The 72089-nt window shown below is 32.4% G+C and overlaps 5 protein-coding genes, 1 long non-coding RNA gene and 1 other non-coding gene across 7 annotated transcripts; 5 read left to right on the top strand and 2 right to left on the bottom strand.

The window, feature by feature from the left end:
* The first annotated feature begins 25932 nt into the window (after positions 1-25932).
* Positions 25933-26625, top strand: BZIP73B (BZIP transcription factor). Its single transcript, NM_001248280.2, has one exon. It carries the CDS (start codon positions 26037-26039, stop codon positions 26616-26618), a length of 582 nt encoding a protein of 193 aa, NP_001235209.1. The 5' UTR covers positions 25933-26036; the 3' UTR covers positions 26619-26625.
* Positions 26626-32056: 5431 nt separating this feature from the next.
* LOC100796103 (6-phosphogluconate dehydrogenase, decarboxylating 2) lies at positions 32057-34998 on the top strand. Its single transcript, XM_003531847.4, has 2 exons — positions 32057-32360; positions 33327-34998. Exon 2 carries the CDS (start codon positions 33337-33339, stop codon positions 34795-34797), a length of 1461 nt encoding a protein of 486 aa, XP_003531895.1. The 5' UTR covers positions 32057-32360; positions 33327-33336; the 3' UTR covers positions 34798-34998.
* Positions 34999-38511: 3513 nt separating this feature from the next.
* On the bottom strand, positions 38512-40000 carry LOC113002402 (protein SOB FIVE-LIKE 4). Its single transcript, XM_026129718.2, has one exon. The coding sequence runs from the start codon at positions 39057-39059 to the stop codon at positions 38673-38675; it is 387 nt and encodes a 128-aa protein (XP_025985503.1). The 5' UTR covers positions 39060-40000; the 3' UTR covers positions 38512-38672.
* Positions 40001-43473: 3473 nt separating this feature from the next.
* On the top strand, positions 43474-43554 carry TRNAL-CAG (transfer RNA leucine (anticodon CAG)). The gene has a single exon. It is a non-coding gene; the product is annotated as a tRNA-Leu (tRNA).
* Positions 43555-45921: 2367 nt separating this feature from the next.
* On the top strand, positions 45922-47451 carry LOC102664915 (uncharacterized). Its single transcript, XM_006586397.1, has 2 exons — positions 45922-47028; positions 47377-47451. Exons 1-2 carry the CDS (start codon positions 45922-45924, stop codon positions 47449-47451), a joined length of 1182 nt encoding a protein of 393 aa, XP_006586460.1.
* A 7724-nt stretch (positions 47452-55175) lies between these two features.
* LOC100797343 (uncharacterized) lies at positions 55176-55792 on the bottom strand. The gene has a single exon (NM_001254169.3). It carries the CDS (start codon positions 55750-55752, stop codon positions 55372-55374), a length of 381 nt encoding a protein of 126 aa, NP_001241098.1. The 5' UTR covers positions 55753-55792; the 3' UTR covers positions 55176-55371.
* A 9334-nt stretch (positions 55793-65126) lies between these two features.
* On the top strand, positions 65127-65912 carry LOC121175326 (uncharacterized). The gene is made up of 2 exons (XR_005892654.1): positions 65127-65265; positions 65638-65912. It is a non-coding gene; the product is annotated as an uncharacterized lncRNA (long non-coding RNA).
* Positions 65913-72089: the final 6177 nt, after the last annotated feature.

Genomic DNA, 72089 nt, shown 5'->3' on the forward strand with positions numbered 1-72089 from the left:
AATTTTAAACAATAAATTAACACTATTTTAGTATGTGAGAAGGGTCTGGAAGACTGTGTTCCCAAGGGAAAAAGGAATAGAGAGAGAAAAAACAGATTGGTGAGAAATAAAATAAAAATAGAAGTTGTTTAATTGAAGAGAATTATTTAAATTAGAGTGATTTGATAAGTAAAAAAATAATATTATGACTTATGTGTATTGCATGAGAAAACACCAAAGAGAAAAAAAAAAAACCATTATGTGTGGGTGTAGATGAAGCAGACGGCTTGCAGCAGAGGAGAGGGAACAACTTCTTGACAAATAATCTCATCTTAGCATGAAAATTTTCTTAGTGGGATCCATTTTTTTTTTTTTAAATTTCCCTTATAATTCTTGCATACCAAACTGTGGATGCACAGTAATTTCATCACACTTTTCTGCTTTTCTCTTTCTTTCGTGCTATTTTGACAGTACCAAGCCATGGGGAAGAAAGGGTTTAAAGTGAAAGAGTGTAGATTTCATTCGTTTGATTTCGGAGAAATAGCATGGAAAAACTTTCTTGAAGAACGATAAAATGGAATATAACCGATGCATAATCGATTATATGGTTTGTTTTACGTGTAAGATCTTTGAATAAACAACGCACGGTTAAAAAAAAACGTTGTAATGTAAGTAAGGGTAAGAGGCTACTTTTTTTAAAATTTATTTTTCCTCTTTTTCTTTATTTCAACTTTATAATTTTATTTTCATCCTATTTTTTTTTTTCATTTAGTAATTAATATAAGAATTACTTATGAGTATTACTATGAAAGAAGATTGTCGAGCGCATATGTACCATGACATGTAAATGAAAGGTTTAGGATAACGTTTTCAAGAATAAGAGGATGTTAATAGAGAGCATACACAAGTTCAAAGCTGAGAAGGCAAGAGAGATTTTATTGCCTGATTAGTTTAATTTGAGACCAAACGTGCCAAGAGCAAAGCTAACAGAGAAAGGAAAATTACTCGGAGGGAGGAGCGATTGACCTAAGTGAGTTTCATATTGTTTTGATAACTATTTACATGTATTTTTTTTACTCTAAATCAACAAAAAATATTTTTCTTTAAAAAGAACTAACCAGCTAAAGTGCCAATAAAATCCATGAATTGATCAATCATTTGAAGAAAAATCTATGGGTCAGTGTTTGATCCATTCAATTTAGAAGTTTGGATGATTAAAGAATTGGTCAAATGATTCAAAAACTAAAAAGATGGTGGTAGAAGATTATTTTAAATTGACTTATATTAAATTATAATATTTTTGTTCAACAAAAAAGTTCTTTTATTTGTAACTTAAGTTTTGTTTTTCTTTAGCATGGGTTGTTATTATTTAGTCTCTTATTATAATTTTTATATCTTAATATGAATTAATTTAAATTTTTAACCTAACTTAATTTCTTATGATTTTTTTGGATCATCATGTATTAGTATCTATAAACTATTCATTGACTTTTCATCGAACATACCCAAAAGGCCTAAACAAGTCGTATGATGCAATATGCTAACCAGTGTGTCTAAGAATATTTCTGTATTTTTACCTCAAAGTTAATTTTCTGTGGTTGGTGGTACTCAATATGCTAAGGTCTTGACTTGTTGCATGAACTTAAAAAATCTTTGTGAGTTTAAGATTAAAATGGCTGTCTCTTTTTACTGCAGAAAATCCTAGAACCATAGTACTTGTGTATACCGTTCTATAATATATATGCAATGCATACAGCAAAAGCAAGAGAGTTGTGAGATCTTCGGGTGGATTTACTTCACCTATGAATCCACTTTTCAGATTTGTTTTTTGTTTTTAACTATGAAAATTGGAGCACACTAGGGAGTAGAGGAAAACAAAACAAGGTTGTCATTTTCATAATTTCATTAATTCTCTGATTCCACAGTGTCCACAATTAAATAGCAATAAAAGAGAGCACTCATTCCCTCTAGAGAAAAACCTTGCTTTGTGTGGCCCTTGAGAGAGGCTTTGGTTCAACATTTCTACCAAGTACTACGCCCCTTTTCTTCCAAATGATTTTTATTTTTTTAAAGGGTAAGTGGGGACTAAGAATCATTATTACTTCAATCATTCTAGGTTTGAAAATGATAGGCAAGGAGGGTCTCTCAAGATAGTGCCCTCTTTTGTTTAGCTTTCTTTGTTGCTTTGGCTTATGCTTCACTCGTTGTTTCTGATTAACCCTTTTGTCTTACCTTACAGGCACATTAGCTCCCACTACCACTTCACCATTTCATAGCACACACCCAACATAACATTGACAACACCTGTTAACTCTGGTCTCTACATAGGTCAGTCTCACTGTGTGAAATTCCACAAAGCAGGCTTAAGCCAACACAATCTAGTAGCATCAATATAAAATGTCCAGCCTATTGGAGAGGAATCTTTATTGTATACAATAAAAAACAAGACTTGTGTATAGCCCACCAATAACCAATTTGCATAATAATAATAATTGACTCCACCAAATAATCAATTTTGTTTCTAAAATAATATTAATAAAAAAAATATTACTGATTATGTAAGTTTATCCATTATATAGACATTAGGCAAAAGGCTTTATCCTCTCAGCCAATATCATGGTGACACCTTTGTGTTTTAGTGTGATGAGTGATGTCAGGACAATAATTTATGGTCAAGGAGGCACTGGATTCAGAACAATTTGGCTAGCTGATTGCAGAAACATCAAAGATAATGTTGAGGGGAGGACATATAAAAAACAAAAGCAGAAGCACAAAAGAGAGAGCTAGCCTAAAACAGACAACAAAAGGAGGGGGAAAAAGGGCCAGCCTCAAGAGGGTGCATATCGCAGCATATCACATACTAATATTTCTGTGCTATGATAGCATTAAGTAAGCTGTGTCATCTCATGTTTGGAGAGAACAGAAGGAAAGATTATGCAAGATGCTTCAGACATATTTCTCCTTCTCATTATTTGATTTTTTTTTGGTTGTGAACTTATGGTGCTTATTCTCAGTACTGAAATTTATTTAAGGGACAAATTTTTCTCAATAGATATTATTCTATACCCGATCCCACCTAGTGGGATAAGGCGTTGTTGTTGTTGTTGTTATTGTAGATATTATTCTATACACGCAGACCTAGGATGAAACAACAGATCACATACTTAAGGAACATGACTATCTGACAATCATACCGCATCATGTTAGGTCTCATTGTTTGAATGAAGTTTGCTTTAGTTTTCTTAATAATCAGTTCTTTGCTTCCATCTAATGGCTAAAGTTGTTGTTATTATTATTATTATTATTATTATTATTATTATTATTATTATTATTATTATTATTATTATTATTATTATTATTATTATTATTATTATTATTATTATTATTATTATTATTATTATTATTATTATTATTATTATTATTATTATTATTATTATTATTATTATTATTATTATTATTATTACTTTACAAGTTTGGTATTAACATCAATTAATTAAATAACATAGCCGGTTTCGTGTGAGGCAGTTTCTGAGTCCTTTTAATATCACTATGGAGGCCTAAGGTATTCGATTGTTTTTTAATTCTACAAGACTCAAAAATATCTTCCATGCCTTCTGTTTCTACTGGCTGATTAAAATTATTAAATTTGATCACTTTGAAGCTGAATTGATTTGAGCGCAATGCACTACCATATGATTGTGTTAGGAACCAAACTAATTAAGTGGCAGACGTTAAATTGCACTTAGCCATGTATTAATTATATCAAATTAAGTTTTGTCTAAAAAAAGTCTAAAATAGCTACTTATTAACACATGTCAAGAGTATATGAAAATTGTGGTTGGATAATCTAAGACAGCTGACACGACCACACAGTAGCAGCAACAACAGCAATAACATAATAACAACTTCTTACTGATATGATGAGGTACATTTTATGTTATCTCCAATAGAAAAATTGGGGGATACTATAGCCAATTGCAATAAAATGAAATGAACCACTAACTTTCTTATCACTGTATATTTTGTCAGTGGCCAAAAAAATAAAAGAAGTACGTAATCCAGTATATTATTGTACGTGCAAGTAAGTTGCTGCACCAAGCAAATATCTTAATTGAATGCTTTTTTGCTAGTGAAAGGAGATAAAGACTCAAAGTCAGATGCATAATATCCGCAATGGAGGATGTTTATGAGATTCTTGCTAAAATATGTCATGATACGAGTCGAGAGCAAGGGGAATTTTCAAGTACTATTATTGTACTATTGTCGAATTTCAATGATTCTGTGTCTTGATCTTCTTCCTTTGAACGTGTAAAATGGTGTTGTACGTTTGCTTTGTAGCTGGTCATATTGTGATGCTTGGGGTATTTTTGGTTGATGGAAACAAAAGAGATGGATTGATCTGATAATTGAAAAATTAAATGCCTAGCTATATATTTGTTAAAAAATCTTACCCTTCTTGTCATGCACAATGAAAAAGGAAAAGAAAATGTGGGTTGTCAGAGTGGGGTGCACACGCATGATTTCATGTGACACACCACCTGCAGGCCATGCTTGCTCCTTCCCTAGTAATCTACCCCTAAACTAGAAGGAGGAAAAAAACAAAGAAAGACCCCACACAACCAAAATAATATAGTAAATTATAAATAAATGACAAAATTTTAATATAAATTATACATATCGATGATCCCAGAAAATATAAAGGAGGAGGAGTAACATAGAAATAATTGTAAAAGTTTAAATGTAAACTTCTGATGTCACTTTGTCAAATTTATAAGTTTATCAAAATTTTAAAAAATTAGTAAATTTTTATAAGTTTGGATTATGAATAGTTATTTATGTAATATTAAATTTTGGGGAAGGTGCAATTTTCTTGGCAACTTGAGTCATGCTATTCAATTGTAAAACTTAAAATTATGTATAAAGAGAGTTAACTAATAAGAAATCAAAGACTATAAATATTTTAATATCCGTCTTTTTATTTTTATAAATAAAAAAACTTTCTAAACTTTTTTTTTTTTTTTAACAAACCATGAGATAACTATTGAAGAAAAAACTTACTTTATGAATATTTAATACAATTATATATTGATTATAAATTTTTAATGTACACATTTTTGTCAATTTGTTTAATTTTTAAGAAATTCAAACAGAAATTATCATATGCAGCAAATAAAATTCTTAAAAATTTAAGATTAAAGTACACCTGCTTCTAATTTGGAGGCTGGAGGGACAAGTTATACTTTATCCATTAAAAATGTGTGTACGAAAATAATAGTTACGTGATTTGAACGCACGACAATTTCTAATTAAGTTTTTTTGGTGTATAATTTCTAATAAAGATTGGTCGAAGACTTCAAGTATCGCATTTGTATCAAGGAGCAATGTTTAATTTAATAATAATAATAATAATAATAATAATAATAATAATAATAATAATAATAATAATTATTATTATTATTATTATTATTATTATTTTATCAAGAAACGTCATTTTAAATAGAGAAAATAACCAAATACTATTTAATTGCCAAAATTTCTCTTGTTACTAATGCTATTATTCATGTTTGATTGGTTAATCATAGTCACCTAAGGTCATACCTGTAAGAGTTGCTTCGAGTTAGTAAGGTTACTTAACAAAATTTATCATTAGAGCACGTGATCGCAAATTGCTAATACAAGCACGGTAATGATGATTATAAATCTGTTAAGAATAAACAAAACTTAGTTTTTATATATGTTCTCAAAATAAAGAAATTAATACCAATAAATCACTCATTCGAGTAGTTTTGGATTCGATTTACTTAAGTAAGTTCAAGTTTTATAATGAAAGAACATGGCTGAGAGGAAAAAAATTCCATTAAAGATAGTCATTAATTACACTCATTATAAATTCCGGACAAAGATTAGTCATTAATAAAATTTGTGAATACTCATATCAATAACATTATTAAAAAAAAAAAAGAGAAATTAACAAATGCTAGGATGACTTATAAAATTAAGAGTTAATTATTCTTGTGATTTGTATTTATTACACTCATAATCTATCTTGTGTGACATTACCTTTAATCTCATTGGTTAATCTTGTGAAACTTCTGTTTGTAAATTTAATAAAAGAAAAAAAAATCATTTATGAAAGAAAAAAAAGGCATAACAAAATGATGTTTAAATAATGACATGAAGAATTTTGTCCACAATCATTTTAATACTTAATTATATGTAATTTTTTGGATTTACTTAATTGAACTATAAATCTTGATTCAACTTGTTAAAATATAATGTAAATCATTTTACACATATGCACTTATTAACAATCATTTTAACTTGAAATAATTGTGAAATTAAAAGGAACGATAAAGACATTTTAGACAAAGAAAATTCATTTAAAATCATGTATTCCTCATATAATGTCTTGAACTAACATTTCTTATATCTACAACATCAAATGGTGACTTTCACACAAAAATAAAAAACATCAAATGGTGATGAATGAAATGAAAAACCAACAATTATTATATTTTTTGTAGGGTTAAAGAAATAAGAATGCCCAATGTAATAAAAGCAAACCACAAACGTAGTTATTTTAATTTACTCTAAAATTAAATTAAGCATAAAATACTTAAATTCATGTGATATTGTAAGTTCTGATTAAATTTATGTTGTATTATAGTCTTACTAAATTATGATAGGATATTAGAGAATTTGTAACAAACTTTAGTTCTTTAGATCGAATATGAATTAATCCTCAATCAAAACTTAGTCACATTTAAAATTTTCCATCCCTCTCCGAGTAGAATTCAAGTCCTTTCCCATAAGTCCAACATTGGATTCTAACGACTTACACCCATTTGATAGTTGATATATTGTATCTAATAGTTATTTATTTATTGTTTTAAAAAAAATCAATAGTTTGATATTTATTGTTCATTACTCATATTTAATTCATTAATTAATAATATATTTATAATGATAAAGTGTCCGGATATAATTACTCAATATTAATTGATATGACTAGGTGACACTCTTCTGTACTCCAAATATTTGTGCAAATAAATCAACAAAAAGAAGTTAATTTTTTGTTGGGTTGTTGATTTGACATGTTGTGCAATAGGGTGGTGCAATGCAATTAATAGACAGTCATGCGTGCTTGTTAGCTACATGACATCTATCGTGTACCCGCGTTTTTCTTGCCTCTCTTCTCAAATCTCAATATTTCCTTTTTCTTTTTTTCATTGAAATTATCGACCCAAAATTAATATGTATATAACATAATTGCAAATTATCTGCTTTCCTTTGTCATTTATTTTCTAGAAATTAAATATATTTATGATCATTATTAACGATCTCTAAAATTCGGCTCTAAAAATCTTAATATTAACAATATATTGACCCAAACAATATATTAATTCAATACAAATCCAATTACATCCATAAAGGATCGTAATAACATACACAAATATTACACCGTAAGAAAAATAATAATAAAAAAACTTCGTACCCCAGTGTCCAGAGGCTCTTCGCTATGCGAAGGTATGGGGGAGGGATGTTGTACGCAGCCTTACCCTTGCATATGCAAAGAGGCTGTTTCCGGATTCGAACCCATGACCAACAAGTCACCAAGGCACAACTTTACCGCTGCACCAGGACTCGCCCTCTAAAACTTCGTACCCCATTGCCCAGAGGCTCTTCGCTATGCGAAGGTATGGGGGAGGGATATTGTACGCAGCCTTACCCTTGCATATGCAAAGAGGCTGTTTCCGGATTCGAACCTATGACCAACAAGTCACCAAGGCACAACTTTACCGCTGCACCAGGGCTCGCCCTCTAAAAACTTCGTACCCCATTGCCCAGAGGCTCTTCGCTATGCGAAGGTATGGGGGAGGGATGTTGTACGCAGCCTTACCCTTGCATAGGCAAAGAGGCTGTTTCCGGATTCGAACCCATGACCAACAAGTCACCAAGGCACAATTTTACCGCTGCACCAGGGCTCGCCCTCTCCGTAAGAAAAATAATAATAACACAAAAAATTAATGTGGTTCAGCCACATATTGCATATTGTTTGCATCTATGTAACGATTTCAAAAGTATTTTTTTATCACAAAAATAATTAGAAGATTGTAACTTATCTCAAATAGTGTATCAATCTATAAATTCGAATACTTCATTCAATGATTATAATAAATGATAACATTCTCACCCAAAGACATTTTTCTCTCAACAAAGTGATTTTGTTTCACAATTTCTCTTCTTACACTGAAACAAAAATAATTTTCAATGCATTCATTCAACTAAGGTTCCATATAGTAAAATACAATATTTCACTTTACATTTAACCTACTTAAACCTCAGTGATAAAAATCTAATTTTCATATATATATATATATATATATATATACACACCTTATCTTTTGACTTAAAATTCTATAAAATAATACCTAACATTATTTTTAAAGAATCACGAATTAAAAGTAAGCAATAAGTTCAGTCCACACATAAAAATGTATAACTTTTAAAGCTTAAAATACTAGTTTAAATTTTAAAGTCACTTCGTAAAAAGTAAATTTAAAAAATATTGAATGCTAGCTCTAATAAATTAATTTAAAAAATATTAAGAATATATCTCTATTTTTTTATAAAAAAATCAGGTTTAAATCTTATATATTGAAAAAAATCCTAAATGAATTAACCCTATCATAATTTAATATTATAGTTTGAATAAGATTATTTTTCATAAAAGATACATATAACTTTAAATATACAAACATAATATAATATGATTGTTGATAAAAATTAGTCTCTTGAATGAATTTTAATATCTTATGAAATTATAATGTCTGAGCGAAATTATCCTAGATTCACAAAAGAATATAATTTTAAATTAAAAAATAATTGATATTAATAACAAATAAATCTATAATTAAGGGATCATGGGACATGAAATCTATCGTGAGTGAAAGTAAAATAATAAGAGTTTGGGTTTGTGTTGGGTACGAAATGGACAGTAGTGGTTAAATCAAGTACCCTCCCGATCCACAGATCCTGGACACAATTTTGTAGTTTAGGTCAATTTCTCCTTTTCAACATGCCTATTTCCTCAATACTTTGAGACTGATGAGACACAGTGAGCGTGTGGACAAATAGCAAGATTGTTATTCTAGTTACATGGTATGTGATAGAGGATAGAGTGTGTATGACTAGTTTCATTCATCCAGTTTAGTTTAAAGTCAATTTTGATGGATTTAGATTTTAGAAATTAGATTCAAAATACAAAGGGAATGAGTTTGTGTTATATTTTAGGTTGACTTAAATGGAGCTAGTATCCAATATTTTTTTAAAATATAATTTTTTTTTCAAAAATATATGAATGATAACACTTTTTATTTAATAAAGAATACTTTTCATATCATAATATTATATTTATTTTTAAATATATATTATAAAATATATCTTAATTTAAGTTATATTTATTTTTTTTACTTTTATGATTTAACTATGCATAATATTAAGATTAATATATTATGTAAATAAATTTGATTGACTGAGTTTTTATCTCATATTATCAAGTCTTGATTTTTATTAGAATTTTGAGGATAGGAAAAAAATGAACCTATATATGCACAATCATATAAGCAAGAGTGAGATAACATTTTATTCCTAAAATGGTTTTTAAGTCAAATGCCATCTCTTCTTCTACTATTTAAATTGTTTGGACGTAGAGAAAAAAATAACAATGAAAGTTATTTTTCTCTAATTTAATGAAGAGAGGATTTTTTTATCTAGTTAGGGAAAAAATGAAAGAAAATAAATGTAATGAAATTAAATGATTTTTATATGCTTTTAATAAAATAGTAACCAAATAGATAGGAAAATTTATTATTTTTAACTCTTTTTTTTTGTTTTCTATTTGCTTAAGGCAAATTTTTTCTTCTTCTTGATGTCTACATGAGTTGTTTTTTCCCGGCCCCTTTCCCTTTACTCTCTTCAGCGAGAAAATGTAAACTTCTCTCTTACTTTTATCCTGCCCCTTTTCTTATCACTTATTTCCTTCTTAAACAAAAGGTCTTAATGAGTGGACCACATACTTGTTAATTAATTATCAAGTTGAATAATTAATTATTTGTGTTATATCTTGAATTTTGTCATGCTGGATTCGGGTCGCGTATTCCATCTAAGGTTTAAGTGAGTAAATGATCTCTCATGTTTTCACTTTTATATAGTGAATTGAATTATCTTACCTGGGGAGTTTTATTTCCTTTATATTGTGATTATATCTAAGATAAAGAAAACAAAGAAGGTAGTCTACTTATTTAAGAAAGTGTTGCCTCTAGTAAGTTAAGGAAGAAATTATTTGATCTAATATTATTGTTGATTCTGTTTTAGACAAAGAAATTATTATTTTAGTGACTTCTGTAAATCTCGACTATTGTAGATAATGGTCCAAAACCAATTATCCAAGCTATTTAACCACTTATAAACAACTTTGCAATTAACCATTCTTGTACACGAACTTACAATCATGATTTGTTACATCACTAGGGAAACCAAAACCCCTCACTAGTTACTATAGATACGAATTCTCTTTATGAAATTCGTCGGTTAATAGTCAATATGCAACATTAACAGAATTATACTGCGTTTTGCTTTTCTTAAGTTAGATATGTTTTTATTGGCCAAGTTACAGTAGATCAACTGTAGATTAAGAATCAAATTCCAAATAGCTAGAATGCATGCGGCGAGCTAGTCATTTTCATAAATTTCGGTTTGATCTGGTTTATTTTATTTATAGCATAATCTCTGACATATTATATAAACCAAACCATTGTTTCAACAACTTTCAATATAATACAGATAAAAAAAAGTATATAGGAATCCTTCTCTTATGAAACACAGGTGTGTTATAATAACTAAGCCACTTTGAAATCAAGATTACGTTGCAACTTTTATGGGTTAGCACTAATAGATAAGTTGAATTAGCTTTTATCCATTTTTGGTTTCTTAAAGCCAGTTTGAATTTCGTATTCAAATAGGCTTAGGCTTTGGTGGTTGTCATTGTGGGGCTAAACAAGTTTAAGGTAATCACGTGCCTGTGAGGTTTCATGTTTTAACATTAGTCTCATTTTTAATCCTTATAGCTATCTATCTACCATATCTGAATATAAGGGATGATTTGTAAGGATTGACCTCAAACTTACTCATTTCTTGCGGCCAAGTGGGAGTTGAATATTTCATATAGTCCAATTTTAGTTAAACCACAAACTCATTAGAAAATAAGAATTTGAATTGTGGCTGAAATTAGATAAGGAAAAAGCTGTAAAAAGCATTAGCTAATTCAAGCATGCATAAAAATAATAATATAAAGTAGCAGTGATTATTACAAGACAAGGACTAATACTTCCAAACGTGGATTAAGATAGGAAATGTAATTTAAACGCAGTTGACATGTATATGAACAAGACTTACAAAATAGTTGCCAGTTGCACTTAGCCATCATCAACTTGACCTAAAAAAAACACAAACAGGAATCTAGGGGAGAAAGTTGGAGTGTTGGGAATTTTGTAGTCCAAGTGGTTTAGCATTTTGACCAAAGTTGCCAAGCCAATGTTTAGTACAACCTCAAAGTAGTGTACAAGTACAAACAGTGAAACAGGTCAATGAAAGACATACCGATAAGTCTCCTAGTATATACAAACATACTTTAATTTTATGCTCATTCCCACAGGTTAGAAAAAACAAATAGGGATACTTCAATGGAGAAAGAGAGAAGAAGAGAGAGAGTAAGGAACAATCAAAAGACAAGAAAAGAAAGAAGAGTCTAAATCTGTCTAATGATATTGTTGACCAATTAGTCAGTCCACTTAAATCAGATTCACACGGGAAGTGCAGGGAGAAAGCAGTTTTATACTTACTAAACTAGATTTTTGGTTCCTGTTCTTAATTGATTTAAGATTTTGATGATTTAGTGGAAGATGCAATAGGAAGACCATTCTTATTAATTTCCACCATACACGTGCATTATTAATTTTTCCACTTAGTTGGGTGGTTAAGTCCAAACTCATCTCTCTTTTTCCCTGAATGAGTAAAATTGTTTTCATTTTATGGAAAATGATGTAACCAAACTCAGGAAACTACATAGGGGTTTCTTTTACTATGTCAAGTACCATGAAATGAATTTTATGCCATGGATAGCAACAGCTTGGAAGATATATATAAAGAAGGAGATGCAATGACTATGATCTTTTTCTTTTTTATTTCATTAATGTTAATAAATAAATAATCTATTAAAAGCAATTGGAAAACTTTAAGGTGTCATTTATCATTTTCTCATTAAACAAACATTAGCCTATTGCTAAGAAGTGGCAGTGTGGAACTACTGCTTCTATCTGATTGGATATTTAACAACTTGTCAACACCACTAAGAAAAAAAAGATTTCTACCATGTTCCCTCTCCCTTGGGGCTATAAATTAATGAAGGAATTATAATTTAGGATGTGAAAGAAAAACAATTGATGAAATTTTGAACAAGCATGGTAATCCTTGTGGTAACACTTTTTTAACAGTTACTTTCAAATCTTTAACAACCATGCATTCACAGTCATAGTCATAAGACTATTTTGTATCTGTGGCACACCCAAACCAAATATATCTTTCGACTACGTATTCATATATGTCGAATAGTACGTTTTGACCTTTAACATGTGCGAGCAATGAATACCATTCGATCGTGATTATTACCATTAAATCCACTTAAGGGTAATCACTTAATTAGAAGTGCCAAAGCATGATTAGGAGGAGTATTACATAATTGGTAATCAAGATGTGACAAGCCCATAGATCCCAGGCCCAGCCAGGTTAGTATAAAAAGAGGTGAACCCCCAGGTAAGAGGATTGATTCATTCTCACATACTCACTATATATTATTAACAACTTTGAGTTGAACCCTCACTTGAGCATTGGAGTGTCTTTTGCAGGTACCATCCATTCGCTCTATCAAATACTCACGCACTCGAGAACTTCGATAATGAACTACAAGCATAATACCCTTTGGCACAATAAACCCTTTGGTACAATAGAAGGAAAGGTATCTGGTCCATTTGTGACAAAAACATTTTGTCACCCACCATGAGGTCGTGTAAGATATATCCCGACCCCAGGAGTTCATGGCAATAACAAGAATTGGAGCAAGCACAACAACAATGGAACAATCCACTAACCACCATAACGAGGACGTTCACATAGAGGATCAAACTCACCTATCTTCAATAGTTAGGAGACTACAAGCTCAGGTCTCCAAGATGCAGAAACACCATGCTGAGAAAATCCTTGCCCTTCATCACGAGAACGCTCACCTCTAGGAGGCACATAGGTCCCGACAACCTAAGGCTAACCCGTCGGAAGGACGGGAGGCTGAATCAACTACAGTCGGTTTACCGAGAGCCATTAATCTAAGTGTGTGTTTGGACATTATTCCCTCGTCCTTTAACACTTTGGGAAGAAAGTTGTCACAGTTCAAGAACCGCTTCATCCCTAGCATCATGGAGGCAACCCTTCCTTCCAACTGGAAGAATTTGAATATTGAGAAGTATGATGGCACCACAGACTCGGACGAGCACCTAGATGTGTACATTACCCAAGTGAGCCTATATACCACGGATGATGTGATCCTCTACTAGATATTTCCAATGCCACTAAAGGGGTAGGCCCTTCATTGGTTGACATGACTACCCAACTTCGTGGACTCGTTCGACACCTTGGTCGCCCACTTTGGAACGTAGTTTACCACTAGTTGGCTTCACCACCTAACCTTTATGGCCCTCGTCAACATACGACAAAAGAAGAAAGAGGTGTTGAGAACCTTCATGGAACATTTTAGAAAGGTTGCTTTGAATATTCGAAACTTGGACCTAGCGGTGACTATGCAGTACTTGATAACTACGTTACAGTCGAGACCTTTTTTCAATAGCCTATGAAAGAAGCTGACATCTAATCCTGGCAAACTATGAATGAGAGCGACCAAGTACATGCAGATGAATGAGTTGATCGAATACCAAAACCAGGTGCGGGCCAATGTCGTGTCAACTAAGAAAGATAATGATAGACCCAGCTCCAACAAGGCCCGTGATGAAGGGAGGAGGGATCAGCCACTGCGGGAGTCGTGCTTTACCCAATACATTCTTGTTACCACTAGCAGATCCCGTATCATGGATCAGGCCTTGGCTGTCAACATTTTGACCATGCCCAAAAGAACTAACACCCCACCAAAAGCCGACTACTCTAAACGTTGCCGGTGTCATTGCAATTGTGACCACTTAACAGAGGAATGCAATGCCCTGAAGGATAAGATATATGAGCTCATCAAGCTCGGCCACCTGAAGGAGTTTGTTCATAACCCGCAATTGTACAGGCCTGAGGGGAGGAATAGGCCTAAGTCCAGCTAGGGGAGAGATCAAGAACATGCAGATTGGTCAGAAAGGTGAAGGAGCTGGAGCCGCTCTTGGGAGAGAGAAGAAAGACCCTTCGACCAAGTGAGGTGGGTTATAAACACCATAGTCGAAGGTTTTGCTGGGGGTAAGGCCACTTCCTCCACACGAAAGAGACACCTTTGGCAGGTCCGGTCTGTTAACATGATCTCCTGACATTGAGTACCAAACATTTCGCCCATAACCTTCACAATCGATGACTTCAAGGAAGTTGACTTGATGCAGGACGACCCAATGGTTATTAGTGTGGAGATAGCCAATTGCATCGTAATGAAAACCCTTGTACATCGGGGGAGCTCGACCGACATCTTATTTTGGAAAAATTTCAAATAGATGGATATACCTGAGTTCGAGATCCTCCCTCACAATGACACCTTGTTTGATTTTGCTAGGGAACAGGTAGGGACAAAGGGTTGCATCTGACTTTACACCAAATTCGGGCATGAGGGGCCACTACAGAAAAATTTGAAGATACGATACATGATAGTGGATGCTCACACGTCGTACAACATATTCCTCGATCGCCCCTCACTCAATGCCCTTAGAAAAATTGTGTCAACCCCTCACCTCACAATGAAGTTCCCGTCGGATATTAGAATCATTATAACCGTGTATGCCGACCAGAGGACGACCAAGGAATGTTACATGGTCAGCCTTAGGTTACGCCCTTAAATGAGGGTGAGAACCCCAAAAGTTATCCACTATGTGGAGGCTAGAACCTATGCTAAAGAGGGAGAGAGATTGAAGCTTGACCCCAAAAATAATAATGAAAACCAGGTGATCCTAGTTGAAGAAATGACCACTTTCTAGCTCAGGCCTAGAGAAGGACATGTCACTCAGTTAGGAAATCAGCTACTTGAGGACAACAACAGTTGTATACAATGAGTCATCTATGGACATGTTGACTTATTTGCGTGGTTCACAACAGACATCTTGGTATCGACCCAAGTTTTCATTGCCATAAGTTGGTCATATGTGAAGATGCCAAACCACTCGCCTAGAGGAAGAGAGAGATGGGCCGAAGAGCAAGTAGAGGCACTATGGGCTTATAGGTGCACCCCTCAGTCTACAACTCAGGAAATTCATTTTTGGCTAACATACGGGATAGACACAATGTTACATGTTGAAGTAGGATAGGCCTTTCTCCGAAGACATTATTTTTTCGAGGCCCAAAACAACGAAGCACTATAGGTGGACCTGAACCTGATTGAGCAAGTACGAGAAGATGCAATCATCATGACCGAACCCTGCAAGTAGTGCATGACCCAACACTTCAACTCTAAGCTAGCCCCTCGATATTTTGAAGAAAGGAACCTGGTATGGAGGGTATGTGGGGAAGCCTGGAATCCCCATCAGACGAAAAGTTGGTAGCCAACTAGGAAGGGCCCTTCAGGATCCGACAAAATTTGAAGAATGAAGCGTAGAAGTTAGAAGAACTATTCGGGAAGGTCATCCGAGGACTTGAAACTTCACACATTTGAAAGTTTATTATAGTTAGGTGCATTTCTGTAATGAGTGGCGTACTCTTTTTCCTACCTCATATTTTTATCCCTATAAAAATAAGAAAGGTTTTTCCCCAAGAGGTTTTAACAAGGCATACTCCGGTAGTCGATTACTAATAAAGATCTTTCCTAATCTATCTTTGACTGTCTACTTTTGATTACAAGTTAGCAGGTTCGGACTCATGAATAGTTCCCTCCTAAGTACCCTTCTCGACTAAGGTTAAACTCTAAGATTCACAAATAGTTCCCTCTCGAGTACCCTCATCGGCTAAGTTTGAGCATAATCGAATTTACTCAGTTCCCTCTCGATTACCCTCATCGGCTAAGGTTGAACTTACGGTTTCCACTTGAGTACCTTGCTCGGACAAGGTTGAGCTTAATCAAATTATTCACTATCGAACTTCGAAGACTTATTAATCAATTAAAGTTACAATTTGGCTGAAATTATTAAGGTTATACGACCTATGTTAATATTCCTTACGCTTCGACTAAAAATAAAACTTGTGCAATTTGTCTTTATCATTTTTTTGCCTAGTAGATCATTTGGTTGAACAAAGAAATAAAGAAGCTATTACTAATGTGACACACTCTACCTCGATATACATATTTATATAATAAAATACACGAAAATGAGGAATTACATAAAATGATTTTGTTCAATAAACATAAAGGAGCTCGTGTAGGTAAAAGGTTCACATTCGCGTTAATCACCAAATTAAAAACTTATCAATTAAGGGTATGAAAACATTTCCAACTCAAAACAAGGTCGTTCAAGTTTACAAAAGAACTCAAGTTAAGTAGCATAATAAAATAAAGTAAAATGGCATGTTTGGAACATTGGAACATCATGCAATTAAAACAGAAACTTATGCCCCAATGTCACATCCTATCATATTGTGTCCCGACGTCTTCAAACACGAGGTTCCCTAAAGCAATCCACCTAGCCATTTGCTCCCACCAACACAAGGTTTGAGATCATCACAAAATCCAAACACAAACAACACACAGAGAGTGAGTTATCATATTCCTAAACATGTAGAGATAAACCAAGACACACATATATATAATAAGTATAACAAGCTCAACTTAGCAAAATTCATATCATTTTATCACTCATTGCATAACATCACTTGTCCCATGGATTTAATCACAAAATCACATTCCACACTTTCACATTAATCATGTGTTCATAACAACAAATCTCAATTACAACAAAACATCTCACACACTCACACAATTCATTACCCACCATCACGTAGCAAGTCACAATGATCATTACACAAGTGTTATGCAACAAATATACTAAGACTCAATCTTATATGCAATGTGATACCATGTCAGTAAAAAATATCGTCAGGTGCCTAGGAGTACATAAAAAGATAAATCACACACTAGTAAGTCAAGTCACTCTCACTAGGTAAAATCATATGGAGATCAGTCAAGGTCATGCTGTTTTACGATAATGCTCCAACCATGTGGGATCGACATAGACTTAAATGAACACTTAAATTGGGTGTATTTACCCCCAATGCCTCGACTACGAAGAATCCATTAGGGCCTCTCCCTTTTGATTCAGGTCCAACCCAGAAAACATTTTAATAGGCATACTCTATTTATGAACTATACAAAACAAATGACTCCTCAATTATTCTTAAAACAATTTTAACTCGTCGCATCTCAAAGTGATTAAACTTGTCAGGTTCCTACAGTGGATCCCATCACAATACTCATAGCGCATTAACTCGTCGCCTTTAAAGGGTCTTACAGTCGTATAATTGTACGGTTCATAGCTCACAACTCAATGCTCACAACATCTCAATACACGTGTGATCTCACAATTTAACACATACTCAACTTATCACATACACCCAATCCCAATCATAGTGTTATAGTTCCAAAGTAACATGTTATCACACCTCATGAATCATATACACATCACACAATATTAATATATACATGACACAAATACAGACTTTACCTATAAACTATGCAATACACACAAAAATTCAATTGTTTTCAAATTCATTTTAACTTGTCGCGCCTCAAAGTGATTCAAGTCATCGGGTTCCCATAGTGGATCCCATCACAATACTCATTGTGCATTAATTTGTCGTTCTTAAAGGATTTTACAGTCGTGTGATTGTATGGTTCATAAATCACAACTCAATACACACAACATCTCAATACATGTATGATCTCACAATTTAACACATACTCAACTTATCACATTGAGGAACGTATTAATCCCACACTTGTTGATAACACATGTTTCATCACACCTTTTCACTAACACATTATCATTTCTCACACACACACACACACACACACACACACACACACACACACACACACACACACACATATATATATATATATATATATATATATATATGTATCATACAATAGCAATCTTTCAACATTTAAGGCGTATAGTCATTCACTTGTTCATTCGGTTAATATCATAGAACATGTGATCACATCATGGGAAACAAAACCCCTCAATCAATTTCAAGAAAACATGTAAGAATTCTCAAATTTCTAGGTTTCTAACATTCAAAGTCAAACACTCAATTAAACCATCCAATTTGTATCAGGGCATCAATTGACCCGTCAAACATGAGCAATTCATAGTTATCATTGTACATGCTGTAGAAGCAAGCTTCATGATGATGAATCAAGTTAATTCAAGTAGATTTTGATAACGACAAAGATGATGACAAAAAGCCCAAAGAATGATTTCAAGATTGAGTCAACAAATTCAAGATTCAAGAGAAGTTTGATTTCAAGATTCAAGAGAAGATGAATTCAAGACTCAAGAGAAGAAATCAAGAAGACTTCACAAGGGAAGTATTGAAAATATTTTTCAAATAGCAAACATAGCACAATTTTGTTTTTCAAAAGATTTTTTCTCAAATTTTCTAAGTTACCAGAGTTTTTTACTCTCTGGTAATCGATTACCAGTTTCCTGTAATCGATTACCAGTGACAAAGTTTGATTTCAAAAAGTTTTTAAATGAATTTGCAACGTTCCAATTGATTTCAAAATGGTGTAATCGATTACAAGATATTGGTAATCGATTACCGGTGTATCTGAATGTTGAAATTCAAAATCAATTGTGAAGAGTCATATCCTTTCATAAAAAGCTTTGTGTAATCGATTACATGGTTTTGGTAATCGATTACCAGTGACAAGTTTTGAATAAAAATCAAGAGATATAACTCTTCCAATGGTTTTCAGGTTTTTCTAAAGGTTATAACTCTTCTAATGTTTTTCTTGACCAGATATGAAGAGTTTATAAAAGCAAGACCTTGACTTGCATTTCATAAGAACAATTACTTATGACTTTTCTAATATACTTTTGAATATCTTCTTCTTCCTTTGCCAAAAGCTTTCAAAGTTTTCTGGTTTCTAAACCTTGTTCTTTCACAGAAAACAAAAGTGTGCTATTCATCCTTTTCATTCTATTCTCCCTTTGGCAAAAAAGAATTCGCCAAGGACTAACCGCCCGAATTCTTTTTGTGTCTCTTTTCTCCCTTTTTCAAAAGAACGAAGGACTAACCGCCTGAATTCTTTTGTGTCTCTCTTCTCCCTTTGCCAAAAAGAATTCGACAAGGACTAATCGCCAGAATTCTTTTTGTGTCTCTCTTCTCTCTTTTCCAAAAGAACAAAGGACTAACCGCCTGAATTCTTTTGTGTCTCCCTTCTCCCTTTTCAAAGAATTCAAAACGACACAGTCTGAGAATTCTTTTGATTCTTCCCTTTCCCTAAAACAAAAGATTTCAAAGGACTAACCACCTGAGAATTCTTTTGTTTCCCCTTCACAAAGTTTCAAAGGACTAATCGTCTGAGAACTTTGTCTTAACACATTGGAGGGTACATCCTTTGTGGTACAAGTAGAGGGTACATCTACTTGGGTTGTTGTAACTGAGAACAAGAGAGGATACGTACATCTCTTGTGGATCAGTTCAAGTGGAGGGTACATCCACTTGGTTGTTCAAAGAGAACAAGGGAGGGTACATCCCTTGTGGATCTTTGCTTGTAAAGGTTTTTACAAGGTTGAAAGAAATCTGAAGGACCGCAGGTCGCTTGGGGACTGGATGTAGGCACGGATTGTTGCCGAACCAGTATAAAACTCTTGTGTTTGTCTTCTTCTTCCCTACACTCTTTAATTTCCGCTGTGCAATTTAATTATCGCTTTTACTTTTGGTTAAGTTTCTATTTCTATTCTTTACTTTGTTAACATTATAGTAAAAACATAATTGAATCTAGTAACATTAAGAAGGATAGATTTTTAATTAGTAAAGGTTCATTAATAATTAATTCAACCCCCTCTTCTTAATTATTTTGAGGCCACGTGATCCAACACATGCAAAATTAAAACACATAAAACACCCTAAAATTAATCCCAATTTGATCCTCTAAGGGTCTATGCACATGTTAACTCTAACCCCAATTGTGATAAACTCATCACTTACCTCTAAGCGAGATCACGTGTGTAGTCCGACATCGATAGCGGTGTCTCTATCATTTTCCTAAGATTCCTCAAGCTTTTCCTTTAGTTGTTTTACTCGAGTTTCTAAGCGTTAGAGAGAACGAGAAGGGATTGAAGCCTCAACTTCACTATCTTCGTGTGAGGTACATTTCTCTCACTACATATATTATTTCGGAAATCACAACGGTATAAATGTGTAGAGTTGCATTTCCAAGATGTTGTCTAAATTTCAGGAGGATCCAACAGTTAAAGAGTTCGAGATTGTAGTTTTACTAGAATAAATTTGGGTGTATACGAAAAAAGAGAGGGTTTTGGGAAAGGAAGAAGGGAGGACAAATTTGGTAGGAAGAGAGAGCGTATAAATATATCGTAAATGTAAAAACTGACATAATATGTTTTTATTTATAGCTAGGGTACTCCAAACTTATTATTTACTCTATTTTTTATTTTATTTTATAAAAATGAATTCTATTTTATTATTTCATTAAATAAATAACCAATTAAAACATCATTTTACTCTATTTATTTTCTAACAGTATGATATCCTTATTTTAATTAACAAAAACTCTTTTCTCTCATTTATTTAATTTCTAAAAACTCTATTAATTTTAAATAAAACTCGTTTTATTTATTTTGTGAAAAACAGCTTGTTACAACCATCAATATGAAAAATATGGCAAGACCACCAACACTTCGGGAAAGAAATATTCATTCATTAAAGGCCGAGAACCGGTAAGGGGTGATTACAAAAAGATGCTGAAGACTGGCGTTACAAAATGCAAAAAAGAAACTACACAAAAAAAAAAGAATCATGTGTAAAACCTAAAGAACTTAGTCCCTGGGCTCTACATTCTCTCTACCCTCGGTTTCCTTGGCATGTAGCTCCTCAGCGAGGGTCGTCGGCCTTTGAGGTGAATGGGTGACATCATCCTCCGGGATGTCATCAATCAACATTAGCTCCCTTTCATGCACATCCTTGTTGATGTCGAAGACACTAGGGTTCAAGACGTTGCACATGTGCAGCACCTATCGGAGGCAACGGTTGAAGCCGGCCTCATATGCATTATAAACATCATCAAAGACCTTATGTTGAATCCTTTCCTTTTCAACATTATTCTCCTCCATTTCTTTGTTGGCATTAGCCAAGGCCGACCTCAGCCTAACAATTTCAGTATCTTGAGACCTAGTTAGGGCCTCGACATTCAAGGCATGTGTCTCTAACCCTTTGGCATCATTTGACAAACCAAGCACCCGATCCTCCAAGTTCTAGTTGTCATCGGCCAGCTTCATGTTAGCTTGAAGTGTCGAGTTCAAAGAATCCTCAACCTTCAGTAGCTGGTCCTTCAAGGCTTCAACATTGAATGACCCCTGAAGGTGTTGAGCGACCGCCGACACCCTAGAAAGGAAGGGCCAAAATTGGCCCAGTTGGCTGCATCGTCGCCTTTGCTCAATACTTGGTGACCCTGCTCCAAAATCATTTCTGCCTAAATAAGACGATCCTGTCGGAAGTTATTGTTGAAGAAGCTTTGGTTGGTTAAGGTCATGAGGTTGCCCAAGGTGAAGGCGATGACAGTTTGGAGCCCAAGCATCAGCTACTTAAGCCTCTTCTCCAAGGAGATGCCTTCCCGGTGTCCAGAGTGTTCCCTTGAGCCACTCCAATGGTCCTAGTGGCTCCGCTTCTTATGCTTATGTTTCCCCCTTGGGTCCTTGCCAACAGGGGGAACTATATCAGTTGGAACCTCGCGGGGCCTCGATGTCTGGTTAGTGGTAGCATGAGGCGATTGACCACCAGTAGTAGCGATTCGGTTTCGCCTAGCCTAGCGGAAAACATTCATGTTGACACCGAATTTAGTCATGATTCCTGCAAAATAACACAAATGATAAATTTTCGAGTTAGAGAAAAAATTAAAAACAATCGAAAAGGAAACAAAACTAACCCTCAACGTCCCAGACAAGATTCAGAGACTACAGAAGGGCCATAAGGCGACAAACAGGAAGTTGTCGAGGGAGCGACTCGAGGAATTCGAGGTCTCGACTTTCGTCAACACTTAGATGCTTGTTTGGGTACTTGTCATATCGTTGAGGACACTGCTGCCAGTAGAAGGGGAACAAATGGTTCCCTACCAAATCGTAGAAATGGTCCTTCTCGGAAAGTAACCTTATTGTTACTTTGAAGTAATCAATTTTAAATTTTTTATAAGAAGAAGTAAAAGGGTGGAAAAGAGGACGCTTCGGCAACCAAATCAGTGATATCCATTGAGCCTTATCCTACGGACGACTACGAAAGTAATGCAAGAAGAGTCCGAGCGTTGCCGGCACAGAGATATACAAGCAAAGTGCTTGGAACGCCTTCATGATTGTCCACCTATTCATATGTAGTTGTGTCGGAGCAACATTAAGTATCTGGAGGACACCCTTAATAAAATCATCAAATGGGACCCTCACATGCAGATCAAGAAATAGGCAATCATACATGTGAAAGAAGTCCTTGTTCATCCCCTCGGTTCATGAACACGAACTCTGCGAGCGGTGTGGCGTCTAACTGAATTGTGTGGACAGTGACCAGATACGTCTCCAAGTCCGTTATGGTGTTGATTGGTAGCCAACTAATGAGGTTGGTGAAGTACGATTTGTGGTTGTAGCGGGAGAAGTAGGTGCCTACCTCTTTGTCAACCCGCATATACTCTGGAAACATGATGAAAGGAAGCAGACACCTCTCCTTCAACATTGGGAGCCTCTTAGGCCGAGAAGCAGCCTTCTCAGATGTCCCTGCCTCGGTAGTGGTGGCCACCACTGGAGCCCTAACACTCTTAGCCACCTTTTCAGCCACATTGGGCAACAGCTAGCTCAAAAAAGCCAAAAGGTCGCTAGTCTCCTCGGTTGCCAAAAGGTCAGCCACACTAGAAGAATCTGATCCAATGAGTAAGAGTCAGATGACACTTCTCAAACTCGTTTCCAATCGAGTCCCTCGACGGTGAACCTTCGACTGAAACCATTATTACGTACCTCAAAGAAAAGAATTGATTAATAGACTTTTCAGATGAGAGTAAGAAAAACTATTCAGCTCAAAGCAAAGAAGCAAATATCAAGGGCGAAAAGTGAAAGGGGGTCCTCCCCTTATTTATAGGAGTTTGGCCTAGGATGAGGCCCAACCAACAACATCTCTCCATCATTTGATCAAAACAAATCTATGGTGGAGGACAAGCGACGTCGTGGCAATAAAGATACATAACCGTCAGGGGAGTAATTGATAATTGTTATGACACACCATAGAGACCCTCTTTTTGGCCAAGGCTGAAAAAGGGCTTGGGAGGCTAGTATATTGGATAAAAGTTCCAGGTTAGGTCGATGAGACACCTTACACACTCTAACTAAACACACCATTTGGTCACATATCCGCATATGATGAACAGTACGTCTCGGCCTTCAACATGTGCGAGCAACGAATATCATTTGACCGTGATTATCACCACTAAACCTACTTAAGGTTAATAACTTGATTAGAAGTATCAAAACATGATTAAGAGGAGTATTACATAACTGGTAATCAAGATGTAATAAACCCACAGACCCTAGGGTCAGCCAGGTTATTATAAAAAGGGGTGAACCCCCTAGGTAAGAGGAATGACTCATTTTCACATACTCACTATATATCATTAATAACTCCAAGTCAAACCCTCACTTGAGCGTTGAAGTATCTTTTGCAAGTAGTCCCTATTTGCTTTGCTGAATACTCACGCACCTGATAACTTTGGTAAGGAACTACAAGCAGAATACCCTTCAGTACAATAAATCCTTCGACACAGTAGAAGACCCTTCACCAAAAAAATAAATGTCCGATCCATTTGTATCAGGAACAATGATAATATGCTAGAAGACGTGCTAGTTTCAAAGCTTACCCTCACACACTACTTAAATGCAAGTTATTAGATAATATCCTGGTCCCTACTATAACTTTTTTCTAAACGGTTAAGATTATGCACACATATCTTACCTAGTATATTCAAGTATCTTTTCCCAAACACAAGACCTTTAAATCATTTTAACATCTATGCACAATGAATACCACAATCTGGTACCTTGAGCATTTCTGTCACATAATTGGTGTGAGAAGGTAATAGCTATGGTCTTCCTTTTTGCTTGAGATTACTATTGAAGCTGTCGTTACCTAGACGCAATAAACAACTAATACCTAACCATACTAAAATAACAGAAGTGGTTGATGATCAAATATTTGGCTTCTAGTTAAATATATTATAGTATTTGGAGGTTCCAGAACGAGTGGCTCTTGAGTCATCAAATTCATCAACCCTTCTTTCTTCTTGCTCTTTGAAATGAAACTGCCTTTCCTAATCTCCTTTTTTACATCAAATTTCTTATGTCATTTAAGTGAACATTATCCAACATAGAATCAGCTTGGAAATAACACAATGCACACTTAATAGTTAATATAATAAATTGACTTCTGGAAGTTGCATTTTTCTCCTATATGCCTGCTTTTGCCTAAACAGTCTGCCAATTGAATTATTATACTCCCCGTGATATGAACTGCCTGTGTCCACCTGATGTAAGCATATTTTGTCCAAAATGATTATCCATTAACACAAGTTGCCTCCCCCACGTTGCATCACCCATGTCTATGTGCCGCATGTCTTTCTCACATAGCTTGTTCAATGAACCTAATGCCCCACATAGCACATGAACAGAGCATGCATGTCACATACTCACATAAATAAACTCCACACAACACCACCACACGCTTGTTTGGATTAACTTTTTTTAATTTGAGAAAATTTTGCAAATTGCTCAAAAGAGATTTTTTTATAGCTTAAATGCCTTTTATGCAAAAGAAATATTAAAACCCATTTGAATAAACAACTTAATTAAACACTTATTCAACAAGAATTTATTATATAAAAATGTATCAATAAGTTTAACCAGTAAAGCTTACGAAAATAAAGTGTAAACACTTTAACAACTTTTTCCGCTAATTGTCTAATTTTATTGGAATAAGTTACAAACAACTTATACAAAAGTTATGTGCCAATTTTATAAACATAAATAAGTTTTTTGAAAGCTCTTCTGCATGCTTGCTTAATCCAACATTGTACACATAGATAAATGACAAACTGCAAACCACCGGGTGCATGGCAGATGGTTGCTTTAGCTTCATCTGTGGGCTTGAATTCAACTAATAGGTATGTAATTATGTTAAATATTTGTAGCATGAGTTTTTTTACATATAATAATAATAATCTTATTTAACTCGAGCAAAATTAACTCCTGTTGAGGATAACTATGGTCTCGTACCAAAAATAAAGGACAAACCGAGATGCTGTAATACTTCATTAACATATTGTACATGATATTTCATCAATCTATGCTTAAAAAGAAAAACCTCAATACTGTTACCCTGACCACATTCAGTGGGACCATTTCACCAATTTCTCTCCCTATATATACTCGGCTCACTCTTCTTTCCTTCATCTCCAATAGCAACTGAGTTAGTTCTATTATTCTCCATCAGAATTTTTTCTCCAATTAAGGCCCTGCAATCTTTTGTTCATATATTACATTGCTACATAAACCATGCAGGCCAGGGAGATCACAGGACTCAATTATTTACTCCCTCCAGACCCTTGTTTCAACTACAGCATGGTTCAGAACACCATCCCCACATTTCAACTCCACAAACTCTCAAACCAATTCTATGGTTTGCAGAAACCTCCTCCTCAAGTGCTTGCAGACTTCAGCCCCCCTCAGTCCTCATGCATCAGCAGCAACTCAACCTCTGATGAAGCAGATGAGCAGCAGCAAAGCCTCATCAATGAGAGGAAGCACAGGAGGATGATATCGAACCGCGAATCGGCACGCCGGTCACGCATGAGGAAGCAGAAGCACCTTGATGAGCTGTGGTCACAGGTGGTTTGGCTCAGGAATGAAAATCACCAGCTCATGGACAAGCTGAACCATGTGTCTGAGTCACATGATAAAGTTGCTCAAGAGAATGTTCAGCTGAGAGAAGAAGCCTCAGAACTTCGCCAAATGATATGTGACATGCAGCTACACAGTCCATACCACCCTCCTCCCTTGAGTCCCATTGATGATGATGTTTCTCCCTATGTCAAATCTGATTCCTCAATCACAGACTCTTTGGACCTGCTTGGTTGAATTTGAAGACAAGGCCAAAGTTTTTATCATTATATCTCTTCAATTTTTCTTCTTTTTAAGTTCTTCTTCTGTGTGTGTGTGAATTGTTGTGGGAAGTACAAAATAGTAGTAGTCTTTGCCTCCCTTTTGAGATGTATGAGGTGAAACCATAACATAAACGGCAATGACATGTTTTTTGAGTTTCTAATTTTAGTGTCTGCTCATCAATTTTGCCACTATCTTCTAAGTTCTAATGATATGTTCCAAGCAATAAGCATTATTTCAAGTGGCTACAGAACTATAAAAAACCCTGCTGGGTTAATTGTTAGAACCAACTAGTGGTGCACTCAACATAATCAAAAACACCATCATAAAATACTTGCTGAGAAAACAATTTAGAAAGCTTTCATTCATGATCACATCATCCAGTTCCAACAATCACCAAGGAAATCTGAACAGATTAAATAATAATAACAATAATATAATAATAAAGAAAATATGAAGCCAAAAGAAAAATGTTTAGCTAAAATATAATAATGCAAGAAGAAAAATGATAATGACATATTTCTTTAATATATTTTTTTCAAATACATGTATTATTAAATGAATTTGATGTGGTGTCACTAATTAAAATGTTGTGAGTGTTGTGGAAGTAATTATGTCAGGTGGAAGTGAAGTGAGTGTGGGGAATTGGACATGGTGCAGAGAAAAAAGGTGTTTGTAGTGGCTATTGTCTGACGATGGAAAGGTCGTTGCCAAAAAAAAGGAAACATATGGACAGGGTACCCACTAGAATCCTCTGTACTATATGGATAATGGGTTTTTCCATTCTATCTAGAGCTTCACTAAAATGTTACTGCAAAATACTAGAGTTTTGCTAATTTACTTTTCAAGTAATTCTTTTCTATTTTTCAATCACATGCATTTTTTTATTTAAAATAATTTTATTCAAATCAGATAAATTTATTACATATAAAAAAAATTCTTTTAAATATTTAATCTAATTACATACTTAGTACTTAAATTTTAGTCACTAATTAAATTAAAATAATTAATCTCAATTGATTCGTATACTTAATGATTCTTGTATTAAGTTTGGTTTAACCTACCTAAAAGAATTGTTGAAAATTAATGTTTACTGAATAAATGATTCGCGTTTTCTTTTGAAATGTACTATCATGGTACCTGCACCACAGAAAAAAAAAATGCATTGACGTTTGTTTATAAACGTGACATTAGTTAGTCATGTAAGACTATATCTTTGTCATCAAATTGTTTTTTGTTTTGTTTTTTTATAAAAAAAAAACGAGATGATTTTTTTCCAAAAAAATAAACAAGAGATGATTTCAATGAATATTATTAAATGAAAATGCTTAATGTGCCTGATCATTAGAAATAAACTCATCTTAACACATTTTTTTTTGTGACAATAGCAATCCCAAGCCAATTCATTAACAACTTGCTGATAAATAAAATACCATATGTAATGGTGAAACTTGGGAATAGCATTAGCCACCCTTGCATGTTGCAAGGCAACAAGCAACTCTATTTCTTTGTCTCCTCACAAACCCATACTCTAAAGTTTGGAAACATGGAAATTATTCTTCTGCATTCTGTAAGAATAGTACCAATATCAGAAAATTCTGGTGGAACCTCTCTAATTTCGTCCACCGCTAATTTGCAGTCCATTTCAAAAATCAGGTGTGTCAGTCCCAAATCCACAGCTTCACCTTCAATCACGGATCCTTCCACTCTGTTTTTTCAGCAACAAAACATTGTCTTTCTGCCGTACAAAAGTTGATCTAGTTAGTAAGGATAAATTCATATATCTTATAAAGAATTGGATTTGAATCCCGCTAGTTACTTTTGTAAGCGTTTTTTTGAGTCCTAAGACGTGTTTGAGACATGCTGGGTCCTCAGATCCAACTCACCTAAACTTTTACTCTATCAAACAAAATCCTCTTTTACATTACTGGACCCAAAATGCAGCATCGGTATTGCATTTGTAAAATCCATCATAAGAAGACCAGGAATCTAACTTTGAGAAAGTGTGGACAAATTCTTAAAATCTTAAGATTGTGAATTTAGATCTAACTCAATCTCAAAAGCTAATTTAAGGGGTGAGAATTGTCCCTAACTCTCAGCTCCACTAACAATTTGTCTAGCACTGTCATCCCAAAGCTTTGCTTTTCGACTCCTCCAACTCCAAATGCTCCAACTGGTAGCACCAAATAATTCACAGATTCAAACAGTTTCTTAACACAAACTTAATATCATAAACTTAACATCGAAACTTTTTTTTTAAACTCTTTCAAGAAATATCGATCACTATATACTGTAGAATTAATATCTATTGGAATGTGTTTCAGACTTACCACCAGTTCTTAAAAATTACAATATTATAAATTTATTATGTTCATTGTATATTTATGTTTGATTAAAAGTAAAAATCTTAAATTAAAATATTATTATTTGTTATGTTCATTGTATAGTGGACAAATACTTCATATAAAAAATTAAGGGGAAGACTCGGCCAGAATAATTGAAAATAAATTAAAAATATAAGATTTAAGTTATAATAAAAATAAAATAAGAGTTCTAAATGAATGTCTAAAGTAAAATAATACATGCAATGTGAAAAGGGTTGCAAAGACAATAAAAAGGAAAACGGAAAATGCACAGCCCCACCTAAAATTGTTTAATTTTTTGCTAAAATGGCTTGAGAATAGAAGAGTTAAATCATATAACTAACCAAACTTGTTTTGGTGAGTTAAATGCATTGACTTATCAAATTCAATCCATTTTGACATCTTTATTATTATTTTTTGATGGAGAGGTCTTTATTTAATATACATGACAATTAAAATATTTATTATAGTATAATATTTGTATTAGTTAAATTTATATTTTAAGAAACAAACTATCACTCAAACAAATGAATTTAAATGTTATGTACCGATAGATAAAATAATTTTATATTATCATCCCATCATAACTAATCATTTATATGATTTTTAAGATAACTGATTTTCTATAAGATAATTATTATAAAAGTTAATAAACTTATCATAGTAATGATTTGTGATTAGATAATGAGTTTAATGTCTATAAATTGATAGTGTAAAATAATCTTATATTGCTATCTAATTATAAATTATTGTTTGAATTACTTTAAGATAATTATTTTATATCGATAAAGTGCTTGATTTTTTCCTCAACAAATATTGGTTTCAATTTTCAATTTTGCTCTCATAATGAATCAATCATGCTGATTTCAATGAAGGCAAGTGTGAAAAGGAGGCAGGACCAAATGAAACAGGGTTTTTCTTTGTGCGCTCAGAAGAATTATTGGTGCACCCAACAATAATACTGAAATGGCGAAAATGTCCTTCATTAAAAATTTAAATAACCTCTCTCCTTCATTCCCTCTTCATCGCGTTGTTGCTACTGTTCATCTCCTTCCTTTGTGTATCCAGAGCTTCGTCGTCAATCCCTTTGTCGTCGCCATGTCGTCAATGACAGCCTCACTGTCGTCTCTACCGTAAATGTCATGCTCCCTACCCCTCTGGTGGTGTGCTTGTTTTGTGTATTGGGAGATTAGTATAATGCATATGGATTGTCAATTTGTAAGGGTTATACAGATTAATTAATCCGTATAATGATCCCGTTCCAGAAGCTTCATTAGTTGTTGTATTTCAGTATCACTGCCTTTTATGGAAGAACGGTATGCACTTCTTGCATTGCATATTTGCTTGATTGTTGTATAACTATTGACATTGTGTTCCTTCAGCATTAACAAAATATTTCTTGGTTTCACCATTGACTTTGTCATATAAATAATAATTATCTTTTCATCCTTAATCAATCGACCAGTGTATGAATGTCCAACTAATGATTTTGTCATTTCATGATTGTGACTCCCACACATTAACTTCACCATTCATCATTGGCCTCCAATCACTGGTTTCCCACGCAATTTAAAGAGACACCCACATTTCCTACTTCCAGTATCTCTTCTTACCAAATTTTTCTTTCTGACCCTATACTGGCCACTCATTTCACAATCAATTAAGACAAATGACGTCCTTCCTCTCATACTAGTGTTTGTGTTTGACCTCATAATGACTGCCACAAAACTAATTTCATAAGCAACAGCTCGAGCCCAATTCGAAACATCATCATGGGTAACAAACACCTACAATACAATCCAGACATCTTTGGTCTTCAAGAAACATTCAATATCTTACTTTAACAACAAAAAAATCATATTAATACCTGAAAAGTATTGAAGGCATCAGAACAATCAACATGTTATGATTTCACACCAGCTTCGTTTTTCTTTTGTTCATTCATATCAACTTCTTCAGACATTATATTGTCATGCATTCACTGATCTTCGTCCATCTTAACAACACATTCAAAAATTTCAATCACAAACAAACGACCCCTAACCACACCATACATATTATCACACAAATTTCTAATTTTTTTTATTGCATTTAATAATATAAAACATTAAAATTGATAACCCTATATATTAAAAAAACCAATAACATCAACTTTTTCTACTTAACCATATAATACATAAAAAATGATAACCAAACCATATATACTAAAATAAATAATATTATTGAACTTAATTCTAATTCATCAAATTATAAAGCACCAAAACAACCAATTTTAAACCACAACGACTCAAATAAATTATAAGTCTAAATTATTTTACAATTAATACCACTTCCAAAATATAAAAACAAATACTTACAAATTAATTATCAAACAACACTTATTTAAAAATATTTAAAATAATAATACTAATTACATTTGAAATAAACAATAAAACAACTTTTTAAAAAAACTAAAAAATATTTATCTTACAGATTGTCAGTCCTTAAGTAACTTATTTATTGTTAATCCTTATGCTGCTTACGGATTCTTAATCCGTAAGTGTTATACGCAAAAAAAAAAAAAATTCAAAGAAAAACTTACCTCTACCGTTAACAATCACACCAACCACCACCACAATTACCACTTGTCGATCTACCTCTGTAACACTTTTACTTCGACCAAAGTAGATACAATGCACCTCTCCTCTCATGAAAATGAAAAAAATGCAATGAAACCAAGAGAATGAATGAATGAATGAGTTAATAACGTGAGAGAAAAAGCTAAAAGGAAGAAGAGCACACAGGGGTATTTTCGGAATACCAGATTATTGCTGGGTGCACAAGCAATATGCTTGGTGCACAAAGCAACAGCCAACGAAACATTAAGAGTTTGATATTGGGCCTGAGTCTGACCCTAACCCAACCAAGTATGAACTGAACTGAAGTGTGACAGTATAATATTAGAACAGTAACAAGAACGGTGTCGTTCCACCCACCGCGTTCCACCTACCCCCACTGGAGTTGCATCGGTAGTTAAGTTAGACAACAAGTTTGACCCGCACCTTTCGTTAACTTTCACAAAATAATAATAATTATATTATATTACTAAAGATAAAATAAATGGTCATGTACTCATGTTTCGTTGGTCTAAAAAATTCGCTGGTTGGTCTCGTTAGCCATCGTCGACTTTCAATTTTCTACTGCGAACAATAATAATAATAATAATAATAATTTTTCGTTATTGATAATCTTTCTCACCTTTTATTGTTATCATTATTATATAATATATATATAGCTTCTACCCTCGCTCGCATCTTTTCATCCGTGCTCTGTGATTCCAGACCTTAATTTTTCTCTCATTCGCTTCAAATTTCAGGTTTGCCCTTCAAGTCCCCCCCTTCTTTTTTTATCTTTTAAATTTTGGGATTCACTTTGACTCAGTGTTGGTGGTTTATGTGAAGTTAAGGTGTATGCCCTCAAAATCTAATTGCAACTATTATCTTAATTATGCTGGATTTATTATTCTGTTTGTTGTGGTTTATGGGAAATCAATGAGGCACTGTGATTGCTCTTTTTCTGGGTTTTATCTTATGAGTGTTGCTGATCTGTGTTTATGTTCCTAGTTTCTTGCTGATTGGTACCCTTAATTGTTGTGGGGTGAGTTTGTTGGACCATGATATTCTTGGTGACACTGATTTACTTGCAGTGGATACTCTGTTGTGATTGTTAATTCATATGATTTGTAGGCTTACTCTCTGTGCCTTAAGATTTTGTAAGATCTTGTAGAACTTGGCTATCTTCTGTATTTTTAGGTGAACAAATAATTGCTTTGGATTGCAATTTGAATATGTAAAAATTGTTTGTGTCATGGCATTTTGTGTGATTTCGAGTTTTAGGCTGTAGCTATATGTGCAAATCTAGACAAAAAAACTTACCTTTTGTTTGGTAGTTGGGTTTAATAGTTCACACTAATCTTTTAGATGAGTGAAGAGAATAGAAGAGCCTTAAGGTACTCTGATGTTTCTATAACATGACCGTATAGGGTCTTTTTGTAATCTCACTTTTTTTTTAAAAAGTTTAGTAATTTTAATACCTTTTTTATTGTTGAATATCTTAGAAGGCACCCTTTCTATTTCTTCCTTACATTCTTTATTATTGGAATATGTTGAAGTTTGCTGTACTCGATAGTAGTTTTGTTGATGGCATACAGAGTCACCAATCAAGTTCTAATTGTCTTAAGTTATCGTAGTTTACAGCTTTTTGTTTTCCTTCAATCAGAAGATTATTCCAGTTTTTGTGTACCTCGTTCTTATTATTGTGTTCGTTATCAATCATTGAACAGGAAATCAATTATGGCTCAACCCTCAACAAGAATAGGCCTTGCTGGACTGGCTGTTATGGGCCAAAATCTAGCACTCAATATTGCTGAGAAAGGCTTTCCCATTTCTGTTTATAACCGAACCACTTCCAAGGTTGATGAGACTGTAGAACGAGCAAAACAAGAAGGAAATCTTCCAGTTTATGGCTACCATGACCCCGAAGCTTTTGTTCATTCCATTCAAAAGCCTAGGGTGATAATAATGCTTGTTAAGGCTGGGGCACCTGTTGACCAGACCATTAAGACCCTATCTGCATACATGGAAAAAGGTGACTGCATAATTGATGGTGGTAACGAATGGTACGAGAACACCGAAAGAAGAGAGAAATCGGTGGCTGAATTGGGTCTGCTCTACCTTGGGATGGGAGTTTCTGGTGGTGAGGAAGGTGCTCGTAATGGTCCCTCTTTGATGCCTGGTGGTTCGTTTGAGGCTTTCAAATACATAGAAGATATTCTTCTCAAGGTGGCAGCTCAAGTCCCTGACAGTGGTCCTTGCGTGACTTATATTGGTAAAGGTGGCTCTGGTAATTTTGTGAAAATGATCCACAATGGCATCGAATATGGTGACATGCAGCTGATTGCAGAGGCCTATGATGTGCTGAAGTCAGTTGGAAAGTTGTCAAATGAGGAACTACAAAGTGTCTTCTCAGAATGGAACAAGGGAGAACTTCTGAGTTTCCTGATTGAAATCACTGCAGATATATTTGGAATTAAGGATGATAAGGGAGATGGATATCTTGTTGACAAGGTCCTAGACAAGACTGGCATGAAGGGCACTGGTAAGTGGACTGTTCAGCAAGCTGCTGAATTATCAATTGCTGCTCCCACTATTGAAGCATCATTGGATGCAAGGTTCCTGAGTGGGTTGAAGGAGGAAAGAGTTGAAGCTGCAAAGGTCTTTAAATCAGGTGGTATTGGTGATATCGTGACTGATCAACCTGTAGACAAGAAAAAATTGGTTGATGATGTTAGGAAGGCTCTTTATGCAGCCAAAATCTGTAGTTATGCACAGGGAATGAATTTGATCCGTGCAAAGAGTATTGAAAAGGGTTGGGATTTGAAGTTGGGTGAACTGGCCCGGATTTGGAAAGGTGGTTGCATCATTAGAGCAATATTCTTAGACAGAATCAAGCAAGCGTATGATAGAAACCCTAATCTGGCAAACCTTCTTGTGGATCCAGAGTTTGCAAAGGAAATAATCGATCGCCAATCTGCCTGGAGGAGAGTTGTTTGCCTTGCTATCAATTCTGGTATCAGCACTCCAGGTATGTCTGCTAGTCTTGCTTATTTTGACACTTACAGAAGGGAAAGGTTGCCAGCTAATTTGGTGCAAGCTCAACGAGACTACTTTGGTGCTCATACATATGAAAGGGTTGACATAGAGGGGTCTTACCATACTGAGTGGTTCAAGCTTGCCAAACAGTCTAGAATTTAGATTACTGTATTTGAACCAATCAGGATTTTCCTAATAAATGTAATGTTTTCTGCTCAGACTGTATGCTGAGTTGAGTTTACATAGCCACAACGTGGTGAAGTTTTATTTATATTATTTCCAACTGAATTGCTTGATAGTTTGTTTTCCAACTATGTTGTATCTTTGCTGATCATGCTTTGTGCTTGATACAAAATTGTCCCAGCTCATGGTGCCTTTTTAATTTTCACATTTTGATAAGATTTCCTTCAGCGTCATGGATACATGTTATGTTACACCAGGAGTTGAAATTTTTACATTTATTGTTAACTTGTTGAGTTTAATGTTGATCTACTGTCAACAGTGAATAAGTTTGATATTGTTGGAGAATATTAAGAATATCTTTCTTGAGTTATTTAGGTTTTGGTCTTGTTATTGGTGGGCTTGGGCTTGTACTACTAGTACTAGTGCTCGACCTAAGTATTAGTATAAATATCAGTATTAGGTTATCTCCATAAATATCTTTGTTTATTAATTTGGGCTGTCTTTGTCGCATTTCTTTTCTTTCTTGATCCTAAACTTATAATTCTTAACATACATTATCGTTTAATCATACATTGTCACTTGTCAAATAATTTTGAGATTCTCAGAAGTCAAGCACTTTTAATGTTATGGCAACATATGGTTGAATGATATTGATAAACAATGGATCTAAATTAAATTTTTACTCTGCATGTGTTGTCGTCAAACTTTACATGGCTATTCTGAGCTCCATATTAACGGGCATAGTTTTCTTAAAGCCAACATAAAATTTGTATATTTTTTATTTATTTATGAATTAACAATTCAATTTTTGGTTTCTGATAGAGGCCAATGGCAATGATTAATCAATGTAACTGCCCCCACTTAGTAGGACTATAGGTTGTTGTTGTTACTTTATTTTCTATTTTAAATCTCTAATAATAGTTGCACATTTTTGGAATTGCATACTTGTGGACTGTGGAGGATGACAAATTTCGATTTTGTTGTAGCTTGCCCCACAGATAAAGACAAATTCAAAATCTGCCTTGCACAGGTGTGGAAGATGTGTTTATAGATGGACCCTTTTTCTCTCCCATTTCCTCCACTTACTCCTAATGTTTGAATTAGTTAGACAGAAGTAACATGCAAATTCATATTCTTCTTGAAAAATGGATACTTTTCTTTTCCTTCATGTTTTCTTATTTGTTGGGGTTGATCTTTGGTTTTACAGTGTAAATCTTTTATGCGAGAACCCTATAACTACCAGGATTGGTGTTATTGAGGATAAAAAAACCAAACTGAACTGACCGGTTCAACCAAAAAAATAATGAACTAGTCAGGTGTTCAGTTTGTTTAGCCCAAAAAATCAATGAACTAAATCTGTGGAGAACTGGTCCCAGAGTCAGTGGTGAAGAACAGGTTTAAACCAATTGTTTCATTTTTCATTGTATTTTTTTTTATCTATCAAAGTATACTTAGTCAAATAAAAGCCCAATGTTTATTGTTAAGTTACAAAGGTTCATATATGAAGTTCACTTATAAATTGTTATTATTAGCTTCTCATTATATTGATTTTGCAACTTACATGTTGCATAATATGAGCATTTGGTTTTAATTTAAAATTTTACCTAGCTTGATTTATTTTATTTCATTACTTAATGATTATATAAAATTGAAAAATATTTAGTTATCACTAATTTGACCATGGTCGAATCAATGAATAGTGCCTTCCCTGTATTAATGACTAGTATTTTATAACACTATTTAGGAGTGAGCGGCTTTTCTTTTAATTAATTTGCATTTAGCCTTTTCTTTTTACATTTCCAGTTTCCTCTACTTCCTCCTTGTATTTGAGCTAGTGGTTAGAAGTAACTTCTGTGAACCCATATTTTTCTTTCTTTGACATTATCTTTTCTTCTATGTTGATGTTGAGCTTCTTGGCTTTTCTGACATTTTCTTTCAAGTCTTCAGTGTCCATAATGAACTCAATGATTGAGAAACCTATTATGATTTTTTTTCAATAATGAGCTCAATGATTGAAAAACCTTTAATGTTTTTTGGCTGAATCAGGGATTGGCACAACTCATGTGCAACTTTTGCACTAAAGAATTTCTTGTCGCAATTCTTGTTATTGAGAATAAAAGGTATTGCACAACTCTTGCTTATAACCTCTCTAAAAGGATGTTACGAATTTTAATTATGTGTATTTGATTGGATCTCTGGTGGTACCCATCATTATCTTTGCCTGCGTTACTTGCTGTTAATTGATATGCAACAAGAATATCTATTCAAATCACAAAGCTCTATTGCAAGTGGTGACAAACCAATTGAGTATTTAAAAATAGCTTATCGACTCTGGAAAGCAACAAAGTTCAGGGTGATTGATATGCATGTAATATCTCTCATGGAAACTATATAATTCAGTATATGATTTAAACTGGAAGAATCAATGAGCATTATAGCAATCCTAAATCCTGATCCCATCAAAATTGCCATTAAAGATTTAAAGCGGCAGTTATTAACGTTATAAATGCTACATGCAAAATTATTTTTTTATCCGTAGGAATAAAATAGGTATAAGGATTTACAACAACTCATGTTCAGTTAGTACTTGCAGGTGAACTGACCATTACCATGATCATGTGAACAATGACAACTTTCACCAAAGTGCTTTCCTTGGTTTTCCTTCTTTGCTGAAACGTGGACGAAAGAGAAAAAAAAAAACTCTTTTCTATCTTCTATATAAAAAAAAAGTCTCTCTCTCTTTCTCTCTCTAATGGTTTTATATGAGAGTGACCTTTTATGATTCCTTTCAAATCATGTGTGCCCTCATGTATTTATGTCACTCATACAGCCTAAAACTTGCGATTGCCTTGCTGTTGCATTCGTGTCCAATCTTTGCAAAGTTGGTTCACATAACCAGCCAATGCCCTGTCACTGCACAATGCTTTAATTGCTTCTAGTTGTCATTTATGTAACTATGTGAAAGCCTTACCCTCTTTCCAGCGCAGCATACCCCATTTCGTTCTGCATAGCATTTGGCAGCATAGACACATGCATGCACGAATCATTATTGGAATGTTTTTTTTCCATATAAAATACTTTCTCCCTTTGTGCTAATGTTATCCTCAATCTCTAACTGCCCCTTGGCCACTTTTCTTGTGTCATGTTTCTTGTTTCTTCTGTCAACCAGCTCAATACAACTTTTTGCATAGTAATCAACAAGAGAAATTTCAACTTCCAATTCAACATTCTTGTAGCAGTAACTTCATCTAGTTTTATTTTTATGTCCTCTAGTTATGGAAATTTCACATTTGATGTCTTTTAACTACAACAGCAATGTCCTTTCACCCTTAATTAAGTTGTTTTTGTATCAATAATGATGTCTTGATGGATGACCAGACATTTCTCTTCACTTATAGCATGATTTCGTATTTTAAAACAAGCTAGGTAAAAATAAAATATATCTAAAGATGAAGTTACATGTTGAAAGATTTGACCCTCTTGTCTACAATTTCTCCTCCCTCCTAGAACTTAGAAGTTAAATTAAACTATCATTTTTTTTTTCTGGGAAGCTGGTGTTATTTGGCTTGAATACCACTGATAATGATTCAATTCAAGTATAGTTATGGCGTGTTTCTCATGGCTCATACATTAATCCTCACACTTGGATTGTTTTCATATTAAAAGAATAACAACATTCAACATAAAATTTAGTTTTAAAATGCATAAAACTTGTGATTCCATTACTTGAAAGAATGATTATGGATATTTCCTTTGGATAGAAGAGGTATGAGTACAACAAATCAACAAATTCAAATTATGAAGGATGCATGGTTACAAAAATCCCAGCATCATATACAATGGACACAATTTCATCATTTTTTACTTCTGCTGTCAACACGTTTCTTCTCCTGTTTGTTTGCATTCTTCTTAGAAGAAAATTTGCTTCCATGATCTTGTTTATCTTTCTTAGAGGCTGCGGTGCCATGACTACTTTGCCTGTGAGTATAGGCATGGTGGTAATGAACTGGACCGGAGGAAGCATCCGAAGCCATCGAATCATCGCTTTCTTCTTCATCCACTTGGGCCCCTTGCTTCTTTCTCCTGTTCTCACCATAGATGTTGTTGTCATGATATCCATCATTTTCATTGCTGCATCCAGCATCGTCTTCCTGCATGGGAGAGGCAATATACATAGTCCAACCAGATTCACTACTGCTACATCCTTCTGCACTACCCCAGATTTGTTTAAAAGAATCCATTTTCTGAGCAAAGAAACAAAGAATGAGAGGAGACTATAGCTGATGAATGAAATTATACATTGAACTTACATTAATAGAGAAACATAGATAGATTAGCTTGATATCTGTTTCAGCTGCCGAATGTTTTGGTAAAGGGCCTTAAAAAAAGGTTGTGAAGTGAAATGGTAGATGCACTGTGTGCTAAACAAAGGGCTTAAATTCAAGGAGGAACCAGGAAGGTTCCTAATACAAATTAGAATAATATGAAAGGCATCAATTAAACAAAGGGAATGTTGGGACTGCAATCTTTGGTCATAAGAAGTATCTATAAATAATATTTTTTAACCTCTGCCGTTGCCATCTTAAATAGAATTCGTCTGACTTTCATTGCATAATACAGATGTCCCAATAGCACAATGTGCACAACTGGAGGGAATGTAAAATCCTTGTCCTTGAATATGCCTTTTTCACTTTGTATGTATCCATCATTGCATAAAATTCTTTGTCTTGTCTATAGAAAACAGGTCAATCTAATATTTTCTCAAGCATCTATATTCTGCGTGGATTAGTGTATATTTTATATAGAATGTTAGGGACACTCTCCATATTTGTATTAAATGAGAAACTGAATCTTGATGATTCTAATGAATTTTAACCCATCATAAAGAAAGTCTTTAAGGGAGAGTGTCACTAATATTATTCAATCTTATATTATGTATAAAAATTGGTATCCTTTGATTGAGGCCTGTCTTTTTTTATAATCAACATTGATAAGTTTTCAAACTCTAGTTTAACTTTAATATATTATGATGGCAAGTCGTTGCTGGTAAAGGGTTGTTGGCTAAACTTTGTTTAGGTGTGATGTGATCGTGCTAACCACAAAGTTAGACCACGTAGAAGACCTACTACTAAGTTCGGCTTTGGCCTAATGGACTTAATAACCATGGGAGAGTTTTGGGTGATGCTAGGTGCAATAGCTCTATTGTTTGTGCGCCCAGTATTTTTTGTTAATTCCAAAATTATCATACGCCGAAAGTATGCGAGTTCGTGATTGATTCATATGATTTGTACGGATGAACTTGATCCGTATGACTCATATGGATTAACTTGATTCGTATGACTCATACGGATCAATTTGAGTGAAGGACATTTTTGTCCATTCACTTAAAATGTTGGGTGCACCAACAATAGTGTTGGGTGCACCTAGCATCACCTCAGCCCAACGTATTTAGAGGGCTAAAACGAATTTTAAAATGAGATTTTTTTTAATTTAATAATTTTTTAGAATAAAAATTAATATTTTTATTTTTATTGAAATTTTTTTGTCAAGCTTTTAAAGAAGCAAAATTATTTATTAATTTATTATAATTGATTTCCTTTCATATTTCTTTTTCAATCAATATTAAAGCTAATTCATTCAATATTTTTTGAGACATTGTTATCTTAAATAAGATTTAATTAATTTTAGTTTTTAAAAACTTCTTTCCACTGAAGTAACATTTATTGAAATTGTTAACATTATTCTATAAGTAATAAAAACATTCGGAAAAGAATCAATTCTTTTTATATAATTAATTATATTAATCGTTATATCATTTTCTACTTATATAATTTCTCTTACAATTTTTAGTTCTATAAATAAATATAATCCATCAATATTCGAGTGATTATTATGTTTTAACGAACATTCAAGGTTAAGACAATATTGTTTTAAATTATTAATATCCAAAGACTTCAATTTCTTAATGCTAAATAGAAAATAAAAAATATCTTTATATATTTTAAATTGTTCAAATCTATTTCTTAATGTGATAATTGCTTGATCTATTATAAACAAGAAGTAATCAATTTTAAATGATTCTTTAGACAATTTTACAACTTCATAATCAATATTCTCATTAAAGAGATTTCAGATTAATTTTAATAAAAATTGATATATTTAGATTGAGAGACTTTTGATATAGTTAATCAAGAGACAAAATTAATTAATGGGAATCAATGAGTAATTAATTTTAAGTGAAAACTAAACAATGAAATTATGGGTCTTACTGAAAATTAAAATTATATTTCTTCTATATTATTTTTTATGGGTATTATCAGAAAATATGAGTATTATAATTATTAATATATATTTTTTTAGGTCCAATTTTTTTGGAGGCCTAAAGCAAATATTTTAGTTGTTTTACCTTAGATCAATCTTGTATAAGATACAATATGATATTTTAAGTTTAATAAATGTGTGTCACATAAACCTCTTTTTATTTTTTTAAGTCAATAAGGCTCTTTATATTTTAAAATTTCGTGGACTCCCTTTATTTTAAATCTTAACATCACTTCAACATACTAAAATAATTTCGAATATATTAGGGGAAACTTGTTTAACTAGATTACTGAAGGAGGGTTTTTAAGATAGAGTGTAGAGTGGGAAAATTTAGATCAAAGTGTAGGTTAATTGACTTGGGTAAGGGAGGGGACAGACCTACTTTATAGGTTTTGTGGGATCCCACATTTTTTTCTTCACAATATTATATATATTATCGTGTACTAATTGCCTTCACAAAAAAACTATATTTATTAAAATTCAAAATGCATAAATGTGTGTGCACGTGAGTATTACCTCCATAGTTTAAAATCCTGGGTGCATCACCGCATGTATGGATCTGCATCAAAGAATTGTGGACAGGTGTAAACAATGAAATGAACTTATAGTTTTACTTATACATTCTTCAGGTAAATCTACAGAAAAATGTGGGTATCTGATCCAAAACCAAACACTGAAACATACTCAATTTTGGATTTGGTGAGTTAGGACTCATGAGAAATTATATTACTCTGTTATTTCAGTAACAAACAAAATAGTTAATCTATATCATAATAAAATTGTCCAAAGTAACTGTTACATGTCGCCGTTTAATGCTTTCCCCCCTAATCTTATTATAATTTCGGTTAGAAACATAAATACGTATTTCTTTTAAATTGAAACCCGTGCAATTACACGGGTGCTGCTATGGTTTTAGTTAATTTTTTTGTTTAATGTGTGTAGCAAAATAAACCTCATGGTAGAGGTGACATAATGGGCCATTGAAAAGTGAAGAGTGCGACTTTTCCCTCTAATTTCGTTACTTTTCTCCCTTACTAGTAAATATAATGTAAATGATCAATTGAAGTAGTACCATATTTTTTTTTGGATCTAATACCTAATAAAAAGAAAGAACAAGTTGACAATATTTTCATTCAAGACCTTTCATATTTTCATATATATTTGAATAGAAATGATAATTAACCATGTTAGCTACTCTTTTTTGGTATCACAAAATATTTCCGCACCTTTTAAGTATGAGATTAATTTTAATTTTCTGACTAGGCTCATTGATAACTGTAATGCCTAAATATATTAAAAGTTCTTAAATTCTTTAGAATTTGATAAAGGTTAGTACTTGTTTTTTTTTTTTTTTATGTTGATTCATTTAAAACCGAGTGTCCTATTAAACAAAAATACATGATAAAAAAATATATCAAGAATGTAGTACTTTCTTGTTTACTATATTAAGGTTAAATCTCCATTATTCTCTGAATATAATCAAACCCACTCAGTTCGGATATTAGTTTGCAAAATGATTTTTTGGGTATATTTAGTTGCTTCACGTCAAATATCCTTTGTTTTTTTTTAAAAAAAATGGGAGGGAGACACATATTTACAATTTACATGTCAGCTAAGGCTTTTAAATAAATTAAAAAGAAAAAAACTTCCTGAGGATCATTTTATGGGCCCCAAAAGGAAAACTTGTCATTTTGACAAGGATCAACCGTAGCCCAAATTAAAAAAAAAAAAAAGGTTTTGAGTCATGAGTTGAGTTTAGCATGATGGACTGAATACGAAGTCCAAACTCAAAGAAACTAGGGAAGTGGCAATCTAGAGCCATCCATATATTGGTCCATTAATATGTGAAACCAAACAAACACAACACGTAGTATGGTTGCTCAAGTAATTACGAGATATACTTGATTCCCAGTTTCCCACTAAAATACTCTCTTCATTTCTGTTCCTTAATTTTCATTCTCAACTCACAAAAACACAACCACAAAATAAATAATGTAGACCCAAAAAGTAGTAACAAAGTACTATGGCAATTTATCGTGGGTATATATGTGTTTAAAATTGCAAAGGGGACCCTAAACACTAAAATATTAAAATAACAATACTCTTAACTTAAATTTTAGAGTGAATCTGTCGAAGCAGCTTAGGACATAAATGTAAGCGAATAAAACTTCTATGGAAATAACAATACTTCTTGCCTTTCCAAAAAAACAAAACTTCTTATGTATGTACTAGTGCGTGAGGCAGGGACAACGCATTATTCATATAATTCATAAATAATATTACTTGAAAGTTTAGTATTGTTATAATTAATTTCGACGAAGTCTATAACAACACGTCAAGATGGCCGAGTTGGTCTAAGGCGCCAGTTTCAGGTACTGGTCCGAAAGGGCATGGGTTCGAATCCCATTCTTGACATTATCTTTTTGCAATCAAACTTTTTCAGTATGTCTCCTTTTTAACTCGTGCCAACCTTGAAACATTCGAAATCTGCAGGTAAAGAAGTAGGAACTATGCTTCCGTGCAAACACCATTCTGCTGTACCTTGATAAGACTTCAGAGGTGGCCAAGGCTCTAACCATAGTAACAAGCAACCCACATGGAATATCCTCATAGGATATATTTTATTATTATCATACGTCTACTCTCTTTTCTATCTTATATTTACCTCATTTTTCTTTTCATTTTTTATTATAAAAAAAACTTACATCTATCACTTTTTCTCTTATAATCTTTCTTTACTTTTTCTCTCTATCTCTTTTCTTAATTTCCACACATCCATCTCATTTTTTAGGTGTAAAATCAACATTTTCCCATCTAAAAAAATCGATGGACACCAAAAAGTTATTTGGCATTTAATGAGAGGGAAAATAATATCATATACTACATATATTGTCTTTATTCTGTGGGAAAGTAAACAAAAAAAAAAAAAAAAACAGAAAACTATACCTTCAAAGTAGCAACATTGAGGGCATCAGCTAACAACAAAGGTCTCAAAGGAGAAGGACATGAAGGCAAGATGACGATCAAATCTGAAGAAGAAATAAATAGATAATGAATATTAATGAAATATTTGAGGGAAAACATGTTGATCAATCATTATTATCTATTCTCCCCAACTCCAACGCCATGAAGAAATTTTGTACCCAAGATGCACCTTTAAATTATATCACTAAATTCTCCATTTACTAAAAAATTCAAAAGCCTTCGTTTCTCTTTCTTCTATTTTATTAAGATGACCACATAGCTGCACTACTGGTTTAATTTCCATTATTTTTTATTTCCAATATTTTCATATTTCAGCATGTTTTAAATTGTTTTCGCAATCAAAGTGCAATATTAAGTTTTCTTTCTTTTATTAGTTTTTTTTTTACAATTGCATCATAACTGCAATAATGACTAATCACTACACTTATGCATAATTTTTCACAATATTAAAACTTTTTAGGTTACCATGTCCTGTGACCACAGTTTAAATCCTTGGTCGTATTTCTTTGAACTTTTCAACTTGTGGACATTTCGTTGACTAATGTTCCACTGTTGGCATTCCGAGCCGCCGCGTTTCACAAAACCAAAAATCAGCTTCTGTTTCCCTCACCTTGTATGATAGATAAGTGGACAACTTCATGAGCATTGTTAGATAGTGAGTTACACTCACTTTGCTTCTGTTTTCTTTGTTGTATTAATACATTCTTTCATATATATATATATAACATTCATTGCTTAATTTGACATATTTTCACTTGAGTCTATACGTCTTTTACGTGTATGTCTAACTTTTTACCCTCTATATCATATTATCATCATTATATAGAGAACAAGCAATCAACAATTACCCACAATAAACACATCAAGTAATAAAAGGTCAAAACCAAAAGTAGAAACAGAGGTCACCATGGAAAATGAATTAAATGAAATTTGTTACAATATATCTCATTTTAGTTAATTAGTTTTACTTTTATGTTATTTAGCTAATTAGTTGTTATTTTGCTTTTACTGGTTTTTACTTATCATTGTATAAATACTTTGTTCTCATTCTCATAATGTACAGAAGAATATTTCACATATTTCTTCATTTTTCCTCTTGTTTCTTTTTCCTTGCTTCTTTGTTTCTTTATGTTGTAGTAATTGTGATATGGTATAAGAAGTTTTTTGATTCACTTCCGCCATTTCCATCTCTTTCATGGCTGCTACTTCTTCTCTTCCGCTTGATCTTCACGACCCTCTCTTCATCCACCACGCGGATCATCCGAGCCATAGTCTTGTTTCTACCCCTTTGAATGGTGATAATTTTGGTGCTTGGCGTTGTGCTGTTGTCATTGCTCTTGAATCCAAGAACAAGATGGGATTCATTGATGGCTCAATCTTGCAGCCACAAGACCCAACGAAACTCTCTTTATGGAAAAGAAATGATAGCATTGTCCGATCTTGGCTTCTCAACTCTTAGCATAAGCTCATTCTTCAGTTAGGAATCTGTTAGTTAGTTAGAAATCTGTTAGTTAGTTAGAAAAAATGTTAGAAGTTAGTTTCAAATGTAACTAATTAAAACACTAAGCGCTTCTCTTTCCTCTGCAACTCTGCAACAGATATAAGTACATAATAAATGCATCAATAAAGCTTAATGCAGTATTTGGTCATCTTCACGTGTTTTACGTTTTTCATTCTCTCTCTATGGCACGATACATTCTTTAATATGGTATCAGAGCTCTTCTTGTGAAGAGTTCTGCTGTGCCATCTTTCTTCTCTTTCATTTCCGTTTTTGCATCTTGCCTTTGCTTTCTCACCATGAACGAATCACTGCTAAACACAGAAAGCTATCTTTACCTTCACCCAAGTGAAAACCCAGCCGTTGCACTGGTTTCTCCAGTTTTAGATTCCAGCAATTATCATTCATGGAGTAGGTCCATGATAACGGCGTTAAGCGCCAAGAATAAAGTAGAGTTTGTGAATGGAAAGGCACTCGAGCCATTGAAGTCTGATAGAACTTATGGGGCATGGAGTCGCTGCAACAACATTGTGGTGTCTTGGTTAGTCCATTCAGTATCCATCTCCATTAGACAAAGTGTCTTGTGGATGGACAGAGCAGAAGAAATCTGGAATGACTTGAAATCTAGGTACGCACAAGGGGACCTTCTGAGAGTATCTGAACTCCAACAAGAAGCTTCGTCCATCAAGCAAGGATCCCTTTCGGTTACAAAATACTTCACGAAGCTGCGAGTCATATGGGATGAGATCGAAAACTTCAGACCCGATCCCATATGTAGATGCACTGTCAAATGTACTTGCTTGGTACTCACCACCATGGCTCAACGAAAGAGAGAAGATCACGCTATGCAGTTCCTGCGAGGGTTGAACGAGCAGTATAGCAATATACGTTCCCATGTGTTGCTCATGGATCCAATACCTACCATACCTAAAATTTTTTCGTACGTGGCACAGCAGGAGAGACAACTTACAGGTAATAACTCTATATCAAGTTTCAATCTCGAATCTAAAGAAGGATCTTCCATTAACGCTGTCAAAAGTGTTTGTGAATTCTGTGGATGTATCGGTCACAATGAAAGCATTTGTTACAAGAAAAACGGACTACCTCCCAATTACGATGGGAAAGGCAAAGGATACAACACCCGAAAAATATGCACCTACTGTGGGAAGCTTGGACACACAGTCGAAGTTTGTTACAAGAAACACGGGTATCCCCCAGGTTTTAAATTCAACAATGGCAGAACCATGGCTAACAATGTAGTGGCAGCAGAAGGAAAGGCCACAGATGACCAAATACCATCCCAAGAATCTCAAGAACTGGTTCGTTTTTCACCAGAGCAATACAAGGCACTGCTAGCTTTAATACAACAGCCATCGGCCGGAAACTCAGCATCCATTAAGCCACAGGTTGCCTCCATTTCATCTTGTCCCAATAACGATACAACATGTATAGTTTTGTCTTGCAAAAAAGCCAATTCTGCCTCCTGGATCTTAGATTTAGGAGCCACAGATCATGTTTCTTCTTCTCTAACAAATTTTCATTCATATCATCAAATTTACCCCATCACAGTTAAGCTACCAAATGGTCATCTTGTCTATGCTACCCACTTAGGCACAGTACAACTTTCCGCGTTCATTACACTACATGATGTCCTATATGTGCCAGCCTTTACTTTCAACTTAATATCCATATCAAAACTGGTGTCATCTACTAACTACAAATTGATTTTTTCATCAAATATCTGTATTCTACAGGATATCAATACCAAGGTGAGGATTGGTACAGCTGAAGTGAGTTGCGGTCTCTATCAGTTCACCCCCGAAGCATAAAAAACACATACCATATGTTCCACCATTACACACCCAAAGTGTAGAATTCTTCCTGTAAATCTATGGCACTTTCGTATGGGTCATCCCTCTCTCGAAAGGTTACAAGCTATGCAATCATACTATCCTTTTTTGAACAACAACAAAAACTTCATATGTAATACTTGCCATTATGCAAAGCATAAGAGATTACCTTTTTCTTCTAGCACATCTCATGCATCAAACAAATTTGAGCTTTTACATATTGATATTTGGGGGCCATGCTCCAAAACATCCATGCATGGACACCAATATTTCGTAACCATCATAGATGATTTTTCCCGATATACATGGACTCATCTCATGCATACAAAATCCGAAACACGTAGAATTATTACTGATTTCGTTGCATGTTGAAACTCAGTTTGATAGTAAAGTTAAAATTTTACGAAGCGATAATGAAGCTGAATTCCTCATGAATGATTTCTATGCTCGCAAAGGTATTATTCACCAAACCACTTGTGTCGAAACACCTGAGAAGAATGGCATTGCCGAGAGAAAGCACCAGCATCTCTTGAATGTCACACAAGCACTCTTATATCAAGCACAGCTCCCACTTAATTTCTGGTGTTTTGCATTACTCCATGTTGCATACCTCATAAATCGTATACCCACTCCGTTTTTGAAAAATGTATCTCCTTATGAAAAACTATATGCACAACCCTGCGATATTTCCGATCTTCGTGTCTTTGGGTGCTTATGTTACATCAGTACCCTCCAGAATCATCGACAGAAACTTGACCCTCGTGCTCATCCTTGCATATTTCTTGGTTTTAAACCGCATACAAAAGGGTATCTAGTTTATAATCTTCATTCTCATAACATAACTGTTTCTCGTAATATTGTTTTTATGAAAATCACTTCCCTATATTACATGAACCTCACCAATCCGATAATACCCATACTCATATCTCGTCAATTCCCTTCTCTAACAACACCCCAATATACACAGTCAACCCTAATGACCCTACCCAAAGCACGATACCCCCTACCAACTCTCCTACTTCTACACAAGACAACTCTTCTCCTTCATCCCCTCATACACCCAACTTACGCCGTTCTACGCGAATGAGACATCCACCTACATACTTACAGGACTTTCATCACGCTCTCACTTCACATGCTGCTACCTCCTCCACCAAGGTTAAGTATCCCCTTCATTCTGTCTTATCTTATTCCCGTTTGTCTCATTCTCATAAACACTTTATCATGTCTATAACCACCATAGTTGAACCTAGTTCATATGCTGAGGCTTCTAGCCATGACTGTTGGATTAAAGCCATGCAGGTCGAGTTAAAGGCTCTCCAACAGAACCACACTTGGATTCTAACTCCCCTTCCCCCACACAAAAAGGCCATTGGATGTCGCTGGGTTTATAAAATCAAGCACAATGCGGATGGAACCATTGAAAGATACAAAGCGCGACTAGTCGCCAAAGGATACACTCAACAGGAAGGCTTGGATTTTCTCGATACTTTTTTCCCCGTGGCCAAGCTCACCACTGTCCGCATGCTTCTAGCCCTTGCTGCTCTTCGTAAATGGCACCTTAGACAACTCGATGTCAACAATGCTTTCCTCCACAGGGATCTCAATGAAGAAGTTTATATGAAACCTCCACCTGGATTGGCTGTAGATAACCCCAACCTCGTCTGCCGTCTTCAACGTTCTTTGTATGGCCTCAAACAAGCAAGTAGGCAATGGTTCACACGACTTTCATCGTTCCTGCTCTCCCAAGGCTTTCGTCAATCTTCAGCTGATCACTCGCTTTTCTTATATTCTCACAATGATAACACTGTAACAGCTATCCTTGTTTATGTTGATGATATCATCTTAGCAGGAGATAACCTCGAGTATATCACTCATTTTACCCAGCTTCTTGATCAAACCTTCAGCATCAAGGACCTTGGTCTTCTGAAATTCTTCCTCGGACTCGAGGTTTCTCGCTCAAGTCACGGCATACACTTATGCCAGCGTAAATATGTCCTAGACATTCTATCAGACTCAGGCATGCTTGGTTCCCGACCTGCCTCTACTCCCATGGAATACTCTACCCGGATTAAGCGCTTCCATGGGCACGCCATTATCCGAAACTTCTGCTTCTTCATACAGACGTTTAATCGGTCGCCTCATATATCTCACGAACACCCGACCCGATATTGCTCATACAGTTCAACAACTAAGTCAGTATATGGAAAACCCAACTAGTACACATTCTCAGGCTGCCTTTCGAATCTTACGATATCTCAAAGGTTCTCCTAGTTCAGGCATTTTCTTTGTTGCTCATGGTAACCTCACTCTTAAAGCATTCAGTGACTCCGATTGGGCAGGCTGCCGCGACACACGATGCTCCATCACTGGATTTTCCGTTTACCTGGGTGATTCTCTCGTTTCATGATGGTCCAAGAAGCAATCCACGGTATCTCGCAGTTCCTCCGAGGCAGAGTATCGGGCCTTGGCTTCAACTACATGTGAACTTTAATGGTTGAGCTATCTTCTTCAAGACTTCCGGGTATCCTTTCTTCAACCTGCAACACTCTACTGTGACAACCAATCTGCCATTCAAATAGCTTCAAATCCAGTCTTCCACGAACGTACCAAACACATCGAGATCGACTGCCATATCGTGCGCGACAAAGTAAACGCAGGCCTGTTGAAACTTCTTCCCGTTTCTTCTTCAATGCAGCTTGCGGACATCTTCACGAAGCCTCTCACTCCTGCTATCTTTCAAGGCTTATGTTCCAAGCTGGGAATGATGAACATCCATTCCCAGCTTGAGGGGGGGTCTTAGCAGAAGCTCATTCTTCAGTTAGAAATCTGTTAGTTAGTTAGAAAAGATGTTAGAAGTTAGTTTCAAATGTAACTAACTAAAACACTAAGCGCTTCTCTTTCCTCTGCAACTCTGCAACAGATATAAGTACATAATAAATGCATCAATAAAGCTTAATGCAGTATTTGGTCATCTTCACGTGTTTTACATTTTTCATTCTCTCTCTATGGCACGATACATTCTTTAATATCAACTCTGTTAATAAAGAAATTGCTACTAGTGTTATCTACTCATCCACAACAACAATCTTATGGGATGATTTAAACTCCTGTTATCGACAACATAATAGGCCTCGAGTTTTCCAATTGAAGAAAGCCATTTTCTCTTGCACTCAAGGTTCCATGTCCATCAACCAATACTTTGCCAAGATCAAGTCTCTTTGGGAAGAATTGAGTGATTTCCAACCCCCTCACTCATGTACATGTGAAGGATTCAAACCCCTATTGGATTATCTTCATTCTGAACATGTTATGTCTTTCTTGATGGGCCCGGATGACAATTATTCTCAAATCAGTGGCCAAATCTTGCTTATGAATCTTCTTCCTTCCATTAGTCGCGTTTTCTCCCTTGTGGTTCAAGAAGAAAAACGTCAAGAACTTGGCACTCTTTCTCAACCACCTTCATCAGTTGCTTTTGCTGTTCCACCACCCTCTCCCAAACCTCCACAATCTGGTTCCACAAAAAGAGAACGCCCCAAATGCAGCCACTGTAAAATGCTTGGCCACACAGAATCCAAATGCTACAAGAAACACGACTACCCTGCAGCCTACAAGAAATCCACCTCTGTTGTTAATCAAGTCACTGCTTCCAATGATAATCTCACGTCAGATGGTCCCATGCAACTAACACAAGCTCAATACGATCAACTTCTCACACTTCTTCAACGTCAGGTAGCTCTTGCTGCTTCATCACAACAGCCTAATTCTACATCCTCATCAACACCTGGTAAGTTGACCTTTTCTTTTTTTAAAAATTTGGCCTTCACCACCTATCCAAATAATGACAATTCCTCAATTTGGATAGTCAATTCCGGGGCTACTACTCATATCACATGTTCTTTGGATAATAATATATGCTTTAGTCATTTAAATAACCAATTTGTTTACCTTCCCACTAGAAATGTTGTTGAAGTAAAGGCCATTGGTTCTGTTAAACTAAATAATCATATTACTCTTCATAAAGTCCTGTTTATACTAGATTTTAAGGTCAATCTTCTCTCTGTAAGTTCTCTAACTAAGTTTAATGGGACCAAGATTTCTTTTGATTATTCCTGTTTTGACACACATGATCCACTAAATTCGAAGGAGATTGGCCAAGGTAGCACCTTGGATGGTCTTTACATTCTCCACGATTCACATAATAAGTCAACTAGTTTTTTAATCAATTCATCTCATCATACTATTGCTAATATTCATACTTACAATGATCCCAATCTTATTATACACAAATGACACTCTAGATTAGGACATTTATCTGACGCTGTTCTTAGATTGCTTATTTCTAATAAAAGTATCAATTTACCTAGTATTTTTTCTTGCCAAGATTGTTGTATATGTCCTCTAGCTAAACAAAAATTCCTCTCTTTTCCTAACAATCATAAAATGGCTGATTCTTGTTTTGATCTGGTTCATTGTGATCTTTAGGGACCTTTTCATATTGTTACTTATGACAATTATAATTACTTTTTTACTTTTGTTGACGATCATAGCAGATTTACAAGGGTTTTTTTTTTTTTTTACTAAAATCAAAAGATCAAGCTTCTGTTTGCATTCAAAAAAATTTCAAACTTATCAAAACTCAATTTGGCAAAACCATAAAATGCTTTCAAAGTGATAATGCAAAGGAATTTTTGTTGACTAAATTTTTAGCTAATGAAGGCACTTTACATCAATTTTCATGTCCTTACACACTTATATAGAATTCAGTGACTAAAAGAAAACACCAACATCTTCTCAATGTAGCCCGTTCTCTTATGTTTCAATCTAAAGTTCCACTAGAATTTTGGGGAGATTGCATTTTGACAGCTACTTACATTATCAACAGAATTCCTACTCCTGTTTTACAAAAACAGAGCCCTTATCAAGTATTGTATCTTAAAGAACCTGACTACAACATTTTTAAGGTTTTTGGTTCTTTATGTTATGCCAACACTCCACAACATGCTAGGCATAAATTCAGTCCACGAGCTGAACCTACTGTCTTTATTGGCTATCCTCTGGGTGCTAAAGGATATAAGCTCAACAACCTTGCTTCTGGAAAAATTATGATTTCTCGGAATGTTAAATTTCATGAAGACATTTTGTCTTTTGTTCTGCAACAAAGTTCTAATTCTTCCATCACCAGCCAAACTCAAGATCCTTTTCATCATGTCTCCCAATGAAATTGAAGTAGACACGTATCAGATGCACCACTACAATATTCCCTCATGACCCCACGACGACGATGATGATGGTGCCTTCAATGGTGACAAAGCGACGATGGCGACCCTGCCAAAGGCAGAGTGACCTGACGGAGTGAGATAGGCGCAAATTGATGGTGTCAGAGTGAGCGAAGTGACTTTTTTTTGGATGTGGGGTTGATAAATGACATACTTAATTCAGTGGTTAGAGTATTGCTTTCGAGAGTCATTGGTTCAAATCCAATAGTCTTAATCTACGCCATTGGATGATCTCTCTTTAGGTCTAGTGGAAGTCAAAGTGGAAGGCAAGTAAGCAAACAAACCCAGGAGCTAGATGCTACTCCGAGCGGGGGAAGCTCAATTGAAAAGGAGGTCTGCAATGCCGTGACAACCTTTATCAAGTCTGAACGATTGTCGACCCCTACATCTGCTAGTCTGCAATATTCACCCTAGCCCACAAGCACAAATCCTCAGCGCGGAATATAATCCCCTCCTCCAGATTAGACCATTGTGCCAAGAGCACCACAAATGAAATGAACAAGGACTGATTTGGAAAGAAGGTTTGAATACGAACCTGGCCTAGAAGGGGTAAGAGATTTGAGGGAAATCAAACAAAGGACACGACGCGAGTGAAGCAAAAATGAAATTACCCACATTTCAAAGACAATTTTTGTGAAATCGTCTTTAAATACTCCAAAACAATGACGATTTTTCTAAAAATTGTTGTCATTTTCAGGTTTTAAAGACGGTTTCGCGAGAATCATATTTAAAATGTGGATACTAGTTATAAAATTGTCACGGTTATCCAAAAGATGATAGTTTTTTGACAACATAGTGCAGGATAACACAACAAAAAAACCACTTTGTGTTGTATTAAGTAACGAAAAAAGGGAAAAACATGTGCGTTTCGCCGCTGCCCCTTTTGAAGATTAGTACCAAATCTTTGTGGCTCCTACAAAGTGAAGGCCACGTAGCTTAAGAAACAAAAGGGCTCCACTTCCACATGCCTAGATGCTGTGTTATCCTATATCACTTTCCTACGTGAATTTGATGGGTTTAGGGACTTCAATGCTAGCCGCTGATTATTTTGATGAGCATGGAAATTCATATATCTCTAAATCGGACAAATTATTATATAGTTCTACATCATACGCTATCATGCTTTTAATTTATATAAGATTGGTTGGGTTCTTAAGATTTAAGAAGAAGAAGGAAAAAAAGATCGTAAGTTTGATATCTTTTATTTAAAAAAATTAATAAACTAACAATTAATATTTGTTAATAAAAAAAAAGATTGTCATATGCTGATTTCTTTTAAAAATTTGATTTTTTATGTTTTGAATGTGATTTTCAAAAGTTAATAATTATAATTTTCTCATTCAAAATATGATTCTTTTATTTGTAACGTGTTTTCTTCAAACATGCTATTAGTATATGGGTGAAAGAAAAAGAGATCGATGAAAAGAAAATAGAAAAGATAAAACCCAATAGATACATGGGATATGATAAAGATTAAAAAATTATTTATAAAAATCAAATTCAAATATCAAAAGTTTAGAATAATTATTTAATTAACTGAGTTAAATTTCAATAGATATAAAAAAATGAATGAGAAAATGGTTTATTTGTATATTTATTGTTATTTGATCACTAACCCACCAAAAAGTTGTTCTCAATCCTTTTATCTCTCTATATATTATATTTGGAATGTTCATTTTCGTGAAAGAGCACCAAACATTGTTTGTATTTGGTTATTTGGTGATGCCCCACTTTAATTCTTCTGGCTTTTGCGTCCAAGTACACACACTTCTGCGTTTCATGGCACCCCTCGTTCGCCTCTGAGAACTTTATTAACTCAGAAATAAATAGAATCATATGCTACACTGAAACACAAAAGAAAAAGGTGGAAAGAAAGATAGAAAGCTTGTCTAACAGATAAAACAATTTATTTTGTGTTAAGTGACAAGCCAATATATACCCTCTCCTTTTTTTAACTCATGGACTGTGTTCAACAGAATGCAATTCCCAGGCATGACTTAAAGATGGCATTGGGAAAAAAAGAATACGAAAAATGATGTAGCTCTTTCGTGGGGTGGTTGGTGGTGTCTTTGTTTCTCTACCGTTTCTTGTTTTCACTTTTCAGTTTAATTTCCAGTTTCCTTCAATGCTACGCTTAATATACTATGGAGATTAATTTCAGCATTAAATTAAAGTCCATTGACTTAAATTGCAGTCACAGTTACTTCGTTCGTACGTGATTGTAGACAAATTAATGCAGCCAATAAAGTTATGGAGAGACTCCAAAACTTTGACGGTGCGGCCGCAAAAACGCCAAAAATCTTAACGTTACCGTTGAAAGAAACTTGGTCATATATATATATATATATATATGGTGTAAGAAATTAAAGAAATGAAAAGCATAACTAGTAGCAAAATATATGTAACAATATAAAGTCTAATAATTAATTAATTATAAGCCGCGAGATCATTTCATTATGAAAAAGCAAAATTGTCAAAAAAAAAAGAGTAAGCACTCATCTTCAGTGATCACATTCCGTGCTCTCACAAAACCAGAGGAATATGAAAATTGAAAAGGAAGAAAACTGCCAGAGTAGAGCAAAATTTTGTTGATCTTGAGATATTGTTATTTGGTTAGCCTTCACTCAGTGGATGAGGATGAAGAAGGGTTTGTTTGAGCCCCACAAGTGCAGTAAATTGAAGAAGAAGAAGTGATTGGTTTGGCAAGGTATGTGGGGTTGTGATTCCCAGCCATTATGACAAGAACCTCAGGCTCCGAGTTTGTCTCTAAGTTCTTGGACATTGCTTGTGATTTAATTTCTTCTTGATCAACTTCAGATGATGATGATGATGACTGAGAATCACGTTTTCTGTAGGAGCAAACAAGGATCACCAATGCCATAGATATGATAGCCAGCATCACTGCTAAGCCTCCAAACAAGTAAGGAATTGGAGACTTCCATATATTAATCCCACTGCCACTCACTGGAGATGATGTTGGTACACTCTTTATTGCTCTCATTTCTCTCTCTCTCTCTCTTTATCTCTCTTTTGATGGAAGTGAATTTAAGTGAGATGGTGGTTATGAAATTTATAGTACAATTGATAAATTTTGGTTTACGAAAGTACCCTTTTGGGCATTGAGGAAGATTCCTTTTTGTGCTTTGCTAGATGCTTCATGGAGACGATGTGAGGAGTGAAATTATTACACTAGTTCGGGGATAAGTAGTAAGATTGTTTATTACTTGTTGTTACTGAAATCTAGATTTGATTGATGTGAGACTAGACGCAATATGTATGTGTTCTATAATTTCACATGTTGGACTATATGTATTCTTTCTTAGAAGAATACCCTGACAATGTAAAATAGAAGACCCTGACAATGAATTGAAAAGTGAGAGAAAACCTATAATTATAGTATTGGATGGTAGATAATTTATAATTTGTAAAATAATTAATAGATAATTTATTATTTATAAATAATCTAATAAATTATAGATAATTCATCGTTTATACATAATTCATTATTAGTTAATAAGTAGGTATTTGTAACTTGATAAAGAAATAATAATATTATCATTAAAATTTAAATATATAAATATTTATTAATAACTTGTCAGCCTTATAACTGGACTGCTGTGTCTACACTCTCATATTAGGATTGACTAAGAAGATTAACGTCACACGAATAGTACATTACTATTCGTCGGTTTTTCAACAAAGTTAACAGTGTTTTATTGCTTCATGTCAGAATTTGGTGTTGTTTTTGCAGCACCTAAGCACTCGGCTGCAGCTCCCCCACAAAGAGTGTCGTTTTCAAACTTGTTTAGAAAAACTTTTGATTTATGTTTCAATCAGGAAAATGTGATTGTAAACCATTTTTTTCTATGGGTGGAAAATATTATTCTTATATTATAAACTTATTTCTTAGATAATTTATTTTAACATTAATTTTCTTCAAACTTAATTTCAATTAATACTTAAAATGAGAGTTTTATTATTTATAGTAATATTATTTATTTCAAATAAAATTGTCTTTATGTAAAAGACATTTATGATCTTAAATAAATAAAAAATCTATAAAATCAAAATTATACAAAACATAATATGCAAATATTTCTCAACATGAACTTAAATTCCCTTAGTTTTGAGAATTGCCATGGCATCTTTAGAAATCAAAGGATTTTAATATATCAAGGGATCTAATCTAGTTGATTAAGCATGACTTATAAGTATTATAAATACTTTAATATATGTTCAATTTTATGAATAAAAAAAAGAATTTTAATACTGCACTAATAGTTGAATGAATTTAAGTATACCAAACAAGGAAGAAGAAAAAAAGCGAAAGAGTTTTGCAATAATAATACCACAATCAGGGTAAAATTAAAATTTCTCCACATTTTTTTCCTCTAGTCTTTACCTACTCACATGCAAGCCAATATATATATATATTTTTTTTGCTTTAAATGGCTCAGAATGCAAAAGACAGCAGCTTTTAATTTCTAGCCAAAATATGGTAAAGGGCATTAGAAACTCCTCATCTGTAGAGGCATCTAGATGGGTGACGAATCAGGATAAGGACTAGGGAGTAAACAAAGGCAAATTATTGAAATTAACTTTTATCAGTAACATGTTACAAGGGCATTATATCACTCATGTTCTAAATGTCTACTCAACCATGACACAGGCTTACACTGTGCTAGTTGCAAAGTTGACGTGAACATAACATCCTCTTAATTTGTTTGTGAATGTAAGTGTGACCAATAATCATGCGAAAAATCGAAGCCTTCATGAATTTGGAAAAAAAACGGCCAGAATGTTGTCCAACTAATAGCAATTACCCTCTCTTGCTTCTTCCCTGAAGTTTCATTATCGTGAAAATATTCCACTATCAACTTTAAACATAGGAACCGTGTGATTCTTGATGGTGAAATAAAGTGACACATTTCCATTTTATAAATCACAATGATAAAATAAAGTAACATATACTTCCAATACTTTAAAGCATTGCCATGAACGGTTCTTTGATATAAATGGAACGCTTCATTAGATGAAAGGGTGCAGGAATTAGATACTTGCCATCCCAATTCCCTTCATAATTTGGATTTTACTTTGTCTAAAATTCAGGTTTTGTTGATGAAGAATATTAGAGATGACGTTATATGCTTAAGGCTTTAGCTAGCATTTCAAGCTCTAAAGTCTACATTAAAATAAAGGGTTCCTTGTAGTGGACAAACTAAATTCAAAGCAAAAATTAATAAAATAAAAAAATGAGATCTAGATATAATAAAAGGAAATTCCTTCATGTTCCCTTTGTTTTGAGTAGAGTAACTGTAGAAGTGGGGGCCCTATTAGATGTACGGTTTTTTATTTATAAAAAATTGTAGTTTATATCTCTTGGATTAATAATATAATATTCTCCTCCATTATGCATTTTTCTTTTCTATCCTATCGTGCATATACAATACGATTATAAATTCAGCAAAAAACAAAAATACAATACGATTATACAAAAAGAGGTTCTAAAGTCAACTTTGAAAGTGGCAAGAGGACTAGATATATAGTGGGTGTTTAGGGTGGCGGTGGACTGTCCAAAATCGATTGTTTTTTTTTTTTTTGTTTTTTCGCGGTGTCTTCGAAGCAACACCTTATATGATTTTCACGTAAAGTACGCAATTCTCGGCTTCCACCACCAAATCAAACATGTTCTATATTGACCAAGATTTTTACTTTGGGAGTATATTTATCATGAATGAGTATCACGAATTTCAAAATGTTAAATAGTTTAAACTTTAATAAATAAATATTTAAATTTAAATTGTGAATATGTTGCCGCATATAGAGTCTGCTGTGAATTTGAGTCTTTTTCGGTACAGTGTGTGATTGTGTGAAAACTTAAAACAAAGCAAATAAAGGGCTAAAAAACAGAAGCACCCGGAAGAAGTGTTTGAGCACACGCAGCAGGAGAATCTGAGTCTATATTAACATTTAAAACAACTTTCTCCAAAAACTTCTCAATTTATATATCTAAGTATATTAACCAATCTTTATATATGTTTGTCAATTCCTTTCTTTTTTTCTTATGGCAAATGTAAACTTTAATTTAGACTCTAGAAATGGAAGTATTTTTAAAAGAATTTATTTAAATTTACAAAAATTACTTAAGATCTTTTTCATAAGTTATTTGGATAAATTTCATAATTAAATTTATAGATAAGTTTTCAGTTAATAAGATTTTATAAAATAAAATATTGAATTAAATTGCGTACTCAAACATATTCTTAATAATGTTTCGTCCTGATTTCTTGAGATAGTGAAGAGTTAAATATATTGAAAACAAAATTTTGGTTGCTTTTAATTAGATTGTTAATTTTCTTTAATTTTTTTAACACTCAATCAACTTATTCAAGACTCAAACTTGAAATATTTAATCAAACCGAAATAATTTAATTGTGAAAAATATAAAAATTACACAGTTTTAATTAACTATTTTTTTAAATCTAATTGTATAATTGTGAAAGTTCTGGAATAAGATTTTTTTTTCCTTCTTCTCTATATCTGCCTTATTCTTTGAATTTTCCTCATATACATTAGTAGATAACGGCTCCTTTCAGCCAAAAAATAGTGATAGATCCTATTGGGGCTGGCCACAATGAAATGAAAAGATTGCACAAGACATGTCACATTGTCACCCACTGAAAGAAGCAGATGGAATGTACATGAATCATGTCAACTAGCCCATCTCCGTAGATAACCTTTTTCTATGTTGTAATCTTCTTCCCAAACTTCCAAATTAAATAATAAGCCTATCAGAGTTTTCTTTCCAAACCCAACACCATTAGTGGGAAAATATTTTATCCTTCTTCGAGAAAAGGGTGAAGCTAGAAAATCAGGTTCTCACTGCCTCCGTTTCATTTCTGACTCATTCATGATTCATCATTATATTAAAAAAAACGAAACTAATTTAATACTAACATCTTTCATTCCCCAGTTGTCGCGTCCACCAACCCACAGACCAAATTGAAACTCAATTTCGAATGTTTTTCTCAGTCTACCGAAACATGATCAATATGCATAACTGGTCATCAGGAGTGTTATTTGATGATAAAAAATAAAATAAAATTGTGAACAAGTTGTGTACATCAGATGTTTGGATACAGGAGAAGTTTGTTATATAAAATTTATGCAATTACTTAATACAAATTAATGTTATGTCAATTATTGAATCAGTTTGCTTAAAATTGTTAAAATAAGTGTTTATCTTATAAAATAAGCAGTTTCCTATTTTTTTTAATATGTTTTTAAATTATTTATGCTTAAAAAATAATTTATTGTTTATTTTAAGAAATAAATTTTATCTTTTTTTAAATTATTTATACAAAAATATTTATTTTAAAATTATTTTAAAAAAATTAAATAAACTCACCCATAACTTATATCATTTAAAAAAAACTAATATATTATAGACATAAATAAGTTTTTCTATAAATAAAAAAATTCTCACATTAGGCTACCTAACTAGAGAGGAACCTCTCCGGTCGGGAAATCAACATATATTGATCGCGATGGAAGCATAGAGTTTTTTACCCCCATAAATACAAAAAATATTAAAAAATTACAAGAATAATATAATTTTAAAATTATTTACCTAAAAGTCATACAAACTATTATTCATGCTGAGAAATCAATTCCCTCCAAATCAATTTCTCACCTTCATTTTTTTTACATTAGAAACTGATTTCTCAATGTGCCAACTTTTTTTCAAATTTATATTTATTTATTTTGTTTTTAAAATATTTAATTTTTATTTTTTAAGATTTTTTATCTGCTTTTAATTTTCAATTTTACGATTTATATATTTAAAGAAAAAATATTAGTTATAGGAATCAGTTAATTCCTTTAATTTTTTATGGAGGTGGTTTTTTTTGCTATTTTATTCATGTTTATGATATTTTATCTATTAAATAATATTGTAGTCCCTTAAATATAAATTGGGAGTTAAATATAAATTTTATTAATAAAAAATAATTTTAATTTCTTATAGAAAGATTAAATTATTTTTTTTTAAATAGAAATGAAAAGAAAATGAAAATCCAATCTAGAAAAAAATATCTCAATCATACAATAACTTAATTTTTCATTTTTTTTATTGGGGATGTAATGCTATTTTGCATGATTGAAGAAGAAAAAAACATATAAAAAACTTAGATAAATATCATAATCTTCAGAGATTAATATGATTAAAGTAGATAATCTTAAAAAAAAAATTCAATGATGAATAGAAATTTTAAAAAAATATACAATTAATAAAATGGAAATACAAAGGATTTTCCCTCTTAAAAAATGAATAAACATAAAATATACAAAAAATTAACAATAACATATATGCCAAATAATATATTTTTAAAAAAATGATAAATATATACAATTAATAAAATAAATAAAATAAAAAAACAAAATAATATAAAAACGTATGAAAATTAAAAAAATATATAAGTATGAAATCGATTTTCGAAGGAATAATTTCTTAATTGGATTTTTAAAAAATGACACGTTTAACGCAAAAAAGCAAAAAAAAAAAAAAATTTAAGAAATCGGATACTGTGGAGCCAATTTCTTAACTCATGCAATTTTTTTAAAAAGATGTACAAGTGAAAAAATCGATGACTGGAAATCTGATTTCTCATCAAGCAAAATAATATATATTTAATCATTTTTTAAATATATAAATCGTAAAATAGAAAATTAAAAGAAAATAAAAAACATTCTTAAAAAGAGAAAAATTAAATATTATTAAAAACAAAATAAATAAATAAATATAAAAAAATTGACACTGATTTCTCAATGTATAAAACAAAAAAAAAAAAAAAAAGAGAGAGAACGTGAGAATCTATTTGGAAGAAACCGATTTCTCGACATGAAAAGGGATTTATATCACTTAGGTAAATGATTTTCAACTTGTTTTATTTTTGTAATTTTTTAATTTTTTTTGTATTTATGTGGAAAAAACTCTGGAAGCATTTGCCTGTTTGTCTATTCTGAATTCTTTCATTGATGAATAAGTGTTATTTTTATAATAATGAATTAATTGTTATTATCTTTCTGCAAATAGAAATTATAGTGACATAGTTGAAGTTTTCATTATTAACGTAAAAAATGAGATTCTTACTTTAATTATGTGTGTGTAAGAAAATTTCTGACACTACAAAATCATAAATATTTTATCGTGTGCGTTTCATTGTTTTTTCTTTTTCTATATGGATGTGCGTTTGATTGTTTTTGTGACTTCAGATTAATTTCTTCTCAATAAATTAAATGTTTTATGAATAAATAATTTTTTATAGGATTAAATGAAATTTAAATTAACGGGTCTAATATTTAGATTTGTCTATAAGGATGTGTTTGGAAATGCATGTATACTCAGTTATTATTATAATCAATTATAATAAGAATCGGTTTTTGTTTTGGTAGTTTTGCTAACTATTTTTTTTAATATAATTATCTTTTTTGGGATACAATTACATAATAAATTATGAGAAATAGTTTGTATGAAGTTGAAAGGGGGGGAAAAGCTGTTGAAAACTTTGGGTATAATTTGTAGATAACATTTTGTAGGGGGAAAATGTTGGAAAAAAAACCATAAGTTTTAACTCTAATTTAGAGAATATACGTGTTAGTCTTGAACTAACACACATACGGAAGTTTGGGATAAAATACTCATCCCTATTTAAATTTTGGTTAAATTAGTTTTCTTAGTCTTTTAATTTATTTTTTATATTTAATTTTTTTATATTTTTTTTTCAATCTGACCTTTATTTTTTTAATTGATTAAATTTAATCATTTAATCTAGATGGTAATAAATTATATTTTATGGTGGTTTAAAATCGTTACTAAATAATTATAATTAAATCACCACATAATACACATTTTAAAAAAATGAATCAGTTTCAAAATTAGGGACCAAATTGAAAAAAAAAACTAATGAATCAAATTAAATCAATTTTAAAAATTATAAAACCAAATTGAGTTTAGGAAAAATTAAAAAACTAAATTTAAACCTAAATCATAAATTAAACTAAGAAACTAATTTAACCTTATATTTATAAATAAACACATATCCTTTTAGGGGGAGAAATCATATTTTAAGAAATCCTATTAAAGTTTACATGCAAATGGAATTTTACTTAGCTTGAGCCTACTTTTCTATTGCTAGAAAAAAAAAGAAGTAATATCCAATTAAAGCTTGGGAAATAAAATGTGAAAAGCAATTAGCCTACATAGGAATCTTTGAGGCGTGGAAGAGCCTCGACCAGCAAGAGATTTTCAACGGCGCATATCTGTATAATTTAATTTGAACTTTGGGTACTTCACATTGTTTTAAAAAAATCATGTTTTTTTCATTTCTTGAAAGAATTAATCCTTCCAAGTTGAATCGTGAGGATATATGTCTTGCTGTGTTGTTAGAATTTGATGACTTGATCAATAATTTTTTTTGGAAAATATTGCAATTAAGCCGCGGTTGAAGAGTGTGCTCTCTTTCTTGTGCACATGATAAAATCTCATCTTTGATGCTATACAGAATTAAAGAACTAGTGTTTGAAAAACCAAAATTAGACTAAATTATGTAACTCTCATTATTACTTCCCTAGTTTTTGATGTAATCCCCTGTGCAATTAAAAGTTGATATAAATCAAACACTAATTAAGTGTGAAACACTTATTGGTTAATAAATAATTAATTAATGGAAATGTAATTGATAACTTTGAATAAAAGACTTGTTAATTCTAGATATATACACATTTTTTTTAGATAAAACTTTGGTAATGTGATGGCATAATCTCGTTCACATACTGATAACCCGTTGATTCGAGTAATTTTAGACTTGATTTCTTTAAACAAGATCTCGGATTTGAATATTGTGAATGAAAAAATATGATTAAAAAAAATCTTACTAAAAAATATCAGTCAAGTTTTTTAATAGAAATTAATTATAAATAAAACTGATGATACTCGATATCAATATCATGGTATAAAAAAAATTTACTCACATACATGCCTATTGATTTTCCCATGTTTAATTGTGTGTTAGTGGGGAAATTAATATGGAGAGCATGGTGAGCACACCTGATAAACATTTGGTTTTCCTAAACTCATCTGCATGTGAATTGTTGAAATTATTGATACGTCTGATTCTCTCTGTCATGTGCAAAATTGAGACAAATTGGTAGTCAAACAGTTGGAGCTCTTGTGCATTGGTTCGAAGCTTAAAAAGTCAAAGTGATTCTTCTCCACCAAACGTTTCCATTAATTTTATAAAGCGTTTCTCCAACAGAAAATGATCATTCTCATTTCCATATATACTAAAACAATTACTTTCCTATATATTAAACTGTTATGTTGACCCTAAACTCTCTTCCGTACAATTGATTAATATCCTGGACCAGAGATGTTGAACAGTGGCGAGAGTTTCCATTTGCTCGTGTTATTGTGCAATGCTTGTTTGATCAAACCTTCCGTATTAGAGTGTTCAGGAACAAATCTAAACTGTTTTAAACAGTTAAATTAATCTAAAAAAAACAAAATCAAATCAACCAATAAAAAAACTACACTTTTATTTGATTTTTTATTTCTATATTAAAAATTAAACTGAAATGTAAATATATTAAATTTATAATGTATTTCTTTATAAAAAATCATGCAATAAAATATAGTTTATATTTTATTAAGAATTAATGTACTTTTAAATTATATTTATTTTATCAGTAGAAAAAATAATGGTTAAAATTTTAAAATCATAAGATCACAAATATATATATATATATATATATATATATTATTAATTGCATCAATCAATAGCATAAAATTGCATTACAATAAGTTAAAATAGTATAGCTTTCGTCCCATTATAATTTTTATCTTAAATTATTTTATAAAGATGAAAAAAAACTAATAAATGGATTAAAAATAATAAACATTTTATAAAATTAACCTTATTTCCATTAATTTATTTTTAGTTTTTGTATCTTTTATTATTAATATGATAAGGGATATAAATAGAAAAAGTAATTAATATTATATTAAAAAGTTAAAATAAAGTCGTTAACCATTTTTATTTTTTGACAAATGAATATTAAATTAATATGTATTAAAGAAGGAAAGAAGTATTTTCTGGAAAGTCATTAATGAATTTAATAAATTAACGAAAAATAATAAACAATGTGCATTGAATGTAAAAAAATGTTATTAATTCTATTTATTAGCTCAATACAAACTGTGATATACGTAATAAATACTAAATTATACTCGTATTGACTTTAAATGTACTTTGAAAGTAATAAATACTTCTCTTAATAGCGCCTCGAGAGATGCATCATTACATGCATATATATTCTCTCATATGGATGCAACAATGTCCAACCATTTCAAGAGTTTAGGTTAAAAGCATTTGTGTTGGAGCAAATATCATCATGAAGCTAAGAAGCATTCTTCTTATTGTGTGGGCTTTGTTTGCTCTCATCAGCCACACATATGGTAAGTACAAACAACTCTTATCACGATTTAAAATTCTTTTATTAGAATTGCTACTCTTGTCGTTCATACTATGTTTGTGGGTGTTTATAAAAATGTTTCGTTCATCATCGTAAGGAACGTTTTTCCAAAAGCAACACTTATATTACTTTTATGTTCATAGTTAGAAAAGTATGTTTTTCTTTCATTGAACAGACTTTCAACGAGTATACATGCTTATATATATATATATATATATATATATATATATATATATATATATATATATATATATATATATATATATATATTAGTCAAACTAAATTGTGAAGTATATATGTATGTATTTGAGCAATCATATTAATTATTCCTGTTTACAATGTTGTGAGACAACAGGGGAAATCCGTTTTTGCCCAAAAGAAATGACGTTGGATGGGTCATGTCCACTTGGGACTTCAGGACAAAGCTGCTTTCTTGAATTCCTTGATAGATTGGGAGCAAGTGCCATGCCTATGAATTGCTCTTGTAAAGATGATCGTACCAAGAATAAACGCCTATGCACTTGTAATGTTGTGTGTAGAACATGAGACAATTTTGCAGCAGTCCAAATTAATCATAAAATAAAAAATGTGTACTGATCTTGTATTTACACATGTTGAGAATTTTGAAAAGCCATGATCACCTACTGTTCGATCCAGTTATTATAGTTAATGATATTTTCAATTTGTTGCCTAAATTCGTTTGGGTCTCGATCCTTTTTATTTTTATTTTTTAGCACATTAAAAAAAAGCTTAAATACAACTCCCATGCTCAAGAAATATAATGTGACTTGGACAGTTATGTAATTTCTGTTGAGGGAGAAGGGAAAAGAAAAAAAAATCACGATTTTAATCATGCTAATAATGTTAGATTAAACCTTTTAACTTGCAATGTTACAAACTATAAAAAAACACAGATCATTAACAAAATACAGAAAATAAAAATCAAATCATACATTCAACCATTGTCATGAAGAGTTTTTTGTTTTTGGTTCTTCCAAGTTTTCTCTTTCTCGATGGTGTATAAATACATGTGTTATATATAGGCATCCTACAATGTATTTACCACTTATTATTGACTGTTATAATTCATTAGTGGTCATTACTACCTATTAACAGTCATTCGATCTGGCTTCCAAAACTGATAAGCATTCTCAAAATGTTAGGACCAGAAATTATTACAAATAAAATTAATATTCTAATAAATTAATATTTGTTAATTAATAATAATAATAATAATTTATCCTCTTATTTTACTTGGTTCGTAAATTTGATCCTTTAATTTTAATTTTAGAGTAAAAACATTTAATTATCCTATTTTAAAAAAATAATTTTAATTTAATCTTCAATTTTATTTATGGTTTGTTTCTTGTTATTTTGATTATTAAAATATTTTTAACTAATTAGAATAATTTTGAATATACATATATATATATATATATATTATTTACTATTATTAAAATATTTATTTCCAATTACATTTTTTTTCTAGATTTCTAATTTAATTTTTTACATGTAAATATAGCCGTCCATGACTTTGGATAGTAACTAGTTTAATAATTAATTCTAAAATATTAGTATTCTTTTCTGACCATAAGCTACTCTAAAGAAAGTCATTTGCGACTTCTTTCAACAAAAATACTTTAATAAATTAACATTTACTATTAAGTATTAAATAAGGAAAGAAGTACTCCGTATTTTCTAAAAACTCATTAATGAATTTAACAAATAATGTGCATTTAATGTAAAAAAAAATTATTAATTCTATTTATTACAATGCACCGTTACTTTTACTATTTTTTTTATCCATCCGTTAGTTTTACTTTTTGACGAGATCAATCCTTTACTTTTACTATTTTTTTTATCATGCCGTTACTTTTACTACGAAAAATCTTCTAATTAATTTCAGTTTTTTATATAGGTAATTAATTTTAGTTTGTCTCTATATTAAACAACTAATTAACAATATAACTTTTTTGAATGAAGTAAACCACAAGTCTTAGATTTGATAGGTTGTAGAGTACGTTGAATTTTCTTTTGTATTTTTTGAATATGGAAATAGTTTTAATTTCCATAAATTATAAATGTAAGCTTTTTATATTGTAAATTAATTAAAAATATTTTAGATATGATTTTTGAAGAAATTTTCATAAATATATTTTTTTACAATATTTTTTATATCCGTTTTTGCCCCAAAGATATGATGTTGGATGGGCTATGTCCAGTGGGGAAGAACCTGCTTTCAAGAATTCCTTGCACGATTGGGAGCAAGAGTAGAGAAGATCGTTCCAAGAATAAACGCACATGCACTTGTGATGTTGTTTGTAAAACATGAGACAATTTTGCATGTACAGTGTACTACTCCAATTTAATAATCAAATGATAAAAGGTTTTTTTCTCGTTAATACATTCTCTCTTGTTTTTTTTTTAATGTACAATACTTTTAATTTAATTTACAATTTACATTACTTTAGACTTTATGTTTTGATTCACACCATTTTATAAAAGAACGTGATCAAAGAGGTTTGACAACTACAAATTCAACTCAAATGAACGTGAATACATTCTTCCTTTTCTTTTTGTTTTTTTTTAATTTAAAATATCATAAAATATAAATATTATATTATATAATTTTTTAATTAGTTTTAAAATTACTTATTTATTAAACTAAATTTTATATTTTTTTAAAGAAAATGATATTATTAAATATAATTATTTTTGTTTTATTATTTAATTTACTTAACATATTTTTTAGGTGAATATTTTTATATATAATTATTTTTAATATAATTATATTACTAAATATAATTAGTTTGTTTATGTCATTAGATTTAACTAAAAATGATAAGACTTTTTGTTTAACAATTTATTTATAGAAGAACATTATATTACATTATCAATAAAATACTTAAACAATTACATTTGGCTAAGAAAAAAATTTAAGATGGAGATATGTTAGGACAATTGTTTCTCTTATGACCATGTTGTCGGTAAATTTCACATTTTTTCTACTCTTTCGTTCATTTTCTTTTTCGTCCATCTCAGTAGAAATGCGAGTTGAAACAGGACAACCCTTTGTAGTCCTCTTTCTCCTTGGATCAGGACCCCACTGATCTTGTTCATATTCTTGTCACATTGATTCGTGTGGCAGTAAACCAAAGGAGTTCTCGTAGACGTGCAAAGTAGATTGTAAAGTGAATAGCATCGACACATAGTTCATGGGATCAAGATTGACAAATTTACATGCAGTCATGACTTGAGAACACGGTAAGTGTTTAGCCTGATATTCACCACAATCAAGATTAACAACAAGATTGACAAATTTCACATTTTTTTTACTTTCGTGTTCATTTTCTTCTTCGTTCGTTCATCTCAGTAGGAATGTGAATTGAAATGGGATGATCCTTTGCAGTCCTCTTTTTCCTTGGATCAGGACCTCACACCTGGAAGGTTTAGAGTAATGTTACAACCTCAAAAGTGTGATTGTGGTGAATATCAGGCTAAACACTTACCATGTTCTCATGTCATGACTGCATGTAAATTTGTCAATCTTGATCCCATGAACTATGTGTCGATGCTATTCACTTTACAATCTACTTTGCACGTCTACGAGAACTCCTTTAGTTTACTGCCACACGAATCAATGTGACAAGAATATGAACAAGATCAATGGGGTCCTGATCCAAGGAAAAAGAGGACTGCAAAGGATCGTCCCATTTCAATTCGCATTCCTACTGAGATGGACGAACGAAGAAGAGAATGAACGGGAAAGTAAAAAAAAATGTGAAATTTGCCGACAACATGATCATAACATAAACAATTGTCTTAACATATCTTCATCTTACATTTTTCCTTAACCAAGTGTAATTATTTAAGTATTTTATTAATAATACAATATAATGTTCTTCTATACATAAATTGTTAAACAAAAAAGTCTTATAATTTTTAATTAAATATAATGACATAAATAAACTAATTATATTTAGTAATATAATTATATTAAAAATAATTATATTAGAAAATTTAGATTTTAAATAAAAATATTCATCTAAAAAATATGTTAAGTAAATTAAATAATAATAAAAATAATTATATTTAATAATATCATTTTCTTTTTAAAAAATAAAAAACAAAATTATAAAATTTAATTTAACAAATAAGTAATTTTATTGTAGCTAATCATATTTTCAATTTGTTACCTAAATTTGTTTGGGCCTTGGTTGTGCTTTTTTATTTTATTTTTTTAATGTCCTTTCAGAAAATGGGGATTAATTGGGTGTGACTTGTATCATCCAATCATGTAATATTATAGGTCTTATATCGTCAGTTCGTCACCTAGACAATTTAATTTAATTTTTTATTTTTCAATTAAAGTCAAATGATTTTTTTCTCGTAAATATGATATTTTATTTTTATTTAATATTTTATTAAAAGACTCTTTTATTCCTAATCTTCTTTATTCAATCCCTAATTTTCTAATCATGAAACTTGTAGCTTTCTTTCTTCTAGCTAAATTTAGAGCATTTTATTTTCTTACATAAATTTAAAATTCATTAGATAATATTTAATTATAATTGATTAGATAATATTTTGTTATATTTGATTAGATGAATACAAAATTAATTAGATAATATTTTATTATATTGATTGATTATAACAAGAAGGGAATGAAAACTACCGGTTTGAGATAAGAAAATTAGGTATTGAATTAAGAAGATTAGGAACTTATTAAGTTAAAAATAAAATAAAAGATTTAAAAAAAAAGATCTTTAGGCTTTAATTAAAAAAATAAAAAATTAAATTAAATTATCTAATGTGATGATATAAGTCAAATGATATTATATAATTAGATAATAGATAGTTGATGTCGACGTGACTTGAATAATTGCCACCAAATTAATCCCTTAAAAATTCGATGTTTCGTTCAAATGGCCATGCGTGCTTACGTTCAAAGTGGATTATATAAGTCCAATTTCATGTTCTTGTTTAAATTTTTTTTTAAAATAAGTCCAGTAGTGTGATATTCATGAATGAAAAATACTAAATTCCCACCCCCATTTTGAGGTAGATTTAGGTTGAGAGAAAAAAGAGATAAAGAGGGAAAAAAAACCATGACAGATGTTATAATACGCGATTTAATAAAGAAAATAAAAAAATAACAAGAAAAATAAAAGTGAGATATGACCTAATATTTAGATTTAACGTGAGAAAAGATATAAGATTAAGTTGATGATTATAAATAAAATTTAAAGGGTAAATAAAAAAAGAAAAAAATGCGAATTCAAATCTTTCTCATATATCTGTAACAAATCTAATAAATTAACATTTATTAAAAAAATATTATTCAAAACTCTAAAGTTAGTGGATCACTTTCTCCAAATTAACATTTTCTTTCCTCTACATTAATCTTACTTTTGGTTTTAATTTTAAAATTTTGCCACCGTTCCACATCACTTTTCTGCAATTCATTTGTGTTCGGTTCGTAACAAATGTCGTGACAGTGGATTTGGTATTTGACGGCGATGCCAACGACCAAGGTCCCAAGATGTACACCACAAACACAATCCAAAAGCAAAAGGAACACATCTTACCTCTTACGTTGATGTTGTCTAACTAAACGAGAAAAATGTGAAACCTATCTGGGGTAGCAGTCATCGGTGGAATTGAAATTGATGTTGCTATCTCTCCCGTCTCCCACTATAAAAAGATATCATATGGAGTAATGGAGTTCCCTGTTTCCCCTTAGACTTGTTAATTTTCACTTTCTTTCAATATTAAAAGGATCAATATTATGATTTTTTTCTAATTTTTTTTTATAACTCATTAAGTTATTTTTAGCACTTGTTTTAGAAATTATTTTCTTCTAACCTAACCTAGAGTAATGATAACATTAATAATAATAAAAATATCAAGGTGTAATTAATTAAGACTTTTTCTTGGTAGCATAAGAAAAATATGTATTAGATTGGGTACGTACAGGGTACCCCAACACTTCCACAAAATATCATACATATGACATATCATATCGCGATAATAATAATTGCTTCAAAAATGTGTAAAGTATGTTTGGGACTTTATTTGTCATTGTTTTAGTGTTGCTGTTACAATACAAAAAAAAAAAAAAAAAACCAAACTTTTGAGATGTCACTACTAAAAAAAATCTATTTTTACATCATTATATTTAGGTGATTTTTGAAAAAATCAAATGTAGAAAAAAAAGTAGTAATATTTTTTAAATTAAGTTCAAGTTTTTTAAGATAATTTTTCAAAAATCATCTTTGATAAAGAGTGTTAATATCGATTTTTATAAAACCGTCTTTGATTTAAAGCTTAACACGACGATTTTCATAAAATTGTCTTTGATTTTACATTAACAATGACGATTTTATGAAAATCGTCTTTAACTTTACAAACTTACGGTAAACTTTCGACTCTCTACACACGAATCCCTCGCTCTCGCGCCCTTCGCTCTCATGCCCTGGTTAGTACTCAACTTTGCTTTGCTTTAATGGTTGGTAGCTAGGAGTAGTTGTGCAATAGCATTGATGTTTTAAAGTGAAAATACTAATACTAGCTAAGGGGAAAGTTAATTGTTCATGTTTTTAGGGAGAGTTTGTTTGACTTGATAACCTAGTTGAAGAGTAAGATTAATTTGTAGTTGGCAGGATACATAGACAATGATAACAAAGTATTAGTATTCAGGGCTTCATGTGGAGATTAATCTCATAGAAGATGAAGATGATGCTGGAGGGTTTTGATCAATTTGCTTGGACAATACTCTAGTAGAAAAATCTTCAGGAAACAAACTCC

This window comes from Glycine max, chromosome 8 (assembly GCF_000004515.6).
Source record: "Glycine max cultivar Williams 82 chromosome 8, Glycine_max_v4.0, whole genome shotgun sequence".
Lineage (NCBI taxonomy): Eukaryota > Viridiplantae > Streptophyta > Magnoliopsida > Fabales > Fabaceae > Glycine > Glycine max.

Bases quoted from the DNA above. Each gene is read 5' to 3' on its own strand.
- LOC100797343 (NM_001254169.3), bottom strand. From the start codon at position 55,752: ATGAGAGCAATAAAGAGTGTACCAACATCATCTCCAGTGAGTGGCAGT.
- LOC100796103 (XM_003531847.4), top strand. From the start codon at position 33,337: ATGGCTCAACCCTCAACAAGAATAGGCCTTGCTGGACTGGCTGTTATG.
- LOC113002402 (XM_026129718.2), bottom strand. From the start codon at position 39,059: ATGGATTCTTTTAAACAAATCTGGGGTAGTGCAGAAGGATGTAGCAGT.
- BZIP73B (NM_001248280.2), top strand. From the start codon at position 26,037: ATGCAGGCCAGGGAGATCACAGGACTCAATTATTTACTCCCTCCAGAC.
- LOC102664915 (XM_006586397.1), top strand. From the start codon at position 45,922: ATGAACGAATCACTGCTAAACACAGAAAGCTATCTTTACCTTCACCCA. The intron at 47,029-47,376 runs GTTGCCTCCATT...TGTATTCTACAG, and splicing joins CAGCATCCATTAAGCCACAG to GATATCAATACCAAGGTGAG.